Genomic DNA, 71,009 nt, shown 5'->3' on the forward strand with positions numbered 1-71,009 from the left:
TCTTTGCTTTCCTAATTTCCTTTTAATTTCACCCCTGCACTTTTTATACTCCTTTAGGCTTTCTGTAGTATTCAGTTCTCAGTGTCTGACATAAACTTTTCTTTTCTGCCTTATGTTACCCTGTATGCTCCTTGACATCCAGGGGGCTCTAGATTTGGCAGCCCCACCCTTTTTCTTTGTGGGAACATGTTTCTTCTGCACCCCTTGAATCTTCCCCTTGAATGCCTCCCACTGCTCTGACATTGATTTACCTTCAAGTAGCTGTTTCCAGTCCATTTTGCTAAATCACTTCTTAGCTTAGTAAAATTGGCCTTTCCCCAGTTGAGAACTTTAACTCCTGTTCTATATTTGTCCTTTTCCATAACAATGCTAAAAATAACTGAATTATGATCACTATCACCAAAATGCTCTCCCACTGATACTCCTTCCGCCTGCCCAGCCTCATTTCCTAAAACTAAATCCAGAACTGCCCCCTCTCTTGTTGGGCTTGCTATGTGCTGACTAAAAAGGATTTCCTGAATGCAATTTAACAATTTTGCGCCCTCTAAACCCTTCAGACTGTTTTGTGTCCCAGTTAATATTAGGGTAGTTGAAATCCTCTATTACTGCCCTACTGTTTTTGCACTTCTCGGAAACTTGCCTACACATTTGCTCTTCTATCTCACTCTGACTGTTTGGGGGTCTATAGTACACTCCCAGTATTGTGATTGCCCCTTTTTTTGTTCCTTAGCTCAACCCATATGGCCTCATTTGATGATCCTTCTAACATATCATCCCTCCTCGCAGCTGTAATTATTTATTTAACCAAAATTGCCACCCCCTCCTTTTTTATCTCCTTCTCTATCTCATTTGAAAACCCTGTAACCAGGAACGTTGAGTTGCCATTCCTGCCCCTCTTTACGCCATGTTTCTGTAGTAGCTAAGATATCGTACTGCCACATGTCTATCTGTGCCCTCAGCTCATCTGCCTTATTCACTATACTCCTTGCATTGTGGTATATACCTTTAAGCACTGTCAAACTCCCTTGCTGTTTATTTTCAAACCTTTGTTTCCTCTGCCTTCCTAAGTCACCTACTAATTTTCTGCCTTCTATCTCTAGTTGTGATTTGAACTCAGTACCATAACACAAGACTACTGTAACCAATTCAAGGCATAGGCTAATAAACGTAGGGTCACAGGTCTGGGAGGATCGGTGATGACATCCTCAGCTTGTATCAATTGACATTAGATAATTTTTCTATGTTGCGTAAAAAGAGTAGCAGTACAGTGATCTACCTGTTTCGAATGCAACGTCATGTCTGAAATAACTGTTAGTGACTGTGCATGAAGGAGATAGACTAGATGGGCCGAGTGGCCTGATTGTGTACAGTAACATGCCATGATTCAAAATATGTGTTGCATATTATGGCTAAGCAGTGGTATCTTACACATATGCACTAAATAACTGAAGAATTAATCCATAAATTTAAATATTTTATCATATATCTGTTTCTAGTACGCCAAATAAACTTATTAATAAAGGGGAAAATGAACAATGTCAGGTCTGAAGGCTTCACTGGAGATTATGAAGAACCCTGCAGCATGTGGGTATACAAAAATGAGACAGAGGATACATTTTGGAGTGTACACACAGTTCTGGTGAAGTTTGAAAATGAAATGACTTATTAGTAAGAGAGTTTTTTTTTAACATTACCAGTTTAAAAGTGTACATCATGTGAAAAGCGGCTGTGTTTCAGCGGGTTTGGCATGCTTCAGTTACTTCGAGCGATACATAAGAACATAAGAAATAGGAGCAGGAGTAGGCCAATCGGCCCCTCGAGCCTGCTCCGCCATTCAATAAGATCATGGCTGATCTGATCCTAACCTCAAATCTAAATTCATGTCCAATTTCCTGCCCGCTCCCCGTAACCCCTAATTCCCTTTACTTCTAGGAAATTGTCAATTTCTGTTTTAAATTTATTTAATGATGTAGCTTCCACAGCTTCCTGGGGCAGCAAATTCCATAGACCTACTACCCTCTGAGTGAAGAAGTTTCTCCTCATCTCAGTTTTGAAAGAGCAGCCCCTTATTCTAAGATTATGCCCCCTAGTTCTGGTTTCACCCATCCTTGGGAACATCCTTACCACATCCACCCGATCAAGCCCCTTCACAATCTTATATGTTTCAATAAGATCGCCTCTCATTCTTCTGAACTCCAATGAGTAGAGTCCCAATCTACTCAACCTCTCCTCATATGTCCGCCCCCTCATCCCCGGGATTAACCGAGTGAACCTTCTTTGTACTGCCTCGAGAGCAAGTATGTCTTTTCTTAAGTATAGAGACCCAAAACTGTATGCAGTATTCCAGGTGCGGTCTCACCAATACCGTATATAACTGCAGCAATACCTCCCTGTTTTTATATTCTATCCCCCTAGCAATAAACGCCAACATTCCGTTGGCCTTCTTGATCACCTGCTGCACCTGCATACTAACTTTTTGATTTTCTTGCACTAGGACCCCCAGATCCCTTTGTACTGCAGTACTTTCCAGTCTCTCGCCATTAAGATAATAACTTGCTCTCTGAATTTTCCTGCCAAAGTGCATAACCTCACATTTTCCAATATAGGACGATCCTGTTGCACACAGGAATTGTCCGGGACACACGGACATTCCGCACGTCACCCTGGCGCGGGCAACCCCCACGCAGCTCTCTTTTGGACGTCACCATACCGTGGGTGAGAGGTCAGGCGCATGCGTGGTCCCAGTGGCGTTTCTTACTGAATGGCCATCTGTTAAACGGAGCAGTTGGCGTCTTTAAAATGCGAAACAAGCAATCCAGTGGCTGGCGTTTGATTTCGGGAGTGTCGGTGAGTTTGAAGGCGTTGGCTGGCATCAGGAGCAGGTCTGATAAAAGCAGCAGCAGCAGTGGCGGGGGAGTCGGGCCGCCTGTGTGTTTTGGGTGGTGACTGTTTACGGCTATGCCATAGAAACGCATGTGTAGAGCAGCGCGGAATCGCGGCCATAGGGACAGGTGGCCGCCGAGTCTCGGTCCGTTCACGGCAGGGCAGGTACGTGAAGAGGGCGTCGAACCGTAAACCCGGTGTCTGCAGGTTGCTATGGGCGGCTTGGGTGGGGGGTGTTGGTGAATTGAAATTCTGGCAGCGTCGTGTGATTAACCTGTTACTGGGCTGTGTAGTTTTAACCCGCTTGAAATGAAAACAGTCTCCGTGCAATATTTTAATACCGTAAAATGATCAAGTTGTATATGCGTTGGGCTGACTTGTGCGCCAAAACGGAGCTGCAAATACCGTGACTGAATTCAAATGACTAGATGTCAATGGTTTTATTCGAAAAAGTAAGTTTTATGGTAATGTTGCTTCTTGTGATATGTTTGATATTTCTATTTGTAGTTCATAATTTATGGTGCAAAAATGTTCACTTTTCTTAGCATTGTTGTGTTTAGCATTCATTTTGGCTGTTGTAATTTGGCAAACAAATATAGGCTGCCCATATTGGACCCAATGGTAATTTCAGGACTACCATCTGAGACTGCTATAATTCTGTATATTTTTAAAAACGAATGCAAGTTAACGTGTGTATTATATCTGTGTAAAACCTCAAAATGTCTTCCAGCACCCTGAAAATATTATTCGATCTAGCTTCTGATTTAAGGACTTTTGTTCAGGCACCTTTTACATTGTGGATAGGTGTAGCCAGGATCCCAGAAGACCAAAGCCAAAATTACTTCCCTACATCACAGTTCATTTTAAAATTCGAAGTCTGATGACCTCTACTAATGAGCTTAGGCGTTGAAGTTGTTTCCCCAAAGACTAAAAACAATAAGCAATTTATTAGCCTGTCTCACTAGTTGAGAAACCCATTGTGTTGGGAAGCTCAGCAGGGATTGTCTGACATTAGCCATCACCTTGGATTGTCAACATGGAAATAAAAATGGAGACAAATGCTCACTGACAGGTTAGAATGCAGGAAGGTAGTTAGAGGTTAAGTCAAACAAGACTGATGTGGGGAAATGTAGCATATTCATTATTTTGTATAAGTATGTGAAAACAAGTTGTACTGATTTTAATTGAGTCTGAGCATAATGGTTTCTCTATATGTTCACTTGCTATCTATGAAATAAAGCAGCTTAGTGCTTCATATCTAGCTAAGTGTATTCTCAGTCTGCCTTTGAAAAAGACTGAAGAAGCACATGTGAGGGCATGTGAATAAGATCTGATATCCAGTTTGTATGTCAAGGGAGACATGTTGCATTCTCTGGGTTCCCTATTTTTTAAGTAGATATTGGGTAGTGTGAGTTAACTCTGGCACATAAGGGCCACTTACAGGAGCAACTGAGAGTGCTGAACTCAGTAAGGTATCTACAGCAGACTCTGAACTTGTAACAATACTGTTGATCATTGACAGGCTAGCCTGACTCACTGATGGGATCTGAGTGCTGGTACTTTTTATATTCAACCCTAGATAGCTATTGCCGTTGCCCTCAACAGTCCTGGCGAGATGAATAGTGGGAAACTTAGCAATGAGCTGTTCTATTTTAGCTGGTTAACCTCTACCAGTAACCCAAAGCCTTGACTTTTACCAACTTGTGCCTAAGTCCTCTAGGCTTGGATAAGTATGTTCTCCCTACAGGGAGAGAGTCAGGCCTGCATATCAGGCAAATGGAAATTCAATTGAATTGCTCAGTAATTTGGAGATTTATAAGCATAATGATCTATTACTATGTATATCTGACAATTGGCTAACCTAAATAAGTAACTTTATCATAGCAGCAGGCAAACCAATGGCTGTGCATTCCAGTTGGTATGTATTCAACTGGCTTCACAGTGACTGTTCAGGGGGTGAACAGCTGAGATATACAGACCATCAAGGTTCCGGGTTTGAGCTGAGTGATTTGATCTCAACCAAGATAAAAGTAGGGATGCTACAATTGCCCTCTGTGCCCTTGGGTTAGGGAGGGAAAAGTCATTCTAGATTCTGCCTCTTGATTACTATTTAGTGACCTCAACTAGAATGTGTGAGAATAAAATCTTAACTTGGCTATGGTATCCCCACTCCCTTCTCTTATGTGGTTGAATACCTACAGCTGTTGATGTAGGCTTATATGTGAAGAATATCCTCTTGGACAACATACCGTGGGACTGTGCTCCATCAAGGAGTCAACATAATCAAAGGGGGGGGGAGAAAATTGGCAATAAGAGATAGATGTTTCCAACTGAACATTTTTATACTGTTCACTTGCAATTTTTCACATACATTTTTAAATTTATCTTTTGAGTTTGTATTTTTTGTTGACTGTATTTTGCAAAAAGTGAAGAACTTTTGTGAAATTCTGGTGGTGCTGTGTGCTAGTCGGTCAAGACCCAAACTGTCCTCTAACAGAGGATTTCAAGCTGATTTTTTTAAAGTATTCTGTGTTTGGGTATAAAATCTGATGGGAATTGTTTTTCAGTTGCAACATCTACATAATTAAAAATCCATTGTGTCACTTTTCAAAAGCGTCACATGTTGAAAGGATGACATCAAAGAAGTTGTACGTCCACAGGGCAAAACATTTTGATTGTTTCAAATAACCATTTACCAATTTAGTCACCAATGAAATATCCAATCAACTAACTGTAAACAAATGAGAATACTAAAAAAAAATCCAAAATAAAGCTGAACAATGAAATCTCTCCATTTATTCTCCAAGCTACTATTCACAATCCAACAAGTACCGTAAAAGCAACTAATCAAATTATTCAAATAATTTCTTCACACTTTTTAACCACCATTTTTCTTTCTTCACTCAGATCAGTGTATGCAGCTAGAAAGAACAGTTAGAAAGTAACAAAAAAATACACTTTTTTTTAAAAGAACACTAAATGTACCCTTAAAATTGGTTGTTTAATGTTAGAAATGCCTGTAAGAACTTTCTATCCAGATAGGTTGCCCTTTTGCGTGGGGCTTTACTTGGACATTTTATCTGGGCTTGGGTGCTGAGGATTTTCAACTGCTGTGGACAAATTCTGTGTTTGAGAGAGAAAGTCATCGTGGAAGTTGTAGTTTTCACCCTGCTCTTGTGGAACTACAGTACCCAGACCATACTGTAACAATGGGCAGAAAACATACAAATAATAACTGTGAGGCACAGGCGGTGGGGGAAAAAAAGCAGGAAAAATTTAAATATTTTGAACGAACAGTGTTTAAAATAAGATTCTTTGTGTTCCTGAAGGGATTGATATTTGCACCAGGGGTAGAGAGGGATGTTTGAGGCATTTTGATGTTAACCTCTGGCATTGTGACTACAGTCAGTAAACCAACTAGGTATGGACTGTGACAATTGACCACCTTTTTTAAAGTGCTGAATGTTATAGAAATACATAGAAGTCGATCAGGTAGATACAGAGAAACTATTTCCTCCAATGGGGGGAAATCCAGAACAAGGGGGCATAATCTTAAAATTAGAGCTAAACCATTTAGGAGTGAAATCAGGAAGGATGTTTTCACACAAAGAGTAGTGGAAATCTGGGACTCTCTTCCCCAGAATGCTGTGGATACTGGGTTAATTGAAATTTTCAAGACTGAGATCAATGGATTTTTGTTAGGTAAGTGTATGAACGGATATAGAGCAAAGATAGGTAAATTAGGTTGAGGTACTGATCTAATTGAATGGCGGAACATGCTCGAGGGGCTGAATGGACTTACTCCTGTTCCTGTGTTACAATACGGAAACAGGCCATTCGGCCCAACCAGCCTGTGCCGACGCATCCCTTCCATGTGAGCAAATAGTCCTGATCACATTTACTTGCCCTGTTCCCATATCCCTTCATCCCTGAATGTTGGAGACTTGACAGTAAGAAAACCTCCCTGAGCAGTACTTCGCCAATGAGAACTTCAGCATGAACTAGAAATCTACTTTGGGAAGGGAGAGAAAAAATAACTTTCATAATCATGTAAACAACTGAGATAAAAGGATCCTAATAAACAAATAGATAAACTACTTGCATTTTAAGCAGATTCTTTGGGAGGTAGAGCAAAAAATTATATTGTAAATAGATGGGAATAAGAGGTTTTAGAGTGAAAAACAAGCAGTTATGACTTGAGCAAGTTTTTTTTTAAAAGAAGTAGATAAATAATATTACAGATATTACCATAGAATCATACAGCATAGAAGGAGGCCATTCGGCCCAATGTGCCTGTGCCGGTTCTCTGAGCAAGCCACCAATTAGTCCCATTCTCCTGCTCTTTCCTCATAGCCCTGCAGTTTTTTCCTTTTTAAGTATGTGTGTATGTATATATAATATATATCCAATTCCCTTTTGAAAGTTATTATTGAATCTGTTTCCATCACCCTTTCAGGCAATGCATTCCAGATCATAACAACTCGCTGAGTTTTAAAAAAAAATTCTGTGAAGCTTATATCTTTCAGTATTGGTAAGGGCTCGTCAGTTATGTGATGTATTGCTTCAGTAAATTTGCTGCATTACAGTGATGGGCAAACTGCTTTTGCATTTGAGTTGCAGCAGGCCCACAGTAAACATAGAACCTGCATTAAAGGTCTTGAACTACCCCTAACATGGGGTATCTACTGCTTATTTAGAAATTTTGTAAGTTGAGTAGTTAGTCATTAAATTTGGTACAGTTCTGCAAGTATATTACATGCTTTCAAACTCCCAGTGTTCTCTCCCCAACCATCACATTAATCTATATTGAGCAACTGCACTGCATCCTCATTGTAATGATAAATTGATGCCATATCCAAAATGTGTGAATTTAATAATATCTTTTAAAGTGGTTGTTTACTAGGTGTGATAGTGGAGACAATGTCTGTGATCCTAAACTTGGATATCTAGGTGTTTTACTGTTAAATTCTGACATTCCCAGGCAAAACAAGACTTTGGAAATACTGACGATGTAAGAATTGTGCGAAATCAGGATGGGTCCAGATGTCCCACTACTAAATGACTACAAACAGGAATTCTTTTGGAAGCGGTTTCCACAGACAGTACTAGGAGGACCACGATTCAAACTTGGATACTGTGCTCCACCATACATCTATGTTAACCAGATAATCCTGTTCCTGATACCATGGGTTTTTGGTGGTTTAGGGACTGTTCTTTACCAGCTAAGTATATTAGAAGATTATTATACATCAATCCTTGCTGCAGGGTTGATGCTGCTAGCAGCCTTCATTGTTCAAGGCATGAACCTGTGGGTCAGGCAGAAGAGTGTGACTGTCGAAACGTTCCCGTCTGAAAATACTCTGGCAGATGAGGACGAATTTGAGTTTTCCAGCTGTGCTGGGTCAGAGACAGTAAAATTCATCATACCTGGAAAAAAATATTTGATCAACACAGTTTTTCACTCCATTCTAGCTGGAGCATTATGTGGCCTTGGAACATGGTATTTGCTACCCAACAGGTTAATGATACTATATGCCAACACAGGGGCAACTGTTGTGCTCTTTGTTTTTGGTTGGGTGACTGTGTGCATTGGAGAATATTCATTAATAATAAATACTGCTGTAGAGATTGCTACATTCCAACCACAGGATACGTATGAAATCAATGCACTTACTAGACCACTTTATATTTTTATTTTCATTGCAGTGGATCTAGCCTACAGGTATACAACTTTTTAAATCTTTCTTAAAATGTTGATTTGGTGAGATTAGTTTTAGAATTAGGGCTGAATAAAGTAGTTAAGGCCGTATTTAGGTTCAGGTTTTGACCTGATTTTCAGATTTTGATGTCTTAAAGATACCGCTGATTGCATGAGGTATAGTTGTAGTTCCGTAATATGGCTGGATGTGTCACCTCGGTCCGAAATTATCCTAACTTGAAAATTTTTGGAAAAACTAAAATGAGCATTTTTTGGAATTGGCCCAGTTTGGATTCTGAAATGCCTCTCGAGTTCTTCCTACATTAGAGCTGTATTTGAGATTCCTAATAGTTTGGGTTTTAGAAAGTGTTTGAAGTGGAATAGCCTTCATGAACTACGGTTAAAAATTAAAAAGTTCAGCTAAGCATCTTCATTTTCAATTTTGCATTGTACTGACTTATAATCAAGGAAAGTTTGTACATACTGAGTTTTAGAGGAATGATGTTGTGTCTCCAATCTGAGCTTGACTAATGTTACTTGAGGTGATGGAGGGGAAACTTGTCGGTCAACTCCAGAATAGGAACTGAACTGGTTAAGAGCTCCCAAGCAAGGAGGTCAGTTTGGATTTAGGAAGCTAATTTGGCGGGATAGAGAAGGTAGATGCAATGCCACATCTAAAATATTTTCAGATTATTAATCAAAATATGTGGCTTAAGATTCTTCATTTTCCACCCATTCCATCCCAAGTAGACTGTCATAGAATCATAGGAAGGTTACAGCACGGAAGGAGGCCATTCAGCTCTGAGTCTGTGCCAGCTCTATGCAAGAGCAGTCCAGCTAGTCCCACTCCCCTGCCCTATCCCTGTAGCCCTGCAAATTTTTTCCTTTCAAATACTTATCCAGTTCCCTTTTGAAGGCCATGATTGAATCTGCCTCCACCACCCTCTCTGGCAGTACATTCCAGATCCTAACCACTCACTGTGTTTTAAAAAAAAAAGTTTTTCTTCATGTCACCTTTGTTCTTTTGCCAGTCACCTTAAATCTATGTCCTCTGGTTCTTGACCCTTCCGCCAATGCGAACAGTTTCTCTCTATCTATTCTGTCTGGACCCTTCATGATTTTGAATACCTCTATCAAATCTCCTCGCAACCTTCTCTGTTCCAAGGAGAACAACCCCAGCTTCTCCAGTCTATCCACTTAACTAAAGTCCCTCATCCCTGGATTTATTCTAGTAAATCTCTTTTGCACCCTCTCTAAAGACTTCACATCTTTCCTAAAGTGCTGTGCCCAGAACTGGACACAATACTCCAGCTGTGGCCAAACCAGTCTTTTATGAAGGTTCATCATGACTTCCTTGCTTTTGTACTCTATGCCTCTATTTATAAAGCCCAGGATCCCGTATAGTTTTTTAACCGCTTTCTCAACTTGCCTTGCCACCTTCAACAATTTGTGCACATATACCCTCAGATCTCTCTGTTCCTGCACCCCTTTGAGAATTGTGCCCTTTAGTTTATATTGCCTCCCCTATTCTTCCTACTGAAATGTATCTCATTCTTGCTAGTAGAAATTTATCAATAATATATTGACTTCTGGCTTGTGCAAAATTTAATTGTTTATAATATTTAACTAATAGTAGGCTATCTCAACCAGAAGATTGGATTTGGAATAAAGAGATTAATAGCTGAACCATTTTGTACCATGGTCCTTTTTGGAATTAATATTTGACTCTTTTCCTTTCCTCAGATTTACTCTAAACCCAATCCTGCTTCAAACAAATCAGATTTTGCACATTATTTTTGTATTTCTGCCTGTGCTCTGGGCAATTGGCATTTTGCCTCCTGTGGATGCACTTTTCTTATGGGTTCTCGAACAAGTCTTAGAATTTGGGTTTGGAGGTTCACCCATGGCAACCAATGTAAGGTAAGATTTAAAGTCTTCACAAATGGGAAACGTGCGATGACTTAGTAGTAAAGACAATTAAACTCATAATTTCACGATCATGTACTGCCTCATCATGCATCCCACAGGCTATAGTACATTTTGTGTTGACCGTTTGATATTGGTTGGTCTTCCCGAATCGCACTGTCTTGAGGCCCAATTTGTACATCATTTAGTGATGCTGCAAAGTCCATTCAGAGCATGTGGTTTTATGAAAGGGCCTGCGATTGTGTTAAGCTGCTGCCTAACAAACAGATCCTGATTCACAACGTTGCTCTACATTGGACACTGATGCTTTTCATTTTTGAGTCCGTGCAAGTAAGGCATTTTTTTGTCATTCTGATAAATGTTCTGTCCTACCCTCCTCTCCTGAAGGCATTGATTTCCTGAGGTACCGCTCAAAGAGTGTCAGAGGCCCTTCACTGCTTTGCCAAAGTTACCTTTATTCATGTGTGAGGCTTGACAGTAATGTCAGCGGGCTATTTATTCATATGGCACTACAACCAAACTTGATCCTGTCCTCATCTGATGTACATGTGTGCCTCTAGCAGAGGTCACTGGACAGTGATCAGGAGAGGGAGACCATTGTTAATCTCTTCCCGAATCCAGAGGCACTGAAACTAATTGTTGGAACCTTCTGCCTCATATCAGCTAACTGGGCAAATAACAAGCATCAAAATGTGGCACCTTTCTGATCTTTATGGCTCAATGATTTAACCAGGTTCAATAAACAAGAAATTATGCCTTGTATAGGTAATGCAACAACTTAGACTGCCTATTATTATCACAAACTGTGATGCAAATACTTTGCTGTAGAACGTCCTATTTCAATTTATGTTGTGGCGGGGGGGGGGGGTGGAAAAGACCCATGTATTTCAATTCCCTGCATATCACTCCAAAGCGTGCAAGCTGAAAATATGTGTTTGCTTCAGTAGTAGTAATTATTCAAGGAACTAAAGGATGGGCATATGGCAAGGGAAGGAAATAAGTGGGAGATGTGAAGGAAATAAATATCTGGAAGAACGTCTGAATGCCTAACTTTTATCTACATGCATTTCCTGAAAATGAAACTGCACCATTGTATACTAGACACAATACTTTCTGTAGTTAATTATCAGTTAATACCCTGTAAACTTAGTTACAAATGCTTTATTAGGCTATACAAACCTCCTACTGCACTATTTTCAGCTCTGATTTTTTTTTTAAAACATAGGAACTCAAACTAGATGTGGAAAAAAAAAAGCAAACCAGACACTTGCAGTGTTTAATGATTGACCATAGTTCTAGATGTGAAACTTTTGTACTCTAACTTCATAACACCAGGAGTTATTACATTATAATATAGCAGGACTTGCTTTTGTGTTATGACACTAGTATAATAATGCAGTTTGTCAAATAGTAACTACTACAGTTGAAGTTTTATTTGTGATCCCTCAATAACTTCTTTAACACAGCCTATTCCTGACAACGGTTAACTAACTTCAGTGTGTTTCTTTTTTAAAAATAGCTACCATTTTAAACTAGAATATAGGAACAGAAACATAAATACTGTGGCTACAAGAGCAGGTCAGAGGCTGGGTATTCTCTGGTGAGTGACTCCCCAAAGCCCTTCCACCATCTACAAGGCACAAGTCAGGAGTGTGATGGAATACTCTCCACTTGCCTGGATGAGTGCAGCTCCAACAACATTCAAGAAGCTCAACACCATCCAGGACAAAGCAGCCCGCTTGATTGGCACCCCATCCACCACCCTAAACATTCACTCCCTTCACCACCGGTGCATCGTGGCTGCAGTGTGTACCATCTACAGGATGCACTGCAGCAACTCGCCAGGGCTTCTTCGACAACACCTCCTAAACCCGCAACCTTTACCGCCTAGAACGACAAGGACAGCAGGCGCATGGGAACACCACCTGCACGTTCCCCTCCAAATCATACACCGTCCTGACTTGGAAATATATCGCCGTTCCTTCTTCGTCGCTGGGTCAAAATCCTGGAACTCCCTACCTAACAGGACTGTGGGAGTGCCTTCACCATATGGACTGCAGCGGTTCAAGAAGGTGGCTCACCAACTTCTCAAAGGCAATTAGGGATGGGCAATAAATGCTTGCCTTGTCAGCGACGCCCACATCTCACGAACGAATTTTAAAAAAGAGTAGGCCGTTCAGCCACTCTAGTCTGTGGCTGATTCATTTAGATCATGACTGATCTGTACCTCAACTCCTCCATTTACCCTGTTGGCCAGGGGCTGCAGTTGCTTTTGCCTGTGTGTCAGCAGTTCGGAATAAACTCAGTAGTTTCTGCAGCCCCTGGCCATCAACCCGTATTTATCCCTTGATGCCTTTGCCTAATTAAAATCTATTAATCTCCGTCTTGAAAATTTCAATTGATCCAGCATCCACAGCCTTTTGGGGGGAGTGAGTTCCAAAAAGTCAAAAAAGTGCTTCCTGATTTCACTCCTAAATGGCTTAGTTCTAATTTTAAGATTATGCCTTGTTGTAGATTCCTCCATCAGAGGAAATAGTTTCTCTGTATCTGCCCTATCAAGTCCCTTAATCATTTTAAATACCTGGATTATATCACCCCTTAACCTTCCAAGCCAAGTTTATGCAACCTGTCCTCATAATTTAAATTAAATTTCAGGGAAGCAACCAAGCAGGCACACCTACATCTCTTTCCCAATGGACAGAGCGAAGCAGGACGAGAGAACATTAGGCTTCACCTGCATTGCGGGCTTCCCCACAATACGAGGTGAGAGTGCTATCACTGAACCAAAGCTGACACTCTTTGCACCCCGTTTCCAATGCCCCCAACTTTGGTCCATAATCAGTCGCTGTTCTTGGTCTCGGCCTCATTGACCAGCCGCTCCAGGGCCTGCCATGATTTTGTCTTTTGATATTTAAATCAATGCAAGGCCGAATGACTGAGTCCTCAGCATCACTGAATCATGCTGGATTCAAATTCCCCTCTCATTCTCCTCCTTCTGCGCGCAGGCACACACACACACACACACACACACACACACACACACACACACACACACACACACACACACACACACACACTCTCTCTCTCTCTCTCTCTTCCTCCTGCCCTGGCTTCCTCTAGGCTCTGGATCTGCTTCAACGTCCTCCTTCCACCGTCCTCAGGCTTCTCGCTCTCCTTTAGCTTCTTTCTATGCTCTTCTTTCTCCCCTCCCTGACCCCCCCCCACTTAGCCTCCAGTGATGCAGCCCTTCCTTGGCCCTACTTCAATTATCCCCAACCTGCTTCATAATTTGATTTTGATTCCCCATGTATAACGCTACAGAAAATGAGCCAGCATATTGTATTATTTTCTTTGCCTCATGATCATTAATGCGCACATACAATTGAGACACAGGTTCCAAGTTAGTGACTACATTATACTTGCATAGCAGGAAACTGATAATTCTTAGTGCTGTACTACATAGAATTACATAGAATGTACAGTGCAGAAACAGGCCATTCGGCCCAACAGGTCCATGCTGGTGTTTATGCTCCACACGCACCTCCTCCCTCCCTACTTCATCTAACCCTATCAGCATATCATTCTATTCCTTTCTCCCCGGTGTTTATTTAGCTTCCCCTTAAATGCCTCCATGCTAGTCGCCTCAACTACTCCTTGTGGTAGCGGGTTCTACATTCCAACTACACTCTGGGTAAAGAAGTTTCTCCTGAATTCCCTATTGGATTTATTAGTGCCTATGTTATATTTATGGCCCCTAGTTCTGGTTTCCCCCGTAAGTGGAAACATCTTTTCTATGTCTACGCTGTCAAACCCTTTCATTATCTTATCGACCTCTATATCAGGTCGTCCCTCAGTCTTCTCTTTTCTAGAGAAAAGAACTCCAGCCTGCTCAATATTTCCTGATAGGTATAACTTCTCAGGTCTAGTATCAGCCTAGTAAATCTTTTTTGCACCTTCTCTGGGGCCTCTAAATCCTTTTTATAATATGGAGACCACAACTGTTCACAGTATTCCAGATGTGGTCTAACCAAGGTTCTATACAAGTATAACATAACTTCTCAGCTTTTCAATTCAATTCCTCTAGAAATAAACCCCAGTGCTTGGTTTGCTTTTTTTATGGACTTATTAACCTGCGTTGCTACTCTTAGTGATTTATGTATCTGTACCCCAATACCCCTCTGCTATTCTACCCTATTTAGATTCTTATTATCCAAGCAGTATGTGGCCCTCTTATTCTTCCTACCAAAATGTAATAATGCTGTGTTTAATTTTACATCTATGCTTTTTATTTCTGCAGGTTATTGGTTATGTTTATTGTGTCCGTTGGAGTGGTGATTGCAACATTCTTTATCCCCAGCACTCTTGGTGTGGTGCTGTTCACAACTGGAATGGGATTTATACTTAGTCTTGATCTCAGCCAACTTGAGGCTTCATTCAGATTCTGCTGCAAGACAGCTCATGCCTCATTAGAATATCCTAAACATTTTAGTAACCGACTTGGATGGCAGCTTGGCTGGAAAGAAGCCTTGATTTATATTAGTCTTCTTATAACAACACTTGCAGAAGCTGGTTTATTACATTTCTTTGCAACAAGATCAACTACATCTAAAATAAGTCCTCAGGCCACAATAAGCTATATCTTAATAGTAACACTGGTAGTATGGAAGATTTTCCAAGAAATTCAAGGTGCATATATTCTGTTTGGATTCTTCCGAAATCCTTTGTTTCCCAAAGACATAAGGACTGTTAAAGTTTTTAAACAGAAACAAGCAATATTGGTGAAGGCTGGCTTGATTCAAAGGATTCTCCTCAATCTCAGTAAGTTGCCTAAAGCAGTAATAGACTAGTTGGTTATTGCTGTGTGTAGTTTATTTCTGGCAAGGTGCCTGTGCCTTTCTCTCCTCTTTCATCCTCTCCCCTCTTTTTTTCTCTCTTTTTCTGTTTCCACTGTGTCTAAGTATTATAGATGTGTACTGAATTTTTATCTTTCACTTTTTAAAAAAAGTTTGACACATGCTACAATATGGGACAGGGTGGGTTGGGGAGAGGTTTCTGGGAGGTGCTGTGGAATGCATGGTTGTAAGACAAATTTGGAGGTTGGGGCTTGTGCCAAGAGGAAGCAGTGGATGTGCAGCTGCAGTCTTGTATTCCAGATGTGATGGTGCTCCTGTTAAGAGAGCATGGAATAGGCCCAGAGGTCAAAGCTGGATGGGGAGGGAGCTGACCTGGGACAGAGATGTAAGGAAATGGAGAGGTACCTTTTTGATACTGGCCCTTTTTTTTGTATTTTTTTTGGGGGGGTTGTATTCGATCTGCTAATAATTGATTTAAATTAGTGACATTTGTACAGAAGGCCATCGCATCTGTCCAGCTGAAGATAGAGAAATGCTAAATGGAAGAGGGGGAAGAAAAAATGAGCAAATCAAATTAGAAAACAAATATAATAAAATCCTGATTAACACAATGGTGCTGCATATTAGAATACTCTGTGCACAGTGCTACAGAGTGGTGAAAGTTTTTTTTCAACCCATCCCATTCAAAGTTCAGCTGTTTCCTAACAACATATTCATGAATCTGACTTGAACCTTCATTAACACAGCACTTGAAACCTGTTCGAAAGGTATTTGTTTGTAGATGGTTTCCATTTCCCATCTTCTAATCCTGGTTCTCTCAGCAGTTGTCTGCAGTATAAATCTATTAGTGGTATATGTAAGGAGAATTTGTCAGGATTGTAAGGCACAAAAATCAACAAGGTTCTCGGTTGATCAATGTTGTGATGCTTTCAACATGTTTTTAAGATAATGTTGAAGCAGTCTGCATTTTTGGAAACAGCGGGGCTTCTAATAACAGTCTGTTTGTTACAGTCTCTCCATTTGCCATGGTAGCCTTTCTTTCAGTGGATACTTCACTAAAGGATCTCCACACAGCATCTCTTTGTATTGGATTCACACGGGCATTTCGAATAGTAAGTTGTGTAGTGCTTTGGTGCAATGAAATTTTAAAACTTTTTTAATTTACACAATTCCTTCTACCTTTTTATCTGATCTTAAAAATCAAAATACACTTTTTAAAACCAGTTTTTTTTCTTGGTCACATGACCATCTAATTAAGAGCCTAGATCCATTCTTGCTGGTAAATCCAAAACTATGTTGAAGATTTGTTCTTAAAGGAATAATGTATTTATGCTTCCCGATCCTCAAAATCTCTTAAAATGTTTCTGTTTTCTTGGTCCATTTAATGTTTAATGCGTTGCATGTCTCCAGCAAAAACATCTCTTCTATTTCATTCATCATATTCAGAAACGTGTTGTGTCAACCTTTTTCCATCCTCTGTCTGTTCTTTAAAATGTTTGGTTTCTGTCTTTCTGCTGAGTTAGAAGACAAATGGGATTGTGGCAGAATCTGGTGGTATATTTTGCTTTGTGTGTAATAGTTCAAGAAAAATTATACTAAACTAAGGAAGCTTATAATTGGAAGTTTGTGGGTTGAAGCCCGACTCCTGGACTCGATCACGTAATCTAGGCTAACACTCCAGTACAGTGCTGAGGGAGTGCTGCATTGTTGGAGGTGCCAGCCACGAGATGAGATGTTAAACTGATGGCCCATCAGGTGGATGTAAAAGATCCCATGGCATTATTTGCAGAAGAGTGGGAGTCTTCCTGGTGTGGTGACCACTATTTTTCCCTTAATGAATATTACCAAAAACAGATTTGTCTCATTGCTGTTTATGGGGCTTGCTGTGCAGAAAATGGTTGCTGCTTTTGCCTACATAAGTCACTGCACTTCAAACTCATTTATTGTCTGCAAAGTACTTTGGGAGATTTCTGAGGGACATGATAAGATGCCATATAAATGCAAATCTTTCTTTACATGCTGAGCAAAGCCCTCTGGTTGATTAAGACACAGATGTTGATTACCGCTTATTGTATTCAAAGTATATCACTGAAGGAGAGTTTTCTTTACAAAAGATACAGCTAAAAGGAAAAAGGAATCACTTCATAGAGTGATGAGGCTCAGGTTACATTGAACCTACTTTTCCTCAAATCGGTTACAGTACTGTAATGGTTATGGCATGTCCTAGGAGGTTGAGAGTCAATTCTCAGTATGGAAAGTTATGAAATTGAACCCAATAAATCTAGAAACTAGAGTGGGGCAATAAATGTAACCTTGCCAGCGCTGTCCAGATCCCAAGAACAAACCTTAAGGAAAAAAGAAAATTCTTTATCTTGGCTTTACTGCCCAACAAAAGGCAGACTTCACACAACGAGGAAATGGAACTTGAAAGCTGAGTCACTCTGGGAATTCATTTTACTCTTGTTATCTTAAATGTTTTACTTTGCCAATTTTATTTTCTTCAGCAAACACTGACTCTCTTGCTGGGGTATGTTTCCAAGGGTGCTGGCAGATCCCCAGTAACTTGGCCAAGTGACTATTGTTAATGTGTAAGCATAAATGACTAGGCTAATACTGTGCAAGACATCACAGCTGAATCCAATCCTGTCCAGCAGTCCCTTGATAGTGATAAGATGAGGGGTTCTGAGGCTAATTGAAGCACCCCCACCTATTGTCCCAGTTGAAATTGGCCAACTAAGCACAGACAGAAATCAAACTTGAGATCTTCTGGTGCTATTTTGTGTGGTGTCTTTATCCTCAAGATCACTAGGGGAGCTCTATTGCTTTGAGTACCAGGCAGAATAAGATCTTGGTAGTAAGAGACTTCAACATTTTTGGTAAATCCTGAAATTTAAAAAAAAATTAACTTGGGATGTGTTGTCATATTTGAACTAAATTTTAGGAGCAATTGTCACTGATTTTATATAACTGAACATGTTTTTATTAATTTTTAACATTTTTCTTTTTTTAAAAAACATGTATCTGGCTGTCTTAATAGGTGTGGCAGAATACAGAGAATGCACTATTGGAAGTGGTAGTGATAGCAATTGTGCGACTTGCCACATTGCATTCAAGTCTGGTGTGGTGGAACAGTATGGGTACAGGGATCCAACTCCTAATGGTAACTACAATTTTTATTTTGTCCATTTTCCTGATTAGTCACTTCCCTCTTGGTATATGTTTTACCAGCTAGCTATAAGCAGTTATTTAGACATTTAAAAAAATATATTTTGAAATATTAATGCATTTTTACAGACAGTGAAGAAGTGGTGTGTGCCCATATAAAAATATTGACCTCATACTGTAACGGTGTGTAATTTAAATACAGTAACTGAAAAATAATGCTCTAATAAAGCAATATTAGATTACAATTCCACTACATAGTTTATAGTCTGCTGCTATCTATGTGTGAATGCTGAATTGTAGCCAAAACAATTAAATTAAAAAAAATCTCTTAACTGAAGTTTCACAGATGATAGCTCTTATATCACATTTTATCTTGCCCATTTTCCTTTGAGTGGTGCTCACTCTTTTTTTTTCTTCCTACTTTCTGCCCTCCTACAGATGTGAGGGAAAGCTTTTGTTATGGCTTATTTGTCATATAGCCAGTTGTTTGACACCTGAATGGATTTTAATAAGGCTTCATCAGATCTTGAATAGTTATTTGCAAATTTTTGCCTCAGACACAGGACTCTTTTAGAAATTGAGATGGATAGCTTGACAAAGGATTAGTGGGTTTACTGAGTAAGTGAGCCATACAGACCAGAAAGTTCACAAGTTTAATCCCCCAGTCCATGCTCAGCTAGTGGCAGTAGTGGGTGCATCTAATATTTAGATGGAAAAATATAATAGGCTGCACCATGGTTCAATGCACTGGAGTGGTGTCAGAGAGGGATATGGGTTTCCACTGAATTGGCCATATGAACATAAACACCGGCATGGACCAGTTGGGCCGAATGGCCAGTTTCTGTGCTGTAAATTCTATGTAATACTGCTCTCTGAACCTCCCTGTTGGTTTATTTGGAAGGAGTGATATGTTTCTGCAGAGTGAGGAAATTAGATTTTTGAGAGTTTGTACTGTATGAGCCTTTGGGCTAACTTTCTTCAGTACTTGTTACTTTAGTTTTTAGGACACTAGGTTTGACTCTTTTTGGTTTAAATTGATATCCTTTAATATCTTAATGATATTAACTGGGTTCAGAATAAGTTATAAACAAACTAGATTAATTTGCTTTGACCGTACTTATCTCCTCCTGGACAGGGAAGAAGCAGTGTTGGAACCACCACCATAATCATTTTGAGTATTATTCTGTTCCCAGTGTGCTGATAGTCAATGCTTTTGCTTCACTTTCGGCCCCTTCTGTCTGATTAAGCTTCTGCAAAGCGCCTTTGGATTTATTTTCTATGTTGATGGTGCTATCTAAATGCAAGTTGTTGTAGTAAATATAAATATTAATGAACAAAATAAAAGTGAAATATTCATAATGAATTTGATATTAAAGGATAAAATCCAACAAGTCCCTTTCTTGATTATATTCTATTTGGAATTTATAAAGTCCTATAAACCCACTTTTGTACCTCCTTTTGTAGGTTGGTATTATACGAGATCGTTTCTTTCAAGCAATTTCCAAGCTCAAATTTGCTTTGACTGTACTTATCTCCTCCTGGACAGAGAAGAAGCAGCGCCGGAAGTCTTCTACCACCATAATCATTTTAAATATTATTCTGTTCCCAGTTGTGCTGACAGTCATAGCTCTTTCTTCAGCACTTTCGGCCCCTTTACTTCCATTGTTTACACTTCCAGTGCTTTTGGTGGGATTTCCACGACCTAATAGGAGCTGGCCCGGATCTGTGGGTGCTGCTGCATGTATATGTCCTGATTCAGTATATTACCAGCATATGATGCACAATCTGGCTGCTGCATTTTGTACAGCATTTGCTGCTGGCAGCTTGGGTAGGTGAAGAATAATTATGTGTTTGAATGTTGTTGTTCTTAATAGTCAGCTCTTGAATGCTCAATTTGGCTAAACCTAGCAGAATTTCCTGAACTATTTTAATAGACTGAGACAGCATTTTAAACCCAAAAAAACCCATTATGTTATAATTTCTGCAACCTATGTTTTCTGTATGTTAATTATTTGAATATTTATTAAGTGTATCAGTCATGTACTTCATTTTAAATTTAAGTCATAAATTTGAATATTATCAATCTTGTTTTCAACTCAACAAATCTACCCTGCTTTTCAAGGTTGGGTGTTTGATCTACTTTTGTTCACACTAATACTTTGAAGTGCTCAAGTGTCCAGACAACCGGAAGATTAAAGGATCAATTTACCCCATTGTCTAATTATAGGCATAGTAGCTATCAAGTTGGATACACAATATTTCAATTCGTTCTTGCTGCTCAGGATGGAAACATTAGTATTTGAATATTGTAATGGTCTGAGGATGCTTTCATGATTCCATCCACTTCAGTTGGAAGGAAAACGTGCAAATCCCAACAATTCTAGGGGAGGGTCATCTCATCAATGATGAACCTTTACATTGTGAGATGTGCAGAAATCCAATGTTATAACATCAGAGGATGCTATTTATCAAAGTAATATCTTAAATTTATTTTTAAAGACTTCTATTTAATGGCTGTGACCTGTACTCTGCAACCTTTAATCTTGGTTTAAAGAGTCAAAGAAAGCAGTGTTGCTGAGTAGAAGGTTATGCTGTTTGTAAACTCAATTTGTGGGTCAGGAGTTCAGAATCAAACATTTTTTAAAAGATACATATTAATAGGTATCATTCTTTTACTACTGTTAAAGTAGAAAGTATTTAATGCCAGAAGCCTGACATGCTGGAGAGCAGCATGGCCATATCCAAACTCCTTCAGTCTTCACTTTAAATTTATATAGAACACAACAAATTCATTTGTATTTGATATACAAAACTAGTTTTTCTCTACTTTTTTTATGCTGATTGTACCGTGGAATTTGTCACAGCGTATATATAATACTTGTATTATGTTTATCTTTGGTTTAAAATTGCTGGTTTATATGATTGTTTGACATTTTATTTCAAGGGAATCCTTCACCTGGCTCTCATTTCCTGTGCCGCTTCCAGGACCGATTGATATGGGTCTTGATTTTGGAAAGAGGTTTTAGCTACTGCTGTATTAACATTAAGGTAAGATGGCGCTCTCGGTAAAAACCACTGTAGGGTTGGGTGGTGCAGTGCATTAAATAATAACATTTTATCTCTGGGATGTTGGTTCAAATCCAACTAAGAGTGATTGGATGAAAAACTCCTCTCTGGCTGTAAGGGTCTTATGTGGAATGAGTTTGGGCAGTTTCGGTTAGAATTCTAGTGAATATGCCAACAGTTCCAAACTGGAGCTGAGACATGTTGGGACAAAATAAAGGGAGTTTTACCCATTAATTGTGCTTTACCTGTCCAAGGAGTGCTTAATTCTCCTACTGGATTCCCAAAATGGAAAGTGTTTGAATCCCCAGCAATGAAATTGTTTGCCTTGATGAGCACAAATAATCTGATCTCGTTGCAGCAGTCTTGATATATATGCCAACTACAACTGTCCGTCCTTTGAATTAATTTTTCAGTGTCCTACAAAGTTGCAAATAGAATAAAATTTGGCAATAATATATCATGTTTTATAGTATGGTAGAGGAAGAATATCATATTGGTAATCTCAGTTTATAAAAGCAAAAATGACCATTACATGATTGTTATGGCTGAGGTATCTAAAAATGGTAATATAAATTGTTGCCTCTCATTTGTTTATATAGTGGGAGCAGCTGACCCCAGCATTTCGATTGCCCCTTACGAGTCCAAGGAGACACCTGTTGTCATTCCATTGTGCTGACGTCAAACATCAATGAAAATTGATGATTAGCTATTAGTTATTTTTCAGCCCAAAGTATACAGCAGTCACTGGACTGAACAATACTGCAAGGTATAGTCCTGTCTGTTGCTGACACTTGACTGAAAACATAATTTGATTCATAGATTAGAGGTTGCAGTTTTTAGTAATGATTTTTGGATCTATATTAGTAAAATATACATTGTATTTTAAAAGCCCAACCTCTGCCCTTAATTTAATGTTTGTGATCTCTACTATTTGGTCATCTAATAATCCACTCATTGTTTTGTATTGTCAAAATTTATAGCTTTTTTTCCCATAGTAAATTAAATGCTTGTTTTTTGCATTTAATTTAATTGTAAAATTTTAGCTATAATTGGCCCATCTGCTATGAATTTCAATCGAGACTGGTATTAAAATATTTTACCACATGTAACCTTGTATCGTCAAGTTTGCAGAAGTATAGGGATGTAGGTTTCAGCTCACAATTTCTCCCAAATGCTGAGTTCCTGAGGTGGAGGGGGAAATGGACAGAAGTTCCTTTTTCTAAAAAAAACTCGCTGTCTCACTTTCCGAAATATAATTTTGGACCACCAGCAACCAGTTTTGGTACAGCAGCGGCAGACACCTAGGACCAAGCCTGTTATTCTGCCACAGTTGATGCACAGCGAAACCATCCAGATAAAGAGATAAAATAAAGATGTACCTTTCAAAGTAAGCCTTGCTTTTTTAAACAAGAAACTAGATTCAATTTTCCAAGTAATTTGAACCTTTTTAATTGCTGCTACTGGAACATTATAAATTTATTTTATACCCATGCCATAATTTTTAATATATCCACCCAGTATTTCTTCTTATTCCCACACTTCTTTCACCTTAGAGAATGGGCCATTGTAAGTTACAGAATTGTCCACAGCTGCCATCGATACCACACTATAGGAAATCAACAGGAGGTGTTTTTTTCTTGATAAAATAGAATTACCAGTTAGTTCCTTCCCCTCGAGTCTAAGATATTTATTATTGAAGATTACTGGCCACTTTTTTTTGTGAATGTTTGCGTTCAAAATTTTCACTAATTTAAATTGACCGTCTGAATTTGAATTCATCTGTTTTTCATTTGGATTTGATCTCTTCATTTTACAATTTAAATCTCTGCGTGCAGGGCAATAATGCCTCTGGACTACAGACTATGGATGATTGTTTGACCAAAAGTATATTTCTGATCCTGAGAATGTTTGTGCCAATTCTGCAGGAGCTGGATTGACCACCCAAACTTATTTTTCTTAAGATGCTGAATTGTTTTTCAGAGCACAGTTTTAGTTTATCTTTCAAAGTGAATTTTAACCCAGTGGGAGAGTGTTACAGTCTACTTTGTCACCAGATCTCCTGCACAGTTGAATCCTGTGCTTGAATCATGAATCATGAAATCCACAAAATTGGAGTTAATGACATTGGTGTATTGAAGTTTACAAAGCAGAGGTCAGATGCTTCCCTACGGGGAGGCAAAATGTGAGGGCTAATCACCATGCGGCCACTTTCTCTCACATCCTCACAGCTACATACTGGACGGCATTGGTGGAGGCTTAGGAGTAGTCTCAAGTTTGTTCCTATTAGCCAAGAATGATGTGAGTGGGGATAGGAGAGAAATGAAAAAAAAAATTCCCCCAAAAATATAATAATGGACTGGGATTCTGATTTCATAGGTTGTAATCAAACCGTGTTAGATGCAGTTTTCATAGACTATGATTTTTATATTTGGTGTGAAATTACTGTTTTGTTTTATTGTCAGGGTTTAGAGCTACAAGAAACATCGTGTCACACTGCTGAAGCACGACGAGTGGATGAGATGTTTGAAATGACTTTTGAGCAAGATAACAGAGCAAAAACTTGCTCTGTAAATCAGCATTTTGGCAACATCTTGACTCCGTGTGCTGTTCTACCAGTGGAAGTTTATTCTGATGCACGAAATGTTTTAACAGGAATTATTGACTCTCATGAAAATTTAAAACAGTTAAAAGAAGATTTTGTTAAAGTTTTCATTTGGGTGCTTTTACATTACACCAATAAAAAATCAAAATCTTCTGAAAATGTTCAAGACAATCAGGCATTACAACAAAATATAACCTGGTCAGAAGGGTATACAGTTACTTCAGTGCGAACAGAATCTTCTAATGGTCCCAAAGATTCCTTTAGTATGAGTTCAGAAACATTCAATGAATGGTCAGACGATGATATGTTTGAACTAGAGTCTATTGGGAAAAAGACAAGAATAAGTTTAGTTAAGAACATTACAGGTGTGCAACAAATGAGTACAAAACCTGTAATAACATCCATTCCAGGGAGCCTTGAAACACAAAGCTTATCTCCTGATATGAATGATGAAGAATTACCAAAAAGAACTCCTGTGTATGGACTACCTGCTACTGACAAAGGAAAAGAAAGACTTATGGAAACAGGTAGCCATAAAATGCTCCCAGTGGTTGTTTTCAGTTCTCCCTACTCAAGTAAGCTGAAAGTGCCAGAGAATTGGAGATCAGGGCCTTTCCCTTCTCTACTGCTTCAAGAATTGTTGAAGTCCTTCCCTGAGGATTGGTATTCATTTGTTCTTACTCTCTTGGATATTGCCAACTCTGATGAAAAGCCTTCCATTATCTTTGAAGTGAAAGGAGATGAGACTTTGAGGGATATGTATGCCCAAGTGGTGATGACTTGTTATGGTGTAATGTTAGGAACAGACTCTACAATCCCAAGCCCCAATCAGGTCTTCAAGGTGTATTCTGGTGACATACCCTGGTCATTGGGTTTAGATTGGCTGACTCAAAAACCAGAGCTGCTTACACTTGCACTAAAGGCATTCAGGTAATTAAGATTCAGTGCTCTTCTAGAAGACCTGTTACTGTTGAAAATCCTTGGCTCATTGGTAAAATTGCAATTAGATAAATGTGGTTATTTAGTTGAATTCATTGAAGTGATCATGGTGAAACATCTCTTCAAATAGGTATACCTTCAAGCTGATGTTTGACAAAGCCAGTCTAGGTCCAGTTGAAGATTTTGCTGAGTTGGTAAATTATTTGGAAGAATATGAGAGAGACTGGTTCGTTGGTATGGTGTCAGAGCCTCAGTGGCAGCAGGCAGTACTGCAGGAAAAACCATACCTCTTCTCCTTGGGATATGACCCCAGTCTGGTAAGTACTCTTAACTAAAAAAAGGAAGGGAGAATTCTCTTTTTGCACCATTTTTTTGTTTTACCAATTTATTTATAAAATAATGGATTTTATTATTTTGAAACCCTTGAGCATCAGTAGCCAACATACCGACATTCCTGGTCCTTTTCACACCTTAGAATCGGTAGAAATGAGTTTCACTTTGGATCAGCAAATATGGAAATTTGATCAGACATTGCTTTCTATTCGTTAGCTGAAATCGTGCCTTCCAGTACTGTCTGTTTTATCTACTGTAACACTTTCTTTAACATGATTAATGTGCATTACTCTCTCTTTATATCATTAAGTAGCCTAGCTATAGCAGTCCTTGGAATATTTATTCCTGGTCCTTTCCAGCACCCGATAATATGATTGCTTGTCAGGCTTGGTTCAGTGGTAGTACACTCACCTCAGAGTCAGAAGGCTGTGGATTGAAGCCTTACCCCAGAGATTTGAGGACATAATCTAAGCTGACATTTCAGATAGTACTGAGGGAGTGCTGCACTATTGGAGGTGCCATCTTTCAGATGAGATGTTAAACCGAGGCTCTGTCTGCCCACACAGGTGGACGTAAAAAATCCCATGGCATTATTCGAAGAAGAACGGGAGTTCATTTGGTGTCCTGGCCAATATTTATCCTTCAACCAATATAATTTTTTAAAAAAACAAATAATCTGGTAATTTATCTCATTGCAGTTTGTGGGACCTTGCTGTGCTCATACTGCTGCCACTTTCCCCAAATTTGGGAATCACCTGTATGAAAATAGTCTAATAAATGGCAACCAAAATGGTTCAATAAGGGAGGATCCCGGCTAAACTGCTTGACTTTTTTGAATAAGTGACATCCCAAGTGGACATTATAATGGTTTATCAGATAGTGTGCTTGGACTTCCAGATGCCTTTTGATAAAGTGCTGCTGAAAGGCTTCTACATAATCTTAATACAGTGTGTATCCTAAGTAAAACTTGCAGATGAATAAGGAATTTGCTAAGAGAAAAAGCAGTAGACACTAGTTGGTAGAATGATGTCAAGCTAGGGAGATATATTAAGTGGAATGCCCCAGGGATTGGTGCTGTATTCAGAAATGCATTGCAAGTTCAAATTTGCAGATGATATGCTAACTTACACTTGTATAGCATTACTCATGCTAGAAAGATGTCTCCGAACACTTCACAGTTTGTCCTTTTTCAGGTTGGTGAAATTAGGAGAATGACCAAAAAAAACAGGAAGACTTTTTTGTAAGCAGGAGGGAGTTCAACCGAGTAGGGATGTGGTGGCTGAATGAGAGTAGGGAGCAAGTAGTAGAGCAGTGCCAGAGGAATGAAGAATGTAAACAGGGACATAAGGCTGGAGGTAGGGTGGAGTGAGGCCATGGAGGCATTTGAAGGTAAGAACAAAGATTTTGAAATTTATACTGAAGGACACAGAGTCAGTGGAGCGTGGTGAGAACTGGAGTGATGGAAGCGCAGGATTCTTCCAGGTGCTCACTCGGACTGATCCCAGGTCCTGCTCAACCTTGAGCTGAGCTTCAAACCCCATTTGCGGTTCATTGCCAAGACGACTTACTTTTGCCTTTGGAACATCACCCATCTATGCCCCGGCCTCGTTCCCACTGCGACTGAAATCCTCATCCAAACTTTTCTCACCTCAAAGCTTTTCTTTTTTAGCTACAAGGCTTTCCTTTCTGGTGTACCCACCATACACGAACTACAGCCCATCCAGAACTCTGGCTCCTTACCCATTTCCCACAAAGCTGTCATTTGTCTTCACTGACTCTACCCTTGTTCCATAACATATCAAGTTCAAAATCCTTATCTTCATTTTCAAATCCTTTCATGACCTCCGTCTTTTATTTCTGGAATCTTTTCTAGTCCTACGCCCTAGTATGCACTCCTGTCTCTACTGCATGACCGATTCCACTCTCTACTGTTTAACCAACATACCCAGATTATCTTCCTAAACTACGTCTCTTCCCATCTTCAAAAATCCTTTTCAAAACTTCTCTTTGAACATGCCTTTGGTCACTGAAGTATCTATAATGCTCCTTGGAACATGTTGTTATGTGAAAGGTGTTGTATAAATGTAAGATGATCTTGCTAATATGAAGTTATGATTTTGTACAAAAGCATTTGACTATATCAGATTATCTTTGTTTGCCTAACTGAACCATAACCACTGAAAACTGTGTCAAGGAGCCAATGGAAACATTTATTTTAAGGGACTACATTTTAACACTTGAATTTATAAAATATTTATCCATTGGAATTTACTGTTGTAAATATTAGCACATCTAAAAAAAATTACATTGGTATTGATTTGCTAATATTGCCAACACTACTGCCAAAACATTCTTGGTAACAATGAAAAAATAATAAAACAATAGTTTTAAAATAAGAAATGTATTGGAGGTTAATATAACCTGCGTCTTCAGCCCTGTTCACTTCAATCAATAAATCCTTACGGTGCGGGTCCTTCTCTAGTGAAATCGTTTCCAGTTCTGCTAGATTCATTTTTGCCAGCTTGATTTTTCCAAGTTCAACGTTTAATTACTCTGCTGATTATTCTTTGCCCTATTGGTCCATCTTGGAGTCCATCAATCTACACGTTAACTACAATATTGACATCTGTAAATTTCTGCATTTGCAGAATGTAGTGCAATTTGGGTGCCTGGGCAAGAAATAAAAAATACTTGCATTTATGTAGTGCCTTATCATGTCCATTACTTTTTGAAGTACTGTCACTGTTATGTAGGTAAACAAGTCAGACAATTTGCACATGGCAAGATCCCACAAATGAGATGAAGACGAGTTAATTTTGCTTGAGGAAGGAAAGTTGGCTAGGGTCCACTGCTGTTCAAATAGTGGCATGGGATATTTTATGTCCACCGGAACCGGCAGAAGGACATCGGCTTAACACCTCCATCCAAAGAGCTGGCTTTCTAATAATGCAGCACTGCTTGAGTGAAGCTTGGACCCATAACTGTCTAACTCAGAGGAGAGAGTGCTACTAAATAAGCCAAACTGCCACTGTAATTTTCCATCACTGCAATTTTGCGGTAAAAATCCTGGAAGAAGTGAAAATGTCTAGACTTGAGTAAGAAATCACTTCCTGCAACAAATCACTTGCCCTAACCATTGCCGATTTGATGATTTTGATATGGCAAAATTGAAACATAAAATTTATTTTTCTTAGTTCTTGGGTAGATTGTCCTCTTCTGTTTTTGCAGAGCATGTATACAGGACGTGTGCTATCGCTTCAGGAAATGTTGCTGCACGTTGGACGGTTAAATGCAGAAGCAATAAGAGGTCAGTGGGCCAACTTGTCTTGGGAGCTTCTGTACGCCACAAATGACGATGAGGAACGATACAGTATACAAGCACATCCTGTGTTACTGAGAAACTTAACAGTGCAGTCAGCTGACCCTCCCCTCGGCTATCCCATTTATTCCTCTACGTCTATCCATGTGCCTTTGTTCTAAAGAATTTCATTGAAAGTACTAATCAGTGTTCAACACTGAGTTATTACTATGAAAGCAATGAAAGTAAAATGTTGCCCTCAAAAGTTGAGGCTTGGCACTTTTGTAAAATGTATCACTTAGGTACAACTTCCAAGTGGACTAGTATGATTAAGTGTTTTGCTTGGGACTTCATATATCAACTATGCAAAAATTATTGAATTTATTGCCAGGATAATTTTTCTTAAATTTGTATTTTCCTGATCATTTTTTTTAATTAAAGGATTTTTGTAATCTTTGTATCCCTGGAAACAGAAGGGTAGGGAAAAATCAGTCAGGATTGCTATCTTGTGATTCCTGCTAGAAAGTGTGTGTGTGTGCGTGTGTGTGTGTGAGAGAGAGAGTGAGCATCAGCTGTGAGCTGGAATTGGGCTCAACTGTGATGCCTCCATGTTTTTAAAAAGTATGCCAACACTTGGGTTCGGAATATGAAGATTGAGATAACTGAACCTGTATCCCAGCCTGTGCCACCAACTTTGAAGAGAAGAGGAAAAAATGAGAGGAGAGAGTATGTAGTATATACTGTATCTTCTGCATGACAATTCAATATACTGTGTTGAATTGTATAAGTATGACAGGTTATTTAAGACCAAAAATAACAAATTTGCAATGAGACACATTTAAAATTCCTCATTCTAAAATGTCATTTTACTGTATGAATTTAATTATAAGGTTTGAAAGAAACCGCCTCAATTTTCTTTACCTAGTTTTTTCCCTTCAAAAAAAAACCCAGCAACTTTTGCCATGAATTACCAGTACTGAGAAAATGCTTATATTCACTACTTTTTTTCGGAAAGAAACCTCACATTTAACTTTAAGGTTGCAGTAACCTAATTCAACACACCACAAATTTAACTGAGATTTTGGAGTTCTCACTGAGTTTAAATCACTTGGTTCGATAATTCCTAGTAAGACCACGTTAAAATCTCATGTTAAAATCGTCCTTTGGAACACTGAAATTGCATTGGCTCATTTTGAATGTAACCTTTTTTTCCGGAATTGCTTTCTTTTGCAACAGCAGAAGTGGGTTCAGTTAATTTGGATGAAGTATTGTATTTCTTCTATATGTTTTAATTTTAAAACCTGGCATGATGGGGAGGTGGTGCGCTAGCATTGAGTGTTAGTGCCACAAAATAAGAAGCGAGCATAGGTTCAGTTGCTATTTCTGCTCACTTGCTCACTTATCAGTCTGAGTTGTGCAGAGCGGAGGCTGTGGTAACTATCTGCAGCATGGGAGGGAAAGTCAAGAGTTACACATATATGGTCCCTAATGGCTACTAGCATCTGCCAGCAAAAAACAGTGGCGGCAACCTGCAAGTAGTCTGACTGACCACCCTGTTAATCCACACAGAAAGGAAATAATGTACAAAAAAATTGCATATGACTTGGCATAATAGTAAAGCAAGTTCTTCTTTGGCTAAACAATTACATTGTGAAATGGTTGTTTTCATTAAGAATCTATACAATTGCAGGGTGCCAGAAAAAATGCACACAGACATTTCAGAGAAGTAACTTTTTTTTAAAGAAACCATGCAAAAATTGTATTCAACATGATTAAAATGAGAACCTCAATAAATAGTGCCTTTTATTTTTAGTGCTACATAGAATGAATTGTTAGTATATAATCTTTCATTATTTCAGTACCCCTTTTAACAGAATTTTATTGTGAAGCAGTTTTTAAATGGGCAAGTCCTATTTTTTGGAAATGAGCAATAAATTTTCAAATCGAATTTGTTAAAGTATAGGTTATTAGCATATAATGAAATTATAATTAAGATGTACACAATGTAATTCACATTTAACATTTATGACTTTGCAGGTTTAAATCTGTATATGTGGGAAAACTGTTTCTGTTTTGTGAACCTCTGAAAAATTAAAGTTTACTTGTATATCAGGTGTGTCCAACTTTTTTGTCTTTGTTGAGTCACTTAGGTGCATAATATGGAGCCTCATGTCGCAAAGTTTAAATCATTGTTCTCATTACTCATATCTGAAATTGCTGATCCTAATAGATTGTGGTGTTCAGATTTAGCATTTATCCACCAATGAGGCAACAATATAAAGAATAGCTCTTTCCAAATCTTCAGATCCACAAAATTCAGACAAACCAGGGAATAAGAAATATAGCCACAAATAGTACTGAGTTGCCTGGTCTTTGTGGCCGAGTTACCAGGATTTGGTGGTTGTATGTGGACCACAGGCCGTGGTTTGGACACCCCAGTTTTATATGATCAATTTGAAAACATTCAGTCCAAAATGTATTAGAATGCATTTTATTTAATTTTTAAAACTGATATTTATTGTGAATTATAAACACTTAGTACTGACTGTACAATGTAATAACCAGGTGTGAGATCCAGAATTAAGCTGAAAAGGATTTGTGGCAATAAGGTTAAGTGGTGGCAGGAAGAGAGCGCTCTGCCTAATGCAGACCTGTTACTGAGTACCCGAAAGGGCACTCGGCTTCAGGGTAGGCATAGCTCTTTGTCAAAGCCTTCTGCATGAGAATTTGGTAATGAGTAAGCCTGATCTTAGCACTGGACTTGGACACCGACAACAAGTTGCTGCCCTGTGTAGATCCTTCCATTTTGCTGAAATCAATTGCCTGTCTATTTGTCGATGAGGAAGCTCTGAAACTCGGGATGATGGCTGCTGGATGGCAGTACCTGGGGACTGCATAGGAGAACATGCAATTGTATATACAGGGTCAGTGCTTACCATGATTGGGTTGCAGAAAGGCAAGCAGCTGATGCTGAAGTTCTACACCTCCAACCGTTGGAACCAGCATTTAGTGGGATATTATGTGTGTCTGTACTGCTGTTGGGAGGATGCCACCAAAGCACTCGCACATCTTCTGGTCAGTTGTACTGCTCACCACGCCACTTGTGCGGAAATCCCAGTACCTTCTATCCGCCGAGCAAGAGCTCAAATGCGTGTTCGTCAGAACAACCAACTCTCAATCGTCAGCAAAGTGATGGAAGGTGTCGTCGACAGTGCTATCAAGCGGCACTCACCAATAATCTGCTCACCGATGCTCAGTTTGGGTTCTGCCAGGACCACCCGGCTCCAGACCTCATTACAGCCTTGGTCCAAACATGGACAAAAGAGCTGAATTCCAGAGGTGAGGTGAGAGTGACTGCCCTTGACATCAAGGCAGCATTTGACCGAGTGTGGCACCAAGGAGCCCTAGTAAAATTGAAGTCAATGGGAATCAGGGGGAAAACTCTCCAGTGGCTGGAGTCACACCTAGCACAAAGGAAGATGATAGTGGTTGTTGAAGGCCAATCATCTCAGCCCCTGGGCATTGTTGCAGGAGTTCCTCAGGGCAGTGTTCTAGGCCCAACCAGCTGCTTCATCAATGACCTACCCTCCATCATAAGGTCAGAAATGGGATGTTCGCTGATGATTGCACAGTGTTCAGTTCCATTCGCAACCCCTCAAATAATGAAGCAGGCCGAGCCCGCATGCAGCAAGACCTGGACAACATCCAGGCGTGGGCTGATAAGTGGCAAGTAACATTCGCGCCAGACAAGTGCCAGGCAATGACCATCTCCAACAAGAGAGAGTCTAACCACCTCCCCTTGACATTCAACAGCATTACCATCGCCGAATCCCCCACCATCAACATCCTGGGGGTCACCATTGACCAGAAACTTAACTGGACCAGCCATATAAATACTGTGGCTACGTGAGCAGGTCAGAGGCTGGGTATTCTGCGACGAGTGACTCACCACCTGACTCCCCAAAGCCTTTCCACCATCTACAAGGCACAAGTCAGGAGTGTGATGGAATACTCTCCACTTGCCTGGATGAGTGCAGCTCCAACAACACTCAAGAAGCTCGACACCATCCAAGATAAAGCAGCCTGCTTGATTGGCACCCCATCCACCACCCTAAACATTCACTCCCTTCACCACCGGCGCACAGTGGCTGCAATATGTACCATCCACAGGATGCACTGCAGCAACTCGCTAAGGCTTCTTCGACAGCACCTCCCAAACCCGCGACCTCTACCACCTAGAAGGACAAGAGCAGGAGGCACATGGGAACAACAACACCTGCACGTTCCCCTCCAAGTCACACACCATCCCGACTTGGAAATATATCGCCGTTCCTTCATTGTCGCTGGGTCAAAATCCTGGAACTCCCTTCCTAACAGCACAGTGGGAGAACCGTCACCACACGGACTGCAGCGGTTCAAGAAGGCAGCTCACTACCACCTTATCAAGGGCAATTAGGGATGGGCAATAAATGCCGGCCTTGCCAGCGACGCCCACATCCAATGGACGAATAAAAAAAAAACAACTGTCTTCCTTGGGAGGCGAGATGGCTCCAAGATACGTACCTGGAGATGAGTCGGAAGCAGCCTCTGCAAGAGGTAGGGGTTCAATTTGCTACCTTTTACGTGTTTCAAATTACATGAAGTGGAAATGTGACTATAACAGGTCACAAACGTAGAATGTTAAACGTTAAAGTAGAATTGAAGATTTCTCTAAAATATTGATGGAACAGTTTTATTTAAAGTGATTATAAAAATTGAATAGGAACTCCCAGTAAAGACTCTCTCACTAAAATGTGCTCCTCTCAGTAAAAATATCCTTTGTCCTTATTACAAAGTTGCCAAAAAGAATAGTAAGCCTGAGTATTAGGAGGGTTTTAGAAATCAGCAAAGGATGACCAAGAAATTGATAGAGGGAGAAAATTGAATGAGAGTAAACTAGCAAGAAATATAAAAACAGATTGTAAGAGCTTCTACAAGTATGTAAAAAGGAAGAGATTAGCAAAAGTAAATGTGGGTCCCTTAGAGGCAGAGACGTTAAACAAATATTTTGTATCTGTCTTCACAATAGAAGACACAAAAAACATACTGGAAATAGTGGAGAACCAAGGGACTAATGAGAGTGGGGAACTTTTTACGCAGTGAGTGACTAGGATCTGGAATGCACTGCCAGAGGGGGTGGTGGCGACAGATTCAATCATGGCCTTCAAAAGGGAACTGGATAAGTACTTGAAAGTGAAAAAATTGCAGGGCTACAGGGATAGGCAGGGCAGTGGGACTAGCTGGATTGCTCTGGCATAGAGCCAGCATGGACTCGATGGACCGAATGGCCTCCTCCTGTGCTGTAACCTTTCTATGATTCTAACTTAAAGTAATTAAGCTTAGTAAAGGAAAAAGTACTAGAGAAATGAATGGGACTAAAAGCCACAAATCCCTTGGACCTGATGGCCTACATCCTAGGGTTTTAAAAGAGATGGCTGCAGAGATAGTAGAAGCATTAGTTTTGATCTGCCAGAATTCCCTAGATTCTAGAACAGTCCCTGTGGATTGGAAGGTAGCAAATGTAACCCCACTATTCAAGAAAGGAGGGAGAGAGAAAACAGGGAATTATAGACCAGTTAGCCTGATATCAGTCGCAGGGAAAATGCTAGAATCTATTATTAAGGATGGTAGTAACAGGGCATTTAGAAAATCATAATATGATTAGGCTGAGTCAACATGGTTTTATGAAAGGGAAATCGTGTTTGACAAATCAATTAGAGTTTTTTTGAGAGTGTAACTAGCAGGGTAGATCAGGGGGAACCTTTGGATGTAGTATATTTGGATTTTCAAAAGGCATTCGATAAGATGCCACACAAGAGATTGTTACACAGATTAGGGCTCATGGGATTGAGAGTAATTTATTAGCATGGATTGGTTAACAGACAGAAATAAATGGGTTATTTTCAGGTTGGCAGGTTGTAACTAGTGGGGTGCCGCAGGAATCGGTGCTTGGGCCTCAGCTGTTTACAATATATATCAATGACTTAGATGAAGGGACCGAGTGTAATGTATCCAAGTTTGCTGACGATACAAAGCTAGGTGGGAAAGTAAGCTGTGATGAGGACACAGGCTGCAAAGGGATGTAGACAGGTTAAGTGAGGAAATAAGAGGGGTAAAGAGAGAGTATGAGGATAAACTGGCGGCCAACATAAAAGGGAATCCAAAAGTCTTCTATAGGCATGTAAATGGGTAGTAAGAAGAGGTGTGGGGCTGATTAGGGACCATAAAGGAGATCTACTCCGGAGGTTGATTCCGGGTATGGAAGGGTTGTCTTATGAGGAAAGATTGAACAGGTTGGGTCTATACTCATTGGAGTTTAGAAGAATGAGAGGAGACCTTATTGAAACATACAAGATTCTGAGGGGACTCGATAGGGTAGATGCTGAGAGGATGTTACCCCTCATGGGGGAATCTAAAATTAGGGGGCATGGTCTTAGTATAAGGGGTCGCCTGATTAAGATGGAAATGAGGAGGAATTTCTTCTCCGAGAGGGTCGTGAATCTTTGGAATTCTTTACCCCAAAAAGCTGTGGAGGCTGTGTCATTGAATACATTCAAGGCTGAGTTAGACAAATTTTTGATCAGCAAGAGAGTCAAAGGATATGGGGAAAAGGCGGGAAAGTGGAGTTTGAGGTAAAAATAAGATCAGCCATGATCTCATTGAATGGCGGAGCAGGCTCGAGGGGCCAAATGGCCCACTCCTGCTCCTATCTCTTATGGTCTTATGGTCTTACTCATGGAGGCAGTGGGGATGGCTGAGTTACTAAATGAGTACTTTGGCAGCATCTTTTTCCTTGGTAAGGACAGATGCAGTCTCAGTAAAGGAAGATATAGTTGAGATACTGGATGGGCTAAAAATTGATGAAGACGAGGTACTTGAAAGGCTAACTGTACTTAAAGTGGATAAGTCACCCGGTCCGGATGGGATGCATCCTTGGTTGCTGAGGGAAGTAAGGGTGGAAATTGCGGAGGTACTGGCCATAATTTTCCAAACATCCTTAGATACGGGGGTGGTGCTGGAGGACTGGAGAATTGCAAATGTTACACCCTTGTTCAAAAAAGGGTGTAAGGATAAACCCAGCAACTATAGGCCAGTCAGTTTAACCTCAGTGGTGGGGAAACTTTTAGAAATGATAATCCGGAACAGAATTAACAGTCACTTGGACGAGGGTGGATTGATTAGAGAAAGCCAGCACGGATTTGTTGAAGGCAAAACGTGTTTAACTAACTTGATAGAGTTTTTTGATGAGGTAACAGAGAGGGTAGATGAGGGCAATGCAGTTGATGTGTATATGGTCTTTCAAAAGACAATTGATAAAGTGCCGCACGGTAGGCTTATCATCAAGATTGCGGCCCATGGAATAAAGGGGGCAGTAGCAACACGGATACAGAATTGGCTAAGGGACAGGAAATAGAGTAGTGGTGAACGGGTTGTTTTTCGGACTGGAGGGAGCTGTACAGTGGTGTTCCCCAGGGGTCGGTGCTGGGACCACTGCTTTTCTTGATATATATTAATGACTTGGAGTTGGGTGTACAGGGCATAATTTCAAAATTTGCAGATAACACAAAACTTGGAAGGGTAGTAAACAGTGAGTAGGATAGTGATAGACTTCAAGAGCATAGAGACAGGCTGGTGGCATGTGCAGACACGTGGCAGATGAAATTTAACGAAGAAAAATGCGAAGTGACACATGTTGGTAGTAAGAATGAGGAGAGGCAATATAAACTAGAGGGCACAATTCTAAAAGGGGTACAGGAACAGAGAGATCTGGGGTTATATGTGCACAAATCGTTCAAGGTAGCAGGGCAGGTTGAGAAAGCGGTTAAAAAAGCAAACTGGATCCTGGGCTTTATAAATAGAGGCATAGGGTACATAAGAATGGAAGTTATGATGAACTTTTATAAAACACTAGTTCGGCCACAACTGGAGTAGTGTGTCCAGTTCTGGGCACCGCACTTTAGGAAAGATGTGAAGGCCTTAGAGAGGGTGCAGAAAAGATTTACTAGAATGATTCCAGGGATGAGGGACTTCATTTACGTGGATAGACTGGAGAAGCTGGGGTTGTTCTCCTTGGAACAGAGACTGTTGCGAGGAGATTTGACAGAGATATTCAAAATCACGAAGGGTCTAGACAGAGTAGATAGAGAGAAACTGTTCCCATTGGCAGAAGGGTCAAGAACCAGAGGATTGGCAAAAGAACAAAGGGTGACATGAGGAAAAACTATTTTACACTGTGAGTGTTTAGGATCTGGAATGCACTGCCCGAGGGGGTGGAGGCAGATTCAATCATGGCCTTCAAAATGGAACTGGATAAGTACTTGAAAGGAAAAAAATTGCAGGGCTATGGGGATAGGGTTGGGGAGTGGGACGAGCTGGATTGCTCTTGCATAGAGCCGGCACGGACTCAATGGGCCGAATGGCCTCCTTCCGTGCTGTAACCTTTCTATGATTCTAAGTGAGCGGACGAGAAGGTGGCAGATGGAGTATAATGTGAGGAAATGTGAAATTATCCACTTTGGTAGGAAGAATAGAAAAGCAGAATATTTTTTTAAATGGTGAGAGACTAAAATTTAGTAGTCAGAGGGATTTGGAAATCCTTATACACGAATCACAGAAAGTTACCATGGAGGTACAGCAAGCAACTAGGAAAGCAAATAGTATGTTAGCGTTTACTGCAAGGGGGTTGGAGTAGAAGAGTAAGGAAGTCTTGCTGCAATTATGTAGGGCTCTGGTGATACCACACCTGGAGTACTGTGTACCGTTTTGGTCTCCTTACCTAAGGAAGGATATATTTGCCTTAGAGGGGGTGCAACGGAGGTTCACTAGATTAATTCCTGGGATGAGAGGGTTGTCCTGTGAGGAGAGATTGAGTAGAATGGGCCTATAGTCTCTGGAGTTTAGAAGAATGTGAGGTGATCTCATTGAAATGTATAAAATTCTTAGAGGGCTTGACAGGATAGATGCTGATAGACTGTTTCCCCTGGCTGGTGAGTTGAGAACTAGGGGTCATAGTCTCAAGATAAGGGGTCGGCCATTTAGGACGGAGATGAGGAAAAATTTCTTAACTCGGAGGGTTGTGAATCTTTGGAATTCTCTACCCCCCAAGGGCTGTGGATGCTCAGTCGTTGAGTATACTCAAGACTGAAATCGATAGATTTGTGGACAGTAAGGGAAACAAGGGTATGGGGATAGGGTGGGAAAGCGGAGCTGAGGAAGAAGATCAGCTATGATCTTATTGAATGGTGGAGCAGGCTCGAGGGGCCATATGGCATACTCCTGCTCCTATTTCTTTTATGTTCTTAATTCTAAGTGTCTGATTTTAAGGTACTTTACTGACCATCTTTGTAAATTGACATAAATGTATTTTTTATTCCCCCACACAAAAATTTATCACCAATGAAGTAATACAAGTTTTAAAATTAAAGAGGATTTTTGCATTTTTAATATAACATTCAAGCTTTTCCAGAGGATCATACCCCCATGCTACCGTTTGCCACAATTTTTGTACTATTGCCTACTTTCAGCAAAACAAAAATTTGGAAAATAAATTAAAGATGGAAAGCACTCTTATTTATATAGCAACTTGCATGACCACAGGACGTCCCAAGCACTTTTTTGAAGTGTAGCCACTGTTGTAATGTTAGAAAATGCAGCAGCCAATTTGCGCACAGCAAGGTCCCATAAACAGCAATGAGATAAATACCTATATAATCTGTTTTAGTGATATTGGTTAAGGGAGAAATATTGGCCAGGACCCTGAGAACTCCCCTGCTCTTCTTCGAATAATGCCGTGTGACCTTTTATGTCCACCCGAAAACTGAGGCCCTGTCTGCTTTTAACGTCTCATCTGAAAGAAGGCAATTCCAACAGTGCAGCTCTCCCTCAGTACAACCTTCTGACTCAGGCGTGAGCGCGACCACTGAGCCTTGGCTCAGAAGGTTGTGGATTCAAGCCACAAAATAAAATACATCCAGGTATGCTGTACAGATATATGATGACAAAATTGTTGAATGAGTAGTTCATAGAATCGTAGAAATTTACGGTACAGAAGGATGCCATTCGGCCTATTGTATTTCTGCCAGCCGAGAAAGAGCTAGCTAGCCTAATCCCACTTTCCACTACTTGGTCTGTAGCCTTGTAAGTTATGGCACTTCAAGTGCATATCCAAGTACTTTTTAAATGTGATGAGAGTTTCTGCCTCTACCACCCTTTCGGGCAGTGAGTTCCAGACCTTCCACCACCCTCTGGGTGAAAAAAATTCTCCTCGATTCCCCTCTAAACTTTCTACCAATTAATTTAAATCTATGCCCCCTGGTTACTGACCTCTCTGCTTAGGGAAATGGGTCCTTCCTGTTCACTCTATCTAGGCCCCTCAATTTTATACACCTCAATTAAATCTCCCCTCAACCTCCTCTGTTCCAAAGAAAATAACCCCAGGCTATCCAATCTTTCCTCATAGTTAGAATTCTCCAGTCCTGGCAATCTCCTCTGTATCCTCTCTAGTGCAATCGCATCTTTCCTGTAATGTGGTGACCAGAACTGTACACAGTACTCTAGCTGTGGCCTAACTTGTGTTTTATACAGTTCTAGCACACTCTCCCTGTATTCTGTATTCCATATGCTTTCTTAACCACCTTATCTACCTGTCCCGATACCTTCAGGGATCTGTGGACATGGACTATAAGGTCCCTCTGTTCCTCTACACTTCTCAGTATCCTACCATTTATTGTGTATTCCCTTGCTTTGTTTGCCCTCCCCAAATGCATTACCTCACACTTCTCTGGATTGAATTCCATTTGCCACTTTTCTGCCCACCTGACCAGTCCATTGATATCTTCCTGTAGTCTACAGCTTTCCTCCTCACCATCAACCACACGGCCAATTTTTGTATCATCTGCAAACTTCTTAATCATATCCTCTACGTTTAAGTCTAAATCATTGATATGTACCACAAAATGCAAGGGATCTAATACTGAGCCCTGCGGAACCCCACTGGAACAGCCTTCTAGTCGCAAAAACACCCATCGACCATTACCCTTTGCTTCCTGCCACTGAGCCAATTTTGGATCCAACTAGCCACTTTCCCTTAGATCCCATGGGCTTTTACTTTTCTGACCAGTCTGCCATGTGGGACCTTATCAAAAGCCTTGCTAAAATCCATGTAGGCTACATCAAATGTGCTACCCTCATTGACCTTCTTTGTTGCCTCCTCAAAAAACTCGATCAAGTTAGTCAGACACGACCTTCCCTTAACAAATCCATGCTGACTGTCCTTGATTAATCCATGCCTTTCTAAATGATGATTAATACTGTCCCTCAAAATTTTTTCTAATAATTTGCCCACCACCAAGGTTAGATTGACTGGCCTGTAGTTACTCTGTCTTTCCCTTTCTCCCTTTTTAAACAATGGTACAACGTTAGCAGTCTTCCGGCACCACACCTGTAGCCAGAAAGGATTAGAAAATGATGGTCAGAGCCTCTGCTATTTCCTCTCTTACTTCTCTTGACAGCCTGGGATACATTTCATCCGGACCTGGCGATTTTGTCTACTTTCAAAGATGCTAAACCCCTTAATATTTCCTCCCTCACTGTGTTTATTCCATCCAATATTTCACATTTCACCTCAACTACAATGTCTGCATCGTCACCCTCTTTTGTGAAGACAGATGTAAAGTATTCATTAAGAACCATACCCACGTCTTCCGTCTCCACACACAGGGTCTCTAATAGGCTCTACTCTTTCCTTAGTTGTCCTCTTGCTCTTAATGTATTTATAAAACATCTTTGGGTTTTCCTTGATTTTACTTGCCAATATTTTTTCATGCCCTCTTTGCTTTCCTAATTTCCTTTTTAATTTCACCCCTGCACTTTTTATACTCCTCTAGGCTTGACTCTTTGCAATGAAGTATATACCATTAAGCACTGCCAAACTTCTTTGTTGTCTATTTTCTAGCCTGTATTTCCTCTGCCTTCCAAACTCGCTTACTAATTTTCTGCCTTCCATTTCCTGCTCTGCTTCTGTCCCTTCTGAATCTACGCCCAGGTTCCCATCCCCCTGCCGAGCTAGTTCTTGGAGATTTTCCAAGTATTGTGCTGCAAATCTAATTTTAAATAGGGAGTCTGACCAGGACTCCTTTTTAAGCATACATTTTTAAACAAAAATATTTATGTATCTTGAAAGAAAAAGATGTTAATTTCATTTCAAAAACTTCATGGAGTGAGACTTTTTCCTTAAGTGTATAAATGATGTTGCGTGATGTTGAGGCTAGGTGACAAGACATGTTTCTATGCACCTGCTCCTTTAGAACTGGCAAATAGCATGGGAATGCATGTTCTGAGTAAGATCGGTGCATTTCATAACAACAACAACTTGCATTTATATAGAGCTTTTAACATGGTTAAATATCCCAAGGCGCATCACAGGAGCGTTATCAGGCACAATTTGACACCAAGCCACGGAAGAAGACATTAGGACAGTTGACCAAAAGCCTGGTTTTAAAATGACATAAATAGGCTAGTATTCAGGACAACGAAAAATCTTATCTCTCCAATTGTTACTCTTTGGGGCAGTTTCCTTGTCCTGTCCTGTATGTATGTATGTATGTATTTATTTACATAAATCTGTTTAGCTATAAGAATAGAAATAACGTGAGGCGCTACATACAGAATCTTTACAAGAGCTGGGATATTTTTTATTCCCGTTCTCCTCCCCCAAAAGCCTTTTTAAACCATAAATATTTAATTACATTAAGTCTGGGCCCATACACAAATAACTCTCACGTGGGATCATAAATAGACCTGACCACCAAAAACACTGTATACATATGCATGCTTACACAAACATCCATCAAGGTCATCCTATTTCTATTATCGAGTCTATTCTCCTATGAAATTATTTCATTGTCGGGATGGATTGGAATAGCAGTTTAGTTCTATAGTGGCATAGGTTTAATTGAATTATTCAAAGTGTGGCATAATTTACAAATGTGAGCCTTTAGGAAAGTGACCATGAAGAGCAGATGAGGGAATGAGAACAATCCTTTAAAATTACATCTATTTATTATTGTTGAAGGAAGTTTTCACACTGAACTCAGCATTAGTTTCCCATCATTTCACAAGGGTTCTAAAAATTGTGGCTATTATAAACAAGATCACAACCTGAAACCTACTTTTAATTATCACTGAATCATCCACGGCTTTTCTGATTTATTTAACAAAAACAATTTTTAAAACACATTGAGTACAAAAATGTACGAAAGAAAAATTATTAAATTAGCTTAAAAGGGTTACACAATAAATACAATTTTTAAATCTGTGCATACTTCCATCAATTTCTTACATTACAAATTCCTGTCCACATTCACACTGTAATTACACTCCCCCGCCAGTGAAGGTGCTGCAGCTCCACTAATGGCAGGAGGGTATAATTACAGTGAGAAGTTTACATCAGATGTTTATAAATGTGGGCATAGGAATTTAGAATGGAGACATGAAAATAAAGAGACTAAATGAACTTAAAATAGGGACTGAATTACGTCTCTGCACCCTAGTCCAGTTAACCCTCAGCCTCGACTTCAAGTTACACTTAGTCATGACTCCCCATGAGCAATGAAATGCCACAGGGGATTGACTAGTTTGTATTAATTAACTGGACTTTTGGAAAGTAGGCAAGAATTCTTCAGTATCCTGAGGGATATTCCATCAATGTTCCTGAGATTATGGGCACAAAGAAAACTAAGTTACTAACTCCTGAAAATGTTACTTGGGTGAAAACAATAAGTACAGGATAGCAGTCGATAATCTTTTAGACAAGCCTCCCTCAGTATGGACTTTATTTCTCCGTATCCACAATGACCTTGCTGACTTTATTTTCCCCATCCTTTGCATATACCCTGCCATTTACTAAAATTGGGCATTGTGATAATCGGTCTTATTGCTATTCCCATGTCTTTGCATCAGTTTCTAAAATTATAGCTTATCCATTAATACCACTTAATGATTTCTTTCTCAAAACATCTTTATTAATCATGGTGAATAAAGTTACTCTGTCAATCAAAATTCAAATGTAAGTCAATGTGAGAGGCTCTGTGCTGAAATGTTTGATTCTAAGAACTTAACATAGACCAAGAAATAGAAATCACAACCACAACCACTGAAAGAAGCATAAGGAGAAAGGATACAATTAACACAGTACCAGATCGATACACAGCAATGTGTTGGTCTTTGCAATTACTGGCTGCTGCATTGAGGTAGCAGATGCAGTGGGCACTTAAGTGGTGTGCACAGATAACAGCAGCAATCAAGGATTTATTTGAATTAAGGACACAAACAAAATCAGTTATAATCTGTAGAACCGTTGCCAGCGGTGACCTTTGGAGCAGGGGAAGATGACATTCTTTACTGTAGTATCAATACTTCCTGCTTACTGAGGGCAATTTTAACCTAACCTGTCCAACGGAGAACTGATGGAATCGGATCGATTTGCCTGTTTTAAACCCTACCCCAATTTACTTTCCATTGAAGTTGATGTAAATTTTAATTTCTGTTGCTTATGTTGATGAAAAGTCGATCCTTATGAGGAATTACTGCTCCGTTGCTGCTGACCACCATCTTAAACGCACAGTTTATTTTAGTCAGCTGAGGCATCTGCCAGAGACAGGCGAAGGATCCTTCAATAGATGCAAATTGGGGAACAATAACACAATTAGGACCTCAACGCCATTTTAACACAAAATCATTAAAGTCACGCCTCGTACACAACCCAACAGTGGCTCATGACACCCCTCCACAGCTCACCATGTCTGAGCAATACTGATATAATTAAAGCCATGAGATGATTATTGAGCACATCATAAGGCTGCTGAAGCAGATGTTCATGCAGAGAGCTGGAGAAGAAGCAAGATGGAATGAGGATGGGTGATGAATGTAAAGCCAAGTGTGCGGAATGTGGTGAGGAAGGAGTGCTGGGAGGGGTTGCTGGTTGTGCAAGTGCTAGGTTGTGAGAAGAGAATGCTGTTAGTGTATGGTGTGAAGACAGCAAAGGAAGAGGTGAGTGTGTTTGGAATGAAAAAGAAAATTTGCCATTGTGCTTGTAAAAAGAAATTATGTGGGAATACAAGGTGAGGATTAAACTTTACAGAAATGTTTTCCCATCATCAAATAGCTTACCAGCTTTTACTATATAGGCTTACATGTGAGTAACAGCTACCTGAGCGAGGTACTGGAGGGCTTCCAGTGCCGATGAGCCATGCCTCAGCATGAGTCAGTGCCTTCTGGATAGAAGGGGAGAAAATAGCTTATAAAGTACTGGATGAACATTTTTTCCCCTTGCCTTACCCTCCTGAAGATGGCTACTCATATAACTCTAAAGAGCAACAACCATTTTTTTTTTACATAGCCTCAATGGCCATTTGTGCAAACCCGGACCATGAGTCCCAGTATGGGATTGTCACACCAGCAGTGTGTGGTGATGAGAAGTCCTGAATGATTTTCCCTTCCTGAGCCCAACAAACCACCTTCCTCGTCCAGGCTACATTAAGCCTGGGATAGATCTTGTTGGTATTCTTCAGTGCCGCATGACTTATTTGCCCACTTAGCTACCGGTAGGAGCAACAGAGTTCTCCAGTTTCATCAGATACTTGAATTGGCTGAGTCAGAAAGACCAAACCAATTAATCTTGTTGCTTTATAAGTCTTCATAAGTTGTGGTGGCATTCCTTCTTATTGCAAGAATATATACTTGGAAAATTCTACTTTCAATAGGCCAGGGTGTGGAAAACCATAAAGAAATACCTGACCAAATTAACTTTCTAATACACCTAAACCATAAAGCTGAAAAGCATGATGGATAAGTTGACCATGTTAGCTGACCAGCTGAATATAATAGAAAGCTTATGTTATTAGTTCTCACCAAAGACACACAGAAGAGCTATTGTCTGCTTATGAGATAACTGTCTAACTAACAGAAATTAATGACCATATAGCCTTGAGACTAGGTACAGAACCACTGATAAGAAACAGTGTTGCTAAGGAAACGTGTTTTCCCAGACTCTGTTTAAGAACCACGAGACAGTCATGAGAAACTAGAGGGTGGGTTCCCTATTTTTGATTGACAAACCACTTGAACCAATAAGAATGTACATGTATGCCCATATTCTATGATAGACAGACATTACTAATTTAACTGTATAAATATGAACTGTCTCCCTATGTACAGTAAAGAGGTGGTTCTAACCATTGTATTAGACACCCTTCCACTTGAGCTCAAGTTTCTTTTAATTAAAATTCTTACTTGTCTGAAAATAAGTGTTTGGAGTTAATGCATTGTGTATAATAGGTAATTAAGTTTTCGACAGTTTCTTGGAGGTCCCACCGAGATCGCTTGTGATCCCCGGTAAGTACGGACGCAAGTTGTCTGTACGAACCCAGACACACTGCGATTGATAAGTATATGCATTAACTGACGTTACTAATTCTTCTGTTTGCCTTTAGGAATTGGAAGGCGATCATAGGAAATGTGTTTCGTATAGACAAGGAGAGAAAAAAAAAGGGGAAAGAAAAAAAAAAAGACGCGCGACAGATTACTCGATATTGTCAGCTGCGGTATTGTAGTAACGGGCTGAGAGAGAGCAATAACGGAGTAGATCTGTGATACCGGTGATACTAAAAAAAAAGGCGCCAGGAAAAAAGAAAAAAAAAAGGTAACCAGGTTACAGACTTGTTTAAAAAATTTTAAGTGTGAAGTTGTAATTTGGACAAGCGCAGACTAGATGTTGCGTAATTTGGAAAAGTGTGAAATTATAAGTCTGTAGTGGCGACAAACGCAGACTGGTGTGGATGTCGTGGATTGGGAAAAGTGTGAAATTCTGGTTTACCTAAATTAAGTGTTTAGATAGAAACACTAATAGTGTTCCCCCTTCTCAAAAGGAGAAGCACTTAAAAGCAGTGTTCCCCCTTCTCAAAAGGAGAAGCACTGATAGGAAATAGTGTTCCCCCTGCTCAAGGGGAGAAGCACTTTTTAAAAAAAATCTTGCGTAAGTCAGCTGATTCAACTAAGTGCAGACGTTTCTCTCGCGCACCTAGCCTGGGCTGGTTATTGGGGCCAGGACCCTGGAGTGGGTGTGGAGAACACATGACGTCTTGTCCGATCAGCTGAATTATCAAGTATAGAATTGTGATAGTTAAGATAGGTCTTGATTGTTGTGTAATTACAGTGTGGAGGATTGTATAAACTATAAGCAAAATCCCTCAAAAGGGAACACCTGCTGCTTACATGTACAGAAACTTTGGGAAAGAAACAACTGACGAGTTGATAGTTTGGTCAAAATGGACCAAAACCAAGAAATATCCCTTTCCCGAAGACTGTACATTTAATATATATAGAATTAAGTGACTAGAAAAATGTTTAAAAGACAGAGATCCGAAAAAGAAAGGTTCTTTTGTTTTCAGTGTACTCTCTCTTTAAAAAGCCTGTCCTTATTGTGAGTGTTTTCTGTCGGTGTTGTGGGCCACGCCCCCTTCTTACTGCGTCTTACGTGTTTTCTTCTTTTGTGTGATGTATCTGTTTTGTCTTGTGTTTAATTCTGAGATTGCTGAATTAAAATTGGAGTTATTGAGGTTAAGTGACCTATTAAATTCTGGTTCTTATAAAATGTGAGCATGTTAAATTCCAGACATGGGATCTTCAAAAAAAAATTGGCATTTTGAATTTTTATCTTGTGATTGGCGGTGGTTTTAAAAAAAGAAGTTAAAAAAAAATTAATTAACGGGACAGATAAAGAAAAAAAAGCTATCTGGCTTGACGACAGAAGAAATTGGCTTGACGACAGAAGACAGAGGGTGGTTGTAGAGGGTTGTTTTTCAAACTGGATGCCTGTGTCCAGCGGTGTGCCTCAGGGATCGGTGCTGGGTCCGCTGTTATTTGTTATTTATATTAATGATTTGGATGAGAATTTAGGAGGCATGGTTAGTAAGTTTGCAGATGACACCAAGATTGGTGGCATTGTGGACAGTGAAGAAGGTTATCTCGGATTGCAACGGGATCTTGATAAATTGGGCCAGTGGGCCGATGAATGGCAGATGGAGTTTAATTTAGATAAATGTGAGGTGATGCATTTTGGTAGATCGAATCGAGCCAGGACCTACTCCGTTAATGGTAGGGCGTTGGGGAGAGTTATAGAACAAAGAGATCTGGGAGTACAGATTCATAGCTCCTTGAAAGTGGAGTCACAGGTGGATAGGGTGGTGAAGAAGGCATTCAGCATGCTTGGTTTCATTGGTCAGAACATTGAATGCAGGAGTTGGGATGTCTTGTTGAAGTTGTACAGGGCATTGGTGAGGCCACACTTGGAGTACTGTGTACAGTTCTGGTCACCCTATTATAGAAAGGATATTATTAAACTAGAAAGAGTGCAGAAAAGATTTACTAGGTTGCTACCGGGACTTGATGGTTTGACTTACAGGGAGAGGTTAGACAGACTGGGACTTTTTTCCCTGGAGAGTAGGAGGTTAAGGGGTGATCTTATAGAAGTCTATAAAATAATGAGGGGCATAGATAAGGTCGATAGTCAAAATCTTTTCCCAAAGGTAGGGGAGTCTATAACGAGGGGGCACAGATTTAAGGTGAGAGGGGAGAGATACAAAAGGGTCCAGAGGGGCAATTTTTTCACTCAAAGGGTGGTGAGTGTCTGGAACGAGCTGCCAGAGGCAGTAGTAGAGGCGGGTACAATTTTGTCTTTTAAAAAGCATTTGGACAGTTACATGGGTAAGATGGGTATAGAGGGATATGGGCCAAGTGCAGGCAATTGGGACTAGCTTAGTGGTATAAACTGGGCGACATGGACATGTTGGGCCGAAGGGCCTGTTTCCATGTTGTAACTTCTATGATTCTATGATCACCGTGATAAGAAAAGTCGGAAAGCTGGAACAGCTCGGAGAGTTGGTTATAATCATACCCACTAAAAGTATGTGAAAAAAAAGTGAATTGGACAGCAAGTTGTGTAGCTTGCGGAACGGTGTGAGGGTTGGGGGGAGCCTGGACAGGAGTTGGTCGCAGCAGTCTGGAGGTGCTGGACTGGCTGTGGGCTGAAGTGTACAATGGGAGATGTTGTTTCCCGGTATGAATTTTTTAAAAAAGAATTTATGTGAAAATTACGTTGACGTATGCTGAGAACGCTGCGTGAATCTGATATCTGGCTCCGTCGTTTTGTTACTGAAAAAAAAAGTTAACCCCTTCCAAGGACACCGACATCTGTTTTCAATTCACCAAGACAAAATGAGGTTTAATTGTAAAAGAAAAGATAAAGTGCAGATTTAAAGAATTACAAGTTACAATTGCAGGATGATCTCTGGTTATAAATTAATTTGATCTTCAAAGCATTTTGTGCTATTGTGATTGATTCTCCCCCTACCCCTTAAGGTTTTTAACAAAAAAAAAGAGACGGCGATAATTATCATATTGGATTTTAATTGTCGTCTGAAAGATAAGATTAGGGAAAAGGCGGTTTGCAAAGCTAAAGCAGAGTCTGAAAAGAAAATAAAGAAGCTGCAAGCAAACAAGTTGGTTAATAAGAAACATTGGAGAAAACACTATGATTAAAATAAATCTCAAAAATAGTGTGCAAAATATATAGTGTAAAGCAATCCACAAATAAAAAAAAAAATCAGTCAAACCTGTGTGAAGAGAAATTTTGAAGGTGGAATGTGGAAACTTAATCTCAGAGGGAGAAGTATCAAATTACTGCTACCACGAGAGCCAGTTAATATTAACCCCTTCCATCCCAAGAAGCCAGACTGTCATGCCAAGAGCAGTTCAAATAGATAGAAATGACCCAGTCGGTTGAGAACTGTCTGAGGCTTGCCCAGAACACAGGTGAACATGAGGTAACAATTGGTATAGGTTATATTATTAAAATTGACCCAATTACTCGGCAATGCCAAAGGCTACAATTGACTGAGATATAAGTTTCCACACAGACAATGCTACAGTGAAAAAAAATTGATAACAAAGGTGAATGTAAAACATCGTAAAAGAGATAGACAAATATGGAGACGTAAAGATCTGTGATAAGTGATCTAGCAACTGCCTTTAATACGGGTGCCTCAGTTGTTAACACCATTGATTTGGACATCTTGAAAACACAGAGATTAGGACTTGGAGTTGGAAATTCCAGTTTGCAGTCCTACGTACATCTGTATGTGGGAGAGACAGGGTTTATTTCAGACAGGTTGCGAGCTCCAGAGAGAGAGAGAGAGGGACTAGGCAATTTCTCTCCTGTTTTGTTTTCTGGATTTGTTTCGGGTAAAGGGATTATTCCGTTGGACAAAATAAATAATAAATGATGATTTGACAAATTAACCCCTCGGGCTCTCAAGAAGAGCCGCAATGGATTTTCTGTGTTTCTTTTAAAACAGGTGACTCTGGTTTTTGGGACCACGTGAGTGTTGATGGTGCAGGATTATCAAGAGTAGTTCTTTGACATAAAATGGCTTTACAAAGTTACGGTGCAACCTTTGCTGGAGAAATTTGGTGCAGGAAACGATCCAGTGGTGTTAAAAATTTAAGACTTTAGTCGCAGACATCAGCAGATACCAAATGTCACAGCGTGGTGATATCAACCTGATTCTCTTCTTTTGAAAACATTTTGATTTGTTTTGTTTTAACCCATTTATTGTCTTCTGAGACAGAGTGCTCGAGGTGGGGAGATATGGGAGTTACATCCAAAAGTAATTACGAGCACTTCATCTCTACTATAAAACCACAAAGCCTGGACATAATTTGTTTCTGAAATTGGAATTGATAAGAAAAATTTATATGAGTTGCTATTCAAGCACTCAAGAAAGAAAAATTTACTTGTAATTTAAGGGGATAATCAAATTATATTTTAAAATAAAAGAAGTCCAGTCTAAATGGTTCCTATTGAATGCTGTGTATCAAGGAAGAATTCTTTTCGAGAGGGAAGAAAATTTTACATTGACAAGTCCTGTCAGTCCAACAATACTGCTCCCAAGTTGGGATAATTGTGAAATGATAGAAGGGACTCGGGCACAATGTAGTGGGATATTTTAGGAAATGAAAAGCAGTTCAAGAAGAAATTATGTAAAATAAACAAATTTTGGGATATTGGAGCTGACTGTAAATATTGTATCGGACAGTAACATTGATTTGGCAACATTAGATCAAAAGGTCAGAGATTTAGGGTCTCGCATTAAAGATATATTTAAAAATAAATGAAAATACAGATAAGGAATTGTCTGAGGATCAAATGCTGACCATACATTTGCAAAGGATAGCTACAGTGCTAGAAACACATGCCCAAACCATTAATAAATTAATAAAAGAGGAATATAACGTATCTTAGCAGGCGGCTGCTAATGACATCTGCAGTACATATGGTAACTGGATTGTGGAACAGACACGAGAGAACCTAGCCCTGATACAGGCAGGGGAAGTACCCTTATGAATAACGAATCAACAAACTGAGGGTGAACCTGACCTGTGGGCATGATGGGGGTGGTACCTCCAAGCGGCTGTTAGCAAACAAGAACATCACCCCTTGCCAATTCAGGGCAATGGTGCCGGTGTACCCCACTCAAGTGGAGTGTAAACCTGACGGAGGAGGGCTCCTAGGGTTGGTACTAGTAATACTGGTGATGGCACCCGAAACCCAGGGACGAGAGGTGTAACAAGTACAGAATATTGGGGTAGTGAAGGACGAAATGCACATATCCCATCACAATATGTTACCATATGCTGAAAAAAAAATTAAAGGGAATTTGGCTGGAACAAAATTAAAGGGATGTGTTACTAGACATGCAGTCACTGTATGTCCACATAGTGTTGGACACAGCCCAGAAGCACAGTGTGGGTTTAACAATACCGGTACCAATCAGGATATTAACTGTACCATGGAGGCCCTAGAGGCGGATCTAAAACCCACTCAAGTGGCATATGCCGGAGAGGGCGAATACTGTGTTACAACTAATTTGAAAACATTTAAATATGCCAATCTAACTTGTGATATTTTAAGTCCAGAGTTCTGCTTTATTCCTGAAGTCCCGGTTCGGATTAGACCCAAGGAACTGGTAGAGATACACCGGCATAACCTCACCACCGTACAAGTTTCTGAGGATATCAAAAAGGACTTAAAAGAATATCAGGACACATTTGGGTATCTGACACCCCTGTTGCCTAAATACTTGAAAGCATTGCGAATGGAGATATGCCTCTCCCAGAAGGTTTATTATAACCTACAACAGGACAATAAAAATATTAAGCATGACATTGACCAAATTAAAGTCACCACTTGGTGAGATGACCTCTGGAATTGGAGACTGAAAACACAGATCCATCCTCAGATTAGATTAATTTCACATGTATTAGTCGTAGTGCAGTTTGTTGCAATATGATTCTTGGTTTTCATGGCATGTAATAAATGTAAGTAGAGGATGAAGGGTTTGGCAAAGATAGTAAAACAGAGCCTGGGTGAGAATGTCCCCATTGTCTCTGTGATTTCAACTAAGAACACATCTTAATGGTACCGGGAGTAGCACCCGCTGGGGTAAGGTGCATGTAAAAGGGAAGACAATCATAGTTTGATAGGATTATCAGATGCTCTGCCTCTCTTCCACCCGAACTGGTGGCCAACACGAAGGGAACCTGGTTAAGATGAGGTACAACATCTAAGAGGATATTATAGGGATAAAAATTTGGATTAAGGAAAAAAAAGGGGTGGGTCCCAATCTCGAGTTCAAAGGTCAGGCGTAGTAGTTGATTAATTAACCCATAAATCCCCATACAAGGACCCCGACGGCGTACCAGAAAAAAAAACTGACTGATTAATTAAACTGTTATGAGAGACTGTTGCAGCATGGCATGTCCTAAACTTTTAAATCATATGAGAATAATTGGCTCGGCATGCCTGATCGTGTGGGTGGGAACTGGCATAAAACCTGCTACAACCCCTGCTGCAAGTAGACTCAATCGTGTTTCAAGGGAACTGCATGTCAATATTTTTTATACATGTCATATATGTATGCAAAGCGTCAGGGTATCTCTAGTTGCTGGGTGTGCTCACATATCCCAATTCAATCCAAGGGAGGCATTCCACTCAGACCAGTCCCCCTAACTTCCCAAGAAATAGCAGAGTGGGTAATAAATCAAATTGAAATTAATGGGAACAGAATGCAAGATAGTGGCTGGATGAGTGCGAGAACAAGTATGACAATGTTTGTGAGAAAGCAATGGGAGGAGTACACAATCACAACGAAATGTGAAACCAAATTTCGGGGGTGGTACCAACCTAATTACGATCGGACCCATAAACCTCCTTTTCTAATCCTTACAAATACACCAAGAACTAATGGAGCAATATGTTTAAGAATTCAGTAGGGGGTGATGTAATGGGATGGAGTAATTGCACTCAGTATATAAATATGACAGAAACCAGCATCAGTAGTACCATCAGATGGAAGCCTTGCACAGGTGGCCAAATTTACATAGATAGAATAAACATAAAGAATTCCCCTGCAATTACTGCGTATAATGAAACCTTCTTTATTTGTGGCCACAAGGCAATACCCATGGTTGCCTCAAAAATGGACAGGATCATGTTACTTGGGATATGTGATCCCATATGTCCAACACTCATCATCCCTGCCTCAATATCCTGCTGGGCAACGAGTAAAGAGGGTAATTACTGAGGCTGACCGATTCTGGGCCATTGCTTTCCCTAGGTGGTGAGTGAGCATGGCCACCAGAGAAATTATTAAATTAGCCAAAATCTGGGAAATAGTTGCTAATGATACGGCAGAAGCCTTAAAGGAAATAAGCGCAGAAATGATAGCCATTCGTACGGTCACCTTACAAAACCATATGGCCCTTGATTACCGATTGGCAGAGAAAGGAGGAACATGCGCACTAATTGGATCTGAATGTTGTACCTACATACCTGATAGTTCAGAGAATATTACTGATTTGGCCGTTCACATTCAAAGCGAAGTTGAGAAATTCAAGCAGCCCCCTTCATTCACTCTTTGGGGCTGGGCAACGGGATGGCTGGGTTCTATTGGGACTTCTCTAGTTCAGGGACTAGTCATATTTGTTGTTATAATTCTTATAGTCTATTGCTTTGTCAAATGTTGCTGTGTTATGATGTCCAATCTGGGTACACATATAGCACCCACAAATTTGATGGTGCAAGTAGGGGTGACACAGGATGAGGTGCAGGAGCAGTTTGAACGTCTGGGTGGAATAATGCTCTATTAGAGTATTGTCCTTTTATTTATATATTTTTATATATATATATATATATATATATATATATAGATAGGACAAAAGGGGGGAATGTGGAAAACCATAAAGAAATGCCTGACCAAATTAACTTTCTAATACACCTAAACCATAAAGCTGAAAAGCATGATGGATAAGTTGACCATGTTAGCTGACCAGCTGAATATAATAGAAAGCTTATGTTATTAGTTCTTACCAAAGACACACAGAAGAGCTATTGTCTGCTTATGAGATAACTGTCTAACTAACAGAAATTAATGACCATATAGCCATGAGACTAGGTACAGAACCACTGATAAGAAACAGTGTTGCTAAGGAAACGTGTTTTCCCAGACTCTGTTTAAGAACCACGAGACAGTCATGAGAAACTAGAGGGTGGGTTCCCTATTTTTGATTGACTAACCACTTGAACCAATAAGAATGTACATGTACGCCCATATTCTATGATAGGCAGACATTACTAATTTAACTGTATAAATATGAACTGTCTCCCTATGTACAGTGAAGAGGTGGTTCTAACCATTGTATTAGACACCCTTCCACTTGAGCTCAAGTTTCTTTTAATTAAAATTCTTACCTGTCTGAAAATAAGTGTTTGGAGTTAATGCATTGTGTATAATAGGTAATTAAGTTTTCGACAAGGGGAAAAAAATTGTAGGTAGGATTTCATTACTCAGTAGCTTGGATGCACAAAATAATGACTATACTGCAAAAAGTTTAGATAACAAAGAAATAACTTGCATTTTTATAGTGCTTTTCACATCCTCTGAGTGTCCAGAGGATGTAAAAGGCACTATATACATATGCAAGTTCTTTGTTATCTAAATTTAAATAAAATAACCCAGAAATAACAGCAAGGCTAACAGGGCTCACTGTTCAGGGCAACTGGAAGAGCAAGTTCCAGCAAGCACGCATAAGCAGTCAAACACCTAAATCCGGAACCTGCTCTTCCTGATTTCCTGCTGATCTGACAGCTTTGCGTTAAAATATCGCTGGCTGGAATCAATGGACCAGCATAAAATTGCTCTCCTGTCCAGCTGGAAACTAACTAATCTGACCAGAAAAAAAAAGTACGCTGAGTTATATCAGGTCTAAACTAACTTTTAATGACATGGTAAGGTTTTTTTTGTCTCTTTTATCACAGTCTTTTAAACTTACCCTCTCTTTATTTCGCTTTCTCTATCTGATTTTATAGTACATTTACTAATCTTATCTGACACTTCCTGGTTCTTAGTCTGCGTGGTTTGTGAATGAGCTTCACTTCCTGGTTCTCAAAGTGTGGCTTGCATCAAGCTGATTGGTGGAGGGGCAGAGGGAGCCTTTCCTCCTCTCACAGCTCAGAGAAGCCCGGGAAAGATTGTTGCATTTCTTGCAGGTCTCAATTAAAGCAAGTTAGCCCCCAGAAGCCCGGGAAAGATTTCTGGATGAGTTAGTTACTGACAAGCGGCAGGCGATGTCTGTTTGTCGCTCAGTGCAATTTCAGGCCCAAGATGTGGGAAAGGACTGCGATGGATAGTATACAATTATGTATTTTCATCATAACTGTGTTTGGTAAAACTTCATTTTCCTTTGTAAAAGATCTTAATGGTCACAGCTTCAAGTTGCTTTAACCTTTATCTTTCCAAAATAAGAGGCATCAGCATCCTAAAATACAAAAAAAAAACATTCAATTAACAAAGGGAGTAGGAGGCTGGGAAAGGAACAAAGATGCTCCTGAGTACAATTGTGATGTCTGTAAATCTCAATTGTATGAAAGTTAGAAAAGGAATCATCTGTATACATTAAAGGATCTACTTTGGGGTGCTTAGGTTATTTTGGAAGATGCATGGTTTATGAGCATTATAATCATGTAACACATGGTGTATTATTATGCTGCTAAAGTGGAGCAGAATCCCTTTAAATCCATAAATAGGCACCTTCTTAGGTCAGGTAGAGGGTAATTCCTCATTAGGTAAATTAGAGAGTGATTTATTTTTCTGCAGATTGATAGCTGGTTGTAGATTCCTGACTCCTCCCAAGGTTTGAAAAGCTAGAAGGAAATGAGTGGCTTCCTTTTCTCTTTTAAAAAAAAACTTATTTTGCATCTGTCAGAGAATGATGGACTCAACAACTTTTATATATAAAGATTATTTACAACTCAGGGATATAAATCAATAAATTCAATATTATACAAACAGCTTTAACAGAGTTAGGTAAGTGAACTGGGAAATTGGAAAAGCTATGATTTGCATAAACCTGAGTTTGGCTAAGCTGAATGTGGACTTAACTTTTAGCCATTGTGAAGTTAGGTTTACTATTAAAACTCATTTTAATGTTTAATTCTATGAAAATCTTGGCTGAACTCCTCCTTTGGTGTCCCATTTTTTTTATTCGTTGATGGGATGTGGGTGTCGCTGGCAAGGCCAGCATTTATTGCCCATCCCTAATTGCCCTTGAGAACGTGGTGGTGAGCCACTGCCTTGAACCCCTGCAGTCCGCGTGGTGAAGGTTCTTCCACAGTGCTGTTAGGTAGGGAGTTCCAGGATTTTGACCCAGCGACGATGAAGGAACGGCGATATACTTCTAAGTTGGGGTGACTTGGAGGGGAACGTGCAGGTGGTGGTGTTCCCATGTGCCTGTTTCCCTTAACCTTCTAGGTTCTAGGTGGTAGAGGTCACTGGTTTGGGAGGTGCTGTTGAAGAAGCCATGGTGAGCTGCTGCAGTGCATCCTGTAGATGGTATACACTGCGACCACGGTGCGCCGGTGGTGAAGGGAGTGAATGTTTAGGGCGGTGGATGGGGTGCCAATCAAGCTGGCTGCTTTGTCCTGGATTGTGTCGAGCTTCTTGAGTGTTGTTGGAGCTGCACTTTTTCAGGCAAGTGGAGAGTATTCCATCACACTCCTGACTTGTGCCTTGTGGATGGTGGAAAGGCTTTGGAGAGTCAGGAGGTGAGTCACTCGCTGCAGAATACCCAGCCTTTGACCTGCTCTTGTAGCCACAGCACTTATATGGCTGGTCCAGTTAAGTTTCTGGTCAATGGTGACCCCCAGGATGTTGATGGTGGGGGATTCGGCGACGGTAATGCCGATGGCACAATAGCTATAAATTTTGCTGAATCCACTGGGATTTTGCTGTCATTAAAGAAAGCTAAGAAAGACTAAAGGCCACCACCTCTTCTCAGCGTGCTCCTGAAGAAACTAGTTGGCATCCACCAGAACCCAAAGACACCAATATGAATCAACAATTGGGGCGGGTGCATCTTGTATCTTCCGATCAATAACTTTTGAGATTCTCTTTGAACCACAAGCCATAATACTGCAATTGGGGACACCTATAATATACTGCACCAGCTAGCTCATTGTTCAGATGGGAAATAGAGCCCACCAGGTCTCCAGGCGAGTCCGCCAACAACATATCATCTGCAAAAGGTAGTACTGTGATTCTTTCAGAAAATTCGGGAACAGCTAATCTGAGACTTTCCCTTATGTTATCCAACACAACATCGATGAAGATATTGAATAGTATTGGTGACAATGCATAATTCTTGCCCCAATATTCTTTTGAGAGAAATAGATTCAGTTAATCTTCCACCTAACCTCACATATCTTGGAACTGCAGGAAACAGTTAGCCTGATGCAGTGACCAGGGAAGGAAGTTTGTGGCAGGGGCTGAAGATGTTTAGCTGGAGAGTTAAGACTCATCTAATGCCGGATGTTATTGATATTGTCTGACAGTGAATAGAGAGTAGAGTTGTCAACAGTGGAGGTGAAGAGGTAAAGTTGGATGTTATTGGGGTATGTGAAGCTGACTCCATGTCTGTGGGTGATGTTGCCAAGGGGCAGCATGCAAATGTGGAAGAAGTGGGGGTCATGATAGATCCTTCAGGGAGTCTGGTAGTGAGCATGCAGGAGTAGAAAGAGAAGTCATTGCTACAGATGCTCAGGCTATGATAAAATAAGTTAAAATTCAAGGAGGGATAATGCACCATAGTCACAGAGAATGTTGTTTGTTACTTTGTTTATGACTGTTTGGTGCTGTGGGAGGCATGGAAGCTAGATAGTGGGATTCAGACAGGAGTTGTGGGATGTTATGGCACAGTTCTGGGCGGTAACAACACATTAAAGGAGCTGGGAGAAGAAAGGAGGTTGGAATTAAGGCAGTAGTTGGCAAGGACAACAAAGTCTAGGGTTTTTATTCTTGAGAAGGATTGATGGTGGTGTTAAAAGGGAAAGGGGCAGCACCTAAAGAAGGGAACCTGTTACCATGTTAAGTTAGAATGGGGTTCAAGAAGCAACAATGAGTGGCCAAGGGTTTAGTGGGAATAAGGTCAAGGGGGCTAGAGGGGCAGAAATGAGAGAAAGAGACTGAGACTTCAAGGATAGAGTGGGAGGAAACCAGAGGTTTGGCTTAGGAAGTAATGGGAAGCAGCTGAATGGATGGTCTTGATCTTCGTGACAAAGAAATACATGAACTCCACACTAGGTTGAACATTATGAAAATCAATAAAAGCAATACAAGTATGGTTCCTCTGAGCCTTACAATGATCAGGTGGCAATGCACTCACGTTTTGGTGAATTGAACTCAGCATAATGACCATGGGGAGTTTCTGCTCCCTGCTGTCCCAAATCTGGGACAAATCTGCATTTGCCAGATGTCTGATCAACTAGTGGGGAGGAGGGAGGTAAGCAGTCTCTGTGGAAGGAGGAAGGTATGTTAACGTTTCAGGTCTATGACCCTTTGTCACAACCCTCTGGCAGACTTGGTAGTCCAATACCTGAGCTAGGCAGGTCCATTGTACTCTAAGCACTGTGCTGGTAAGTCGCTTAGTTTTAGTTGGTTAAACTGATAAAAATGAATAACACTTACACCATCAGAAAACTAACAGTCGAAGAACAAAGGTCAATTAGATGAGTTTGTGACAGTTACAATAATTACTAAATGCAGTTAAACCACCTACCTGAAGAGCATGTTTACTACTTTCATAACCTGTAGAAACAGGTGCAGCAACAAGGCCTGCCAAGCTACTGATAGTGACTATTTGTCCTTTCTTCTGCTTGATCAGGTAAAACACACTTGGTCAGTGAGACTGTACCAAGGAAGTTCAGTTGCGTTATAGCTTTGTAAACATCAAGGTTTGTGTCCAGGAATAGGAAGCGCTGGGAACGCCCAGCATTATTGACCAAAATGTCAATCTGCAAAAAAACACAACACAGCCACTGAGAAAAATTAAATGAGCAACAGAAAAGTTTTGAATATTTCTTGGCTAAACAAAAAAAAGTGTTTTAATGGGTTTTCAGACTTAGAGCATATGTGCAGAAATAACATGGATCTTTTGTTATCACTACAGCTGTACCAGTCTACTAATTTATGCAGTTCAGTGAAATATAAGCAGAAATCAGTGACTGAATTAGATTAACAAATAAGATTTTTTTTCAATTTCATTTTTCTCAACATATGAAGAATTGTTTCTACTGGCCAACGAGATAAAAATGGCAGGGAAAATTAGAAAGCAGAAGTCAAGCTTCTTGTGAGGGAAGTCTTAAAAATGTAAGTGAATTTTGGTACTCATATGCCACCGCAGCTGCATAATGTCAACCTGCAAGGGCTCATTTGTGCCAAAAGAAATGTAGTCTCCAAACCAGAGGGATGAAGATGATCTCAGATGTGAATATTTTTATCATTTTAAATGAAAAAAATTGTCACCAGTTTTGCATTGTAAATGACATAATTTGTCACAAACAATAAATACTTTACATACATTATATTGCATATCTAAGACAGTTTTTTTTTCAGAATTGTTTAAATGTAGACCTTAGTGATGTTTAAGTGTACAATATAGCCATATATCCCAAGAATCAAATCATTTGTTCGTAGTTCCCATTTCATTTCTGCACAAATGAGACTTTGTTAACAAAAGATATTGTGGATGCAATTATTAAAGTTACATAAATATATTTTGAAGTAACTGCACCTGATGCATAGAACCACTGCCTATCAATATACATAAAACAGTAGTAATAATTGGAACATAAAATGCCAAAGTGAATGTAAAATGATCCAAACAAGAGATATTTGCATTAGTCAAGTATGTATGGCCTTACTGCAGATGCTTTGACCAGGCCAGTGAAGTAAGCAACTATGTACTATAAGTCAGTATGATGCTGAAATGATAAACTCTGGAATGAGTTAATATTATTGTAGTATTACTTTCTCCTGACTTTTAGAAAAAAAATACTAGCAAATCTAATAAACTGGCAACTATTAGTTCATATCCCATTTTGTGCAATGAACAGCACACTCACAAAGAAAATTATAGAACCCTACCCACCCATCTTTACAGGAGGAATGAGAAATGGACGCTGCTAAAAAGAAGCCTTAAATTAGTGTAAATTGAAACCAAACAAAACCAGAAGCATTTGAATGCAGAAATTTATTAAAAATGTACTTTTCTCACATTCTGATAAATATAATTAACAAAAAAGCCAGTTTCATCGCTGAAATGTAACATTTATTTTTCATTCTTTCTACTTTTATCAATTATTTAACAGGGTACAACAGCTTTATTACATTTAATAATAGATAATCATTAGGCAACGTACTTTACCAAAGTGCTGGACAACGCTTTTTGTTGCAGTCTCATGGGAACTGCTTTCATTCAGGTCAAGTAGCAGAACAAGAATATCCTTTTCTTGTAGCTTGCTACGATCTACAAAATGAGACATACACACTCACAGAAGGGAATATTAAAACAAAAGATGTTTCTCAAACCCATCCATTTTTTTCTTTGGTTTGCAATTTTTACTATGCCTTATTAAAGAAAAATTCAGCTAAAGCATGGCTACTAACAAATTTAGTTGAAATACAATTATAACAAAATGTGGAAAATAAAGGCAAAATCAACAAAAATTCTCCCATTCTCTATTTGGAAATATTGAGGCATTCCTGGTGAAAAACAGAAATATTTAATTTTCATTCCTATCATAATTTAACGTGTTAGTGACTTTCGATGTTACTTCCTGCACCCTGTGTATATAGCTCTATACAAAATTAAAAGCACATCTTGTAAGCCCAGGGAACAAGTTTATTGTGCCATTTAATATACCTCACCAGAGGTAGAATGCACTATCCTCCAATGATACGCTTGGCAGTCTTCAGAGCACTGACCTCAGCAGAGCTGCCAATAAAATAGCTGGCGGGAAGTGCATGCTGCCTTTAGTGCTCAGTAGAAGCCAGCCACTTGATCATAGAGGCTGGGAAAATTGGACAAAAGCTACTCTTGTTTATTTCCTAGCAACTGGATCAAGAGGGGCATTGGCAGTTGTCTTGACCACGGATGATGCTCGAGCCAGGAAGATTTGAATAAGGGAATGGATGAAAAATGAAATGGGGTCTGCACCTTCACTAAAGGGGAAAAAAATAAGAACAGTTAAATTGCAGACCCAGTCCACAAGACTAAGCTTTAAATTGCATATATGAATTACATATTTCTCACCAGATATCTCCTGTGTCTTTTTGAAATCATTACATACCCCTTCTGCTCTGTTTCAATCTGTTTTAACCCCCGAAGCTCCGTATAAAGAGGATTTTTGTGAGGATACCAAACAGCACAATAGTAAATTAATTTCTAGCAGTTTACTTTTCTAAATCTACTCTTCCAGTAATCAACTTCAATGGTGTTTTAAATTTGTTTACTTACCTAGGCAGTTTTGTTTAACTCATTGCAGTTCAGCCTCTCTCCTTGCAAACAGCACCAATGAAGCTCCTAATTTTGCTAGCTGGTATGCTAACTCCTCTCCAATTCCAGTAGAGGCCCCTGTTATCCATACCACTTTCTGGGAGAGTTTGTCTTCTGTCAAACATTAAGTACACAATGCATGATATTTTTCCTTATACAAATTAATCATTTATTTTGTTTTATGGATAAAATGTATGCCTTTAAAAGTGGTACAGATGGTGTGGACACACTAGCCTAGATTTTGTAATTGAGAACATCCATTCATTGGACGTAAAATGGGTGTTCCTGATTGGAAAATTGGGCAGAAATTCATCACGTCAGATCTCTACCCTCTTTTCCTCTTACAATTCTCCAATCGGGTTTTGAAGTATTGCAGGAAACACCTGCCAGTTAGTGGACAGCTACATGTAAATTAGTGCACAATGATGTGATGATGCCCTAGAGCCAATTTTGTATGACTTCCATTTTGCACCGTTCCCTTTATCTGATAAGTTAAACTAGTCATTTAGGGTTACTAGACACTACATGGGAATTCAAGGCATGTGAGGCTACACCTGAAGAGATTGGCACCCACCTTGAGGTGTATATACCTCTAGTCCAAAGAACAATGCATATAGAGGCTTCAGTTCACCAAGGAAATAGTTATGCCACATGCAGTAAGTAGAATGGCACCCAAACCCCATCATAGCCACAGCACTGCCAGCGGCTGTTAAAATTATAATCGCACTCAACTTTTATGCATCGGCATTCTTTTGAGCTACCACTGCAGACATTCTGGAATATCAGCAATGCGTAAATGTTGGAAGTAAATCACAAATGCATTGTTTGCTCAAGCATCACGGTTCATCTTCTTCCCTATGGACAACTGAAAGCAGTATAAGCGGGCTCTAAAATTTTATAGAGTGGCAGGATTCGTGAAAATGCTAGGGGTTATTGATTGTACCCATGTGGCTCTATATGCTCCATTAGACAGCAGCACTATCTACATGAATCACAAAGGATTCCAATCTATGTGTTCATCTCAGCTGCAACCATTAGCATCGCATAATGCAAATAAATGCTTTACTACCCAGCAGGCATCACAATGCCCTCATTTTAAGGCAGTCCAGGATCCTGCCAATATAACCCTGCAAAACAATTCTCAGGATGGGTCCTGGGGGATTGAAGACTAACCTCCACAGCCATAGTTTATGACACTTCTGCAGTCTCTCAGGATACCAGTTGACACAGATATAGTGAAGTATATAACTCCACTGGAGTTATTATCAAGCATAGTATAGGCATGTTGCACAATTTTGCCCTGCAAAGAGGTATTGTCATTGGAAGCGTTGCAGGAGGAAGCCTTCCAGGTGCAGGAAGGGGACCACCAAGAACAACAGGAGCAACATAAAGGGGGTATGGTAGTGTAGTAGTTATGTTACTATTAGTAATCCAGAGGCCTGAACTCATAATCCAGAGAATGAGAGTTCAAATCCCACCATGACATTTGAGAGTTTGAATTCAGTTTTATGAATCTGGAAATTTAAAAAAAAGCTGGCGTCAGTAAGTGACCATGAAGCTGTCAAATTGTGGTAAAAATTGGTTCACTAATGTCCTTTAGGAAGGAAACCTGCTGGTCTTGCCGATGTGTGACTACATTACCACATGAAAGTGGTTGACTGTTAACTGCCCTCTAAAGTAGCCTAGCAAGCCACTCAGTTGTATGGGCTTCTAGGGATGGGCCATACCGGCCTTTCCAGCAACATCCACATCCTGAGAGTGATTTTTTTTTTAAAAAGAGAGAACCCTTGGCCAGCAGCAAGAGAATTGCACCCACTCCTGTACAGGAGATCTTCCAATCTAATCTGAAATTCTGACACCCCATTAACAACCCTGTCCACATCTCCCAATGTCCTCTGCACAAAAGCCTTCAGCCTTCCCTTTGGAACACAACTCACAAATCTGCCACCTGATGAAACAGCTCCCAAACCTTGCCAAGGCCACTCAGCAAAAACAACAGCTGTAGTGCAATCATATTTTATAATCTCGAGTGTGTGTGTATATATACTGTTTTCTCCATAGTACTTCCTCTTGAAGACCATTTGTGAACAATAGTGCTTCAATTAGATACTTCCTCAGTGCAGGAGAGCATGAGATGGTTGGCTACTTTGTGCCAATAGGCACATTGGGGATCCAAGTCGCCATCCTCTCACAGCAGCTGAGTGCTGAGATGGGCAAAACTGCCTTTTCTTCTGGAAATGGTAATAGGTGAAGATTTGCCTATGATGTCCGTTACTCTAGATACACAAAGCCACTTTGCAACAACCAAATGTCAATCAGCTAGGCATTACATTTAGCTTTCAGGACAAGTGCCAAGAAAATCTAGGATAATGTTTTTTTTCAGTACCATTTTAGTTCAGGTAATAATCTGTTTAAATAATTATCCAGCTATCCAAATTTTCTGCGGCTGTTTTATTGAATTTTGTAATCAATATCTTTTTCTTTACAAGATTCCAATTTTCTCTCCTTTTCTTGAAGGTCCTGACATATGTTAGTGTATGGTTCCACAGGTATCATCAGCCCACCAAAAACTTACCCAAGGGCCATATATGATCACCCATCACCCCTGTACTTGCTGACCTACATTGACACCTGGTCCAGCTATGCCTCGATTTTAAAATGCTCATCCTTGTTTTCAAATCCCTCTATGGCCTCTCCCCTCCCTGTCTCTATAACCTTCTCCAGCCCTACAACCCTCCGAGATCTGTGCGCTCCACCAATTCTTGCCTCCTGCATATCCCCGATTCGCTCCACCATTGGCAGCTGTGCCTTCAGCTGCCTAGGCCCTAAGCTCTAGAATTCCCTCCCTAAACCTCTCTGCCTCTCTACCTCGCTCTCTCTTCCTTTAAGACACTCCATAAAACCTACCTCTTTGACCAAGCTCTTGGTCACCTGTCCTAATATCTCCTTATGTGGCTTAGTGTCAAATTTTGTTTGAAAATCACTCCTGTGAAGCGCCTTGGGACGTATTACTACGTTAAAGGCGCTATATGCAAGCAGTTGCTGTTGTTGTAGACGGTAAGTGTTGGCAGGCTATTTGATGGAGGGAGACAGGGGAATCACAGCTAAGCTGGATTCTTCACTCAAAAAGTTAACATATGGAACTTTCTCATAAGTGACTGAATAGAGGTCAGGAATGATGAGACAGATGCTACAGTTCTTAACGACGTGCAGGATTGATTTGAAGTTAATGTTGCCGAACTGCCAGATGAAATTGACATCTCCACCTATACTGAATAAAGCCAATAGAGCTAGCACCTGGTAAGGCTAGAAACTGCCCCGTGGAGATTTACTGCAGTTACTAGATGTGCATCAGAGATGCTTTTTACCTACAGGATGTCAATGGGAATGTTGGCTGATTTTTACACTCCTTAATCCAGGGGCACTGAGGCTAACTGTAGTATTCCCAATGTCATCAAAGCTGAAGTCCACTAACCAACACAAACCAGGGATCAAACTTGGATCTTCCTTATCTTTCTGGCTCAGCATCACAATCTAAAATACATTTACCGACTGAGCCATTTAATTTATTTAAATGCTGCATGATTGTGAAAATTTACTGATGAAGGTAAAAAGAGCAAATGGAAGTGTACGTCAATTAATCCAAGTGCAGTTAATTCAAAACTGAACTAAGTTTTGTAGTGGTGAAATGGTTACATTTTTATAACACTATATAAAAAGTAAATTGATTTATTGAATGTACAAATAAATTGGAGTCTCTGTACCTGGCTTGTTTCCCAGGTGTTCAGCCCATAACAAAGTAAAATCTGCATCAGCCCTCAAGAACCAAACAAACTGCACAATCACATAAATCACCAGACAGAAACACAACACAGACAGGAGATCCATTGTCCCAGTATCTGACAAAAAAAGGAAACAGTGTGAATTGGACTAATCATCAAAAGATATTTCAATTTAATTCATCTCTCCACTCATATGGCTCATAAAACAGTTTAATATCTAAGCATGGTTCAGTAAGTTCAAAAATATAAAGATGTACAGATAGGCATTAGAATTACTCAAAAATAAGTATTTGGTCCACATAATGCCAGACATCTAAATATAATAAAGTCATTACACTTATTAGTCCATTTTGTTCTGTTCACATTGCTGTTCAGCAATTATGACTATTGCTGCAATAAGATTTTTTTCTCTTACAATGAATATTACAGGAATGTCAAGAAAGATTAAGCTTTCCCAGCTGTTGGTGATTTTTGATAGTTTTGGCCAAACCAATCTGTTAAAGTGAAAAGCTATATTTTGTGAGCAAGATATATCCAATATTTTACCAGAAATGTGTGTTTTTAAAATGTTGCAAAACTTTGTACTAAATTTGCATAATCTGTTTTCACTATCTGCACTGGTATAAACATGTATACTGAAATTCCATGACTACACTGCAAAAGTACTTCATTGGTTTCAAAGTGTTTTGGGACGTCTTGAGGTCGTGAAAAACGTTATATAAATGCAAGTCTTTCTTTTTAAAAAGCAAAATACTGCAATGCTAGAAATTTGGAACAAAATCATAAAACTTATATTTATATTGCGCCTTTTAATATAGTAAAAACATCTCAAGCCGCTTCAGGAACGTAATCAGGCAAAAACTGACACTGAGCCAAAGAAGGAGACGTTAGAACAGGTGACCAAAAACTTGGTCAAAGAGGTAGGTTTTAAGGAGGAACTTAAAGGAGACGAGGTGGAGAGCTCTAGGGGGAGAATTCCAGAGTTTAGGGCCCAGACAGCTGAAGGCATGACCGTCAATACCGGAAACACGCAACTTTCATTTATATAGCTTCTTTAACACAGTAGTCTCAAGGTGTTTCACGAGAGCGTTATCAAAAAACATTTCACACCGAGCCACATAAGGAGATATTAGGGCAGGTGACCAAAAGCTTGGACAAAGAGGTAGGATTTAAGGAGCATCTTAAAGGAGGAGAGAGAGGTAGAGAAGCAGAGGGGTTTAGGGAGGGAATTCCAGAGCTTAGAGCCGAGGAAGCTGAAGGCAAAGCCACGATGGAGCGATTAAAATTTGGGGATACGCAAGAGGCAAGAATTGGAGGAGCGCAGAGACCGCGGAGGGTTGTCGGGCTGGAAGAGGTTACAGAGGTAGGGAGGGTGAGGCCATGGAGGGATTTGAAAACAAGGATGAGAATTTTAAAATCGAGGTGTTCCCGGACTGGGAGCCAATGTAGATTTAGCGAGTTCAGCGTGATGGGTGAACTGGACTTGGTGCGAATTAGGATACGGGCAGCAGAGTTTTGGATGAGTTCAAGTTTATGGAGGGTGAAAAATGGGAGGCCAGCCAGGAGCATTGGAATAGTTGAGTCTAGAGGTAACAAAGGCATACATGAGGGTTTCAATAACAGATGAGCTGAGGCAGGGGCGGAAACGGGCAATGTTACAGAGGTGGAAGTAGGCGGTCTTGGTGATGGAGCAGAGTTGTGGTCGGAAGCTCATCTCTGGGTCAAATAGGACGCCAGGTCACTCAACAATTTCTTCCACTGAGGTTTGCTCTTTTTTTGTGAATGTATCCTTTTTTGAATGCGTTTTTCTGATTATATTACTATGACCTTCATTGCATTTTTCAGTTATGAAGGGTAGCATTTGAAACGTGGACTGTTTGTTCTCTCCACCCACTGTGTGTTTGCAGCTTTTTAAATTTTTGTTGCGCGCTGTCTGCCAGTAATTAACTAAAACACATCACGATGTGGAGATGCCGGTGATGGACTGGGGTTGACAATTGTAAACAATTTTACAACACCAAGTTATAGTCCAGCAATTTTATTTTAAATTCACAAGCTTTCGGAGGCTTCCTCCTTCCTCAGGTGAACGAAATGAAATCCTCGAAATGAAATCGCATTTATAATTCACAGAACAATGCTTGGTGATTACAGACAGTTTTTTCAACTGCCCGTTGCCAAGGCAATCAGTGTGCAGACAGACAGGTGTTATCTGCAAGGTCTCAGAATATACAAATCACCACACAACCCTGCCACGGTAACCTCTGCAAGACATGCCAGATGATCGACACAGATACCACCATCACACGAGAGGACACCACCCACCAGGTGCATGGTTCATACTCCTGTGACTCGGCCAACGTTGTCCACCTCATACGTTGCAGGAAAGGATGCCCCAGAGCATGGTACATTGGCGAGACCATGCAGACGCTGTGACAACGGATGAACGGACACCGCGCAACAATCGCCAGACAGGAGGGTTCCCTCCCAGTCGGGGAACACTTCAGCAGTCATGGACATTCATCCACCGACCTTCGGGTAAGCGTACTCCAAGGCGGCCTTCGAGACACACGACAACGCAAAATCGTCGAGCAGAAATTGATAGCCAAGTTAACGCGCATCAAGGTAGATAAATCTCCGGGACCTGATGAAATGTATCCCAGGACGTTATGGGAGGTTAGGGAGGAAATTGCGGGTCCCCTAGCAGAGATATTTGAATCATCCACCGCGACAGGTGAGGTGCCTGAAGATTGGAGGGTAGCAAATGTTGTGCCTTTGTTTAAGAAGGGCGGCAGGGAAAAGCCTGGGAACTACAGACCAGTGAGCCTGACATCTGTAGTGGGTAAGTTGTTAGAGGGTATTCTGAGGGACAGGATCTACAGGCATTTGGAGAGGCAGGGACTGATTAGGAACAGTCAGCATGGTTTTGTGAGAGGAAAATCATGTCTCACGAATTTGATTGAGTTTTTTGAAGGGGTAACCAAGAAGATAGATGAGGGCTGTGCAGTAGACGTGGTCTACATGGACTTCAGCAAAGCATTTGACAAGGTACCGCATGGTAGGTTGTTACATAAGGTTAAATCTCATGGGATCCAAGGTGAGGTAGCCAATTGGATACAAAATTGGCTTGACGACAGAAGACAGAGGGTGGTTGTCGAGGGTTGTTTTTCAAACTGGATGCCTGTGTCCAGCGGTGTGCCTCAGGGATCGGTGCTGGGTCCGCTGTTATTTGTTATTTATATTAATGATTTGGATGAGAATTTAGGAGGCATGGTTAGTAAGTTTGCAGATGACACCAAGATTGGTGGCATTGTGGACAGTGAAGAAGGTTATCTAGGATTGCAACGGGATCTTGATAAATTGGGCCAGTGGGCCGATGAATGGCAGATGGAGTTTAATTTAGATAAATGTGAGGTGATGCATTTTGGTAGATCGAATCGGGCCAGGACCTACTCCGTTAATGGTAGGGCGTTGGGGAGAGTTATAGAACAAAGAGATCTGGGAGTACAGATTCATAGCTCCTTGAAAGTGGAGTCACAGGTGGATAGGGTGGTGAAGAAGGCATTCAGCATGCTTGGTTTCATTGGTCAGAACATTGAATGCAGGAGTTGGGATGTCTTGTTGAAGTTGTACAGGGCATTGGTGAGGCCACACTTGGAGTACTGTGTACAGTTCTGGTCACCCTATTATAGAAAGGATATTATTAAACTAGAAAGAGTGCAGAAAAGATTTACTAGGATGCTACCGGGACTTGATGGTTTGACTTACAGGGAGAGGTTAGACAGACTGGGACTTTATTCCCTGGAGAGTAGGAGGTTAAGGGGTGATCTTATAGAAGTCTATAAAATAATGAGGGGCATAGATAAGGTCGATAGTCAAAATCTTTTCCCAAAGGTAGGGGAGTCTATAACGAGGGGGCACAGATTTAAGGTGAGAGGGGAGAGATACAAAAGGATCCAGAGGGGCAATTTTTTCACTCAAAGGGTGGTGAGTGTCTGGAACGAGCTGCCAGAGGCAGTAGTAGAGGCGGGTACAATTTTGTCTTTTAAAAAGCATTTGGACAGTTACATGGGGAAGATGGGTATCGAGGGATATGGGCCAAGTGCAGGCAATTGGGACTAGCTTAGTGGTATAAACTGGGCGACATGGACATGTTGGGCCGAAGGGCCTGTTTCCATGTTGTAACTTCTATGATTCTATGATTCTATGATTCTAAGTTCCGCACCCATGAGGACGGCCTCAACCGGGATCTTGGGTTCATGTCACGCTACACGTTACCCCACCAGCGAACAAATGTTATCTGTTTTTAATATAACGGGTCAGTTGCTGTCTTTTCTATGTTTCTACCTCTCTATCTCTGTTTTTTTTTTGTTTGTTGTTTTTTTTTGGTGATTTGTATATTCTGAGACCTTGCAGGTAACACCTGTCTGTCTGCACACTGATTGCCTTGGCAACGGGCAGTTGAAAAAACTGTCTGTACTCACCAAGCATTGTTCTGTGAATTATAAATGCGATTTCATTTCGAGGATTTCATTTCGTTCACCTGAGGAAGGAGGAAGCCTCCGAAAGCTTGTGAATTTAAAATAAAATTGCTGGACTATAACTTGGTGTTGTAAAATTGTTTACAAAACACATCACAGCGAACATGACGTCATACTGTTTGTAAAAGAAATGCTTTCAGGGCAATGAGGAAACATTCATTACTGAACAATCAATTAATACTAATTTTCAATTGCGAGCAAAAGATTTCAATGGAACTTACGTTCAGTAGAAATAAATCCTTGCCTTGCACCATCTCTTTTGTCATTTAATCACTCCTGCCCTCCACCCTATCACAGACCCTCCCCTTTTGTTCGTTCTTCCCCTCCTCCTCCTCCCCCCCCCCCCCCCCTTTCCCCTAGCTCTGTACTTGCTGAAAAACTGTTTAATCTTCAACTTCTTGCAGTTCTGACGAAGGGTCATCGACCTGAAACGTTAACACTGTTTCTTTCACCAGGAATGCTGCCTGACGTGCTGAGCTTTTCTAGCATTTTCTGTTTCTATTTTAAGAAGGGACTCGATGCCAGTCGGACGGGTGAAAAAGAAAGGGATGGTAGGGAGGGAGGAAATCTGGAGGTTGGGTGGTTCTTTGGAGAGTAAATAATCTCTGGTTTCTGTGGTGTCTGAATCTGAATAATTATTAATCCAGTCCCACCTCATTCAACCGACTTCCAAACAGGACTGCCCCCGTGCCGTCAGCGCATGCCGATCACATCACTTTCGACCCGTGAGCCTCTCCTTTCTTCACCCGCGAAGTTCAAATCTGCGGGACCTCTTGGCCATTGTTTCTTTTTGCTGCTTTAAAAAAAACAAGATCCAAAGGTCACTCGCATCAACTTGTGATATGTGTCAATTGTGCATCGTTTATTCAAAGCCAAATTCGGCGACCGAACACCTCCTTTATTTGACTTTTATATTTTGTACTTCAATAATGTTTGGGAAACGCGCACCTGCACCTTCGGACACCGGTAGTAAAAAGCAGAGAGCAAGTAGCTGCTCCAAGAGTGTTGGGAGGACAGAATTCCAAATGGTAAAAATTAAATTCTATTTTATTTTTCTAACGTTGCATGAAATGTCCACAACCTGAAACGCTGTCTTCTCTTTCAACAGATGCTGTCTGACCTGATTGTTTCCAGCATTTTCTGTTTTTGTTCAAGATTTGCGGCATTCATCAGTTTTTTTGTTTTTTATTACGATTCAAAATTTAATCGGCTTATGTCAAGAGCCAATGCTGCAACTAAATACTATGTGAGGTTAAATGTTCCTTTAAAAACGTTTGTTGTAGTTCGTTGGGGATATCCGATTGTAGATGTTGCAGTTTGAAAAGTTTTCCTGTAAGTGTATGTTTTTTCAAGAAACCATAGGCAGTTTTTTTTTTAAGTTGCTTCCTGGCTTTGTTGATAATGACATTGTTCAGTTTGCAATGGAGCAAGAAAAAAATACGTCACAGAGCGGATCCCATATCAGTTTGATCCCTCTCCAGTTTGCTGATCCTCGTAGGATCGTGATGCAATACAATTGGGCTCTGGCCAGAGAGGGAGGTGATAATTCAGCTGTTCCTGATCAAGTGGAATGCCTGATATATTCTAGTTAAACATCTTAAATATGAAAAACAATCCAAGCTAGCATTAAGAGTATGCCACAGACCACCAAGTTGTGCCTCCAACCAAGCTGTTCCAGTACAGCTACAACTCTGGCATCTACCCGACAATGTGGAAAATTGCCCAGGTATGTCCTGTCCACAAAAAGCAGGACAAATCCAATCCGACCAATTACCGCCCCATCAGTCTATTCTCAATCATCAGCAAAGTGATGGAAGATGTCGTCGACATTGCTATCAAGTGGCACTTACTCTCCAATAAGCTGCTCAACGATGCTCAGTTTG

The 71,009-nt window shown here is 40.2% G+C and overlaps 2 protein-coding genes across 3 annotated transcripts; one reads left to right on the top strand and one right to left on the bottom strand.

Moving 5' to 3' along the window:
- Positions 1-2,737: 2,737 nt before the first annotated feature.
- pcnx4 (pecanex 4) lies at positions 2,738-30,838 on the top strand. Of its 2 annotated transcripts, XM_067991892.1 has the most exons (11): positions 2,738-2,847; positions 7,865-8,605; positions 10,325-10,501; positions 14,805-15,325; positions 16,372-16,472; positions 18,398-18,520; positions 19,990-20,353; positions 21,470-21,573; positions 24,054-25,123; positions 25,263-25,449; positions 28,694-30,838. In XM_067991892.1, exons 2-11 carry the CDS (start codon positions 7,917-7,919, stop codon positions 28,943-28,945), a joined length of 3,588 nt encoding a protein of 1,195 aa, XP_067847993.1. In that variant the 5' UTR covers positions 2,738-2,847; positions 7,865-7,916; the 3' UTR covers positions 28,946-30,838. The 2 variants fall into 2 exon arrangements, with proteins under 2 accessions (XP_067847993.1, XP_067847994.1); XM_067991893.1 differs by lacking the exons at positions 16,372-16,472; positions 19,990-20,353.
- Positions 30,839-54,226: 23,388 nt separating this feature from the next.
- dhrs7 (dehydrogenase/reductase (SDR family) member 7) lies at positions 54,227-69,415 on the bottom strand. The gene is given in 7 exon segments (XM_067991041.1): positions 54,227-54,734; positions 58,029-58,131; positions 58,133-58,263; positions 59,671-59,777; positions 60,768-60,920; positions 64,571-64,705; positions 69,348-69,415. Coding segments are annotated over 6 exon segments (666 nt in total). The 5' UTR covers positions 64,695-64,705; positions 69,348-69,415; the 3' UTR covers positions 54,227-54,686.
- Positions 69,416-71,009: the final 1,594 nt, after the last annotated feature.

This window comes from Heptranchias perlo, chromosome 10 (genome assembly GCF_035084215.1).
Source record: "Heptranchias perlo isolate sHepPer1 chromosome 10, sHepPer1.hap1, whole genome shotgun sequence".
Classification (NCBI taxonomy): Eukaryota; Metazoa; Chordata; class Chondrichthyes; order Hexanchiformes; family Hexanchidae; genus Heptranchias; species Heptranchias perlo.

What these genes read in the sequence shown, in the direction of transcription:
- pcnx4 (XM_067991892.1), top strand. Translation starts at nt 7,917, where the DNA reads ATGGGTCCAGATGTCCCACTACTAAATGACTACAAACAGGAATTCTTT. An exon ending in GCAGTGGATCTAGCCTACAG is followed by an intron (nt 8,606 to 10,324) that starts GTATACAACTTT and finishes TCCTTTCCTCAG; the next exon opens with ATTTACTCTAAACCCAATCC. An exon ending in CAGGGATCCAACTCCTAATG is followed by an intron (nt 18,521 to 19,989) that starts GTAACTACAATT and finishes CTCCTTTTGTAG; the next exon opens with GTTGGTATTATACGAGATCG.